This window comes from Camellia sinensis, chromosome 6 (genome assembly GCF_055761805.1).
Source record: "Camellia sinensis isolate YWXY chromosome 6, ASM5576180v1, whole genome shotgun sequence".
NCBI lineage: Eukaryota > Viridiplantae > Streptophyta > Magnoliopsida > Ericales > Theaceae > Camellia > Camellia sinensis.
The window spans coordinates 131,766,969-131,839,057 of NC_138966.1; the positions used below are offsets into that span (position 1 = coordinate 131,766,969).

Genomic DNA, 72,089 nt, shown 5'->3' on the forward strand with positions numbered 1-72,089 from the left:
TCAAGCTGAGAGTTGGGGGAACTATGATTCGGGATTATGGGCGTATGGTTGATGCTGCAGCCCACATGGAAATCATTGTGCAGGAGGAGGAGGAAGGACAGAAGGGCTCCAAGAGGAGTCAGGATGGTCAGAGTGATGGTAGGAGACAGAAGGGTTTTAATCCTCAGCAGTCTCAGGGTAGCTTTTCTAGATCGACTTTTCCTGTGCCGAGTGCTAGTTCGGGGAAAGGCAATCAGGGAGACATTACCTGTTTCAAGTGTGGCCAGCTGGGCCACAAGTCTCCAGTTTGTCCTCAGAGGGGAGGAGTGCAGAGAGCAGCATCATCTTCGGCTCGATCGCAGAGCCAGAGTCAGGGTAGAGGCCAGCCACTCTCGTGTTATCAGTGTGGTCAGCCAGGGCATATGAAGAGGTATTGCCCGCAGTTGGGTGGCACACCTGGTGCATCTGGTTTGAGGCAGATTCAGGGTCAGCAGCCAGCTCAGTCGGGTCAGGCCTCGAGGGCCAATCAGGGGGCTTCATCGTCCCAGTCGGTGCAGCAATCTTATGCTCCTAGGGGTGAGCAGGTTGATCAGAGGTCGTCTGGGCGCGTGTATGCTGTTACCGCGCAGGATCTTGTGCCGGCACCATCAGTTGTGAGAGGTACCTTCTTGTTTTGCAACTCGGTTGCTAATGTTTTGATTGATACGGGTGCATCCCATTCCTTTGTGTCTGCTGCATTTGCATCTGTTTTGGAGTTGGAGTTAGCACAGTTAGCATCTCCTATTTGTGTAGTGTCACCTCTTGGGGGTGAATTGATTTTGAAACAAGGTGTTAGGGGTTGTGATATAGAGGTTGATTACCATAGAATCCCATTTTCCTTTGTAGTTATGCCTATGAGGGGTTTCGATGTTATTTTGGGTATGGACTGGTTATCGTCATACCGGGCAGTTATTGATTGCTACCGCCAGAGGGTCACTTGTTGTACCGTGAGCGGAGAGTATTTTCATTTTCTGGGGTACCGGGTTGGTAATGTGTTGCCACCGGGGTATGTTCCGCGAGGACGGAGTGAGCTTAGTGGTCTACTTGCTAACCTTTCGATTAGTGAGGATGATGAGACTCAGATTGTGTTGCCAAGGGTGGTTTGTGAGTTCTCGGACGTCTTTCCCGAGGATCTTGTTGGTTTGCCACCGCATCGAGAGATTGAATTCTCTATTGACCTAGTGCCCGGCACGGCGCCGATTTCTATGGCACCCTATCGTTTTGCCCCAGCCGAGTTAGTTGAGTTGAAGATTCAGCTCTAGGAGTTACTAGACAAGGGTTTTATACGTCCTAGTGTTTCGCCGTGGGGAGCACCGGCCCTCTTTGTTAAAAAGAAAGGTGGTGCTTTGAGACTTTGTATAGATTACCGGAAATTGAATCGGGCTACGGTTAAGAATAAGTACCCTATGCCTCGTATAGATGATCTGTTCGATCAGTTGAAGGGTTCCCGTTGTTTCTCGAAGATAGACTTGAGATCGGGTTATCATCAGTTAAGAGTCAAGGAGGAGGATATTCCGAAGACGGCATTCCGTACGCGGTATGGCCACTATGAGTTTCTGGTGATGCCATTTGGGCTCACCAATGCACCGGCAGTTTTTATGGATTTGATGAACCGGATATTCCGAAATTTTTAGATCGTTTTGTAGTCATCTTCGTGGACGACATCCTTATTTATTCACCTTCTGAGGAGAAGCACAAGGAACACTTGAGAGTGGTGCTTGAGTTACTTAGAGCCCATAAGCTTTATGCTAAGTTTGGGAAATGTGAGTTCTGGCTAGAAGAGGTCAAGTTCTTACGCCATGTAGTTTCTGGGGAAGGAGTGTCTGTTGATACATCCAAGACTGAGGCAGTGCAAGATTGGGCACAGCCTAAGAGTGTGTTTGAGATCCGCAGTTTTCTGAGGTTAGCTGGGTATTATCGTCGGTTTGTGAAAGATTTCTCCAGATTAGCTTTGCCTTTGACTAGATTGACTCGGAAGGGAGTCAAATTTGTATGGAGTGAGACTTGTGAAAAGTCGTTCCAGGAGTTGAAAGTTAGACTGACCACCGCTCCAGTCTTGATTATTCCAGAGAGAGGGTTGGGTTATGCAGTCTATTGTGACGCCTCACGAGAGGGTTTGGGTTGTGTGTTGATCCAGGAAGGGAAAGTAATTGCCTATGGCTCACATCAGTTGAAAACTCACGAGCAGAATTACCCTACGCATGATCTAGAGTTAGCAGCTGTGATTTTTGCCTTGAAGATTTGGAGGCATTATCTTTATGGTGAGAAATTTGAGGTATTCTCGGATCATAAGAGTCTGAAATATTTGTTTACACAGAAAGACTTGAATTTGAGGCAGAGGAGGTGGATGGAGTTCATAGAGGATTATGACTTTGAGTTACATTATCATCCGGGAAAGGCCAATGTGGTGGCCGATGCCCTTAGCAGGAAACCTGTTGGAGACATAGCTAATATAGCCATCCGAGAATGGGAGATGTTGGGTACACTCGGGGAGTTTAATTCACTTCTGGGCAAATCCGTTGAGGCTGCGGCCTTGTTTTTTGTTGTTGCACAGCCTACACTTGTGACTCGAGTGTTAGAGGCTCAGAGAGGTGACCTTGAGGTAGAATCTCTCCGTGAGAAGATTTCCGGTGGGAAGGTTGAGAAGGGTTTGACGGTGTATTCCGACCTGAGTGTGAGATACCGGGACCGTCTGTTTGTGCCGGAGTCTTGCCGAGAGGAGGTACTCCAAGATTTTCATCATTCACGCCTTGCGGTGCATCCGGGAGGCACTAAGATGTATCGGGATTTGGGTCGCCAGTTCTGGTGGCGGGGTATGAAAAGAGATGTGGCAGCTTTCGTATCTAAGTGCCTTACTTGTCAGCAAGTGAAGGCCGAACATCAGAGGCCAGCGGGTTTGTTGCAACCCTTGCCTATTGCCGAGTGGAAGTGGGAACACGTCACTATGGACTTCGTTGTGGGTCTTCCGAGGACTCAGCGGGGTAGTGATGCTATTTGGGTGGTTGTAGACCGGTTGACTAAGTCGGCGCACTTCATTCCTATGCGCGTGAGAGATTCAGTCGATCATCTTGCCGACTTGTACAGTCGGGACATAGTGAGGTTACACGGGGTTCCAGTGACGATCGTCTCAGATAGAGATCCTCGTTTTACTGCCAGGTTGTGGCAGAGTTTGCAGAGTGCCTTAGGCACTAAGTTGACCTTTAGCACGGCTTATCATCCTCAGACTGACAGGCAGTCCGAGCGTACTATTCAGATCCTTGAGGATATGCTTCGGGGTTGTGTTCTAGACTTTAGTGGGTCATGGGAGAGGCACTTGCCATTGGTGGAGTTTGCCTACAACAACAGTTTCCAGTCTAGTATCGGTATGGCACCATTTGAGGCCTTGTATGGATGACCGTGTAGATCTCCTGTTTGTTGGGCCGAGATGGGTGATGCACCTCTATTGGGTCCGGAGTTAGTGAGGGAAACGACGGAGAAAGTTGAGCATATCCGTAAGAGGCTTGTTATAGCACAGAGTCGTCAGAAATCTTATGCAGACCGTAGGAGGAGACCTTTGGTGTTTGACGTGGGTGATCATGTCTTTCTGAAGATATCACCTAGACGGGGATTAATGAGGTTTGGGAAGAGCGGGAAATTTTCCCCTCGGTTCATTGGTTCGTTTGAGATCCTTGAGAGGATTGGCGAGGCTGCTTATCGTTTAGCTTTACCGCCGCAGCTGTCCGGAGTACATGACGTGTTTCATGTGAGTATGCTTCGGAAGTATGAGCCGGATCCATCACATGTGTTGGATTGGACCGATTTAGTGGTTGATGAGGATGTCTCGTATGAGGAGAAACCGGTTCGGGTATTGGATAGGCGGGATCAAGTTTTGCGAGGCAAAACCATCCCTTTGGTGAAAGTTTTGTGGAAACATCACGGAGTGGAGGAAGCCACTTGGGAACGTGAATTGGAAGTCCGCCAGAAATATCCGGACATGTTTGTTGATTTGTAATCTTATAATTAGATTCTGTTATATTGTTGAACTTAAGAGCTTTATATATGTCTTAAGTTGTAAAACATTGAGTTTGTATTGGTAAATGGGTGTATCTTGAGACTTGCTTCATTATAGAAGTTTAGTGTAACATTGCATCTGTTGAGTACATTGTTGAATGTGTTGTATATATCATGCGATTGAATATGATATGGGAATTGTTAACATTGAAAGGAATAATGCATAATAATGATACAGGTTGAGATATATGTTGTTTTATATATATTGTGAGATACTCCTTGATAAAGAGATGAAGTGACCAGTATTGGGTCAAGATGTTTATTGTTGTTATACAATATCTTTGAGAATTGAGAAAAACTTGTTTTTGTTTACAAACTTATGCTTAATTTCGGGGACGAAATTCTTTTAAGGGGGGGGAGGTTATAGCGACCCCGGTCTTTTCCCATTTGATTATTGTATCCGAACTTAGGTTCCGTAGATTCTGTCATTGTATAATTGTTGTTGGTCATTCTTTATTTTCTTATTTGGAGTTATAGGATGTGTTAGGCAGGTTTGTTTCAGGTTGGTTGGGTTCGGAAACCAAGTGTTGCTGTCCAGTTTTTGGGTTGGTCGCTCGAGCGAGTACTTGGTCGCTCGAGCGAGGGTTGTATTTTGTGTTTGGTGGCTCGAGCCAGATTTTCTTAGCTCGAGCGAGCGATTGCGTCTGGTATGGACCTGTAGCATTGCATTCTTGGCTCGAGCGAGCTTTTCTTTGCTCGAGCGAGGATTTCCTGTGTCTGGTCGCTCGAGCGACCAAGTCTTCACTCGAGCGAGCCTGTCCAGTTTAATTAGACAGCAGCGGGTTTTTAATCAGTTTTTCATCCTCTTTTTAGATTCCAAACCCTAAGGTCCGACTTCTCTCTCACCCTGCTCACCTTCTCTCTTAGATTTGATCCACTTAGGGTGTGTTTCTACCCTAGATCCTTCATTAAAAAGAGTGTGTGAGTCGAGGGCTTCGTTTTAATCTGAATTGTTGGTAGTTTGGAGCACTTTGGAGTTTGGGTCTTCATCTCCATCTTCTCTTTTGGGGCTATTTCTTCGAGGTAGGGATTTCCTACTCCATTTTATAAGTTTTGTTCTAAGTTTTGGTATATTGATATGTTGGGGTTACTTTGATAATTTTGGGAAAAACCCTAGTTGTATTAATTAATTAATTTGTATAATTAATTTAAGGGAATTGGGGAATTTGGTTAAATTCATGAAATTGGGGAATTTATTGATTAAATGGTGTAGTTGGATAATTTAAATCACTCGCCTATTGAATTGTTGATATATTTATTTCCAAGTCTAGAAATAACTGTTTTGGGCTATCGGTGGAGGATAGTCGTGATTGTTGTAGACACTGCATGTGGATTAGGGATAACTGAAACTAATCATTGGTTAAGTCATTAATTTTGACTATTGCATTAATACAGAAAATACATGTATTGATTGAGCATTGCATTTGCATACATTGTTTTGTGTGGGAGGAGATAGGGGATGTACTCCACGGTTTAGGGAAAGATAGGGGATGGACCTCTAAACCGGATTTTGTTCGGGAGGAGATAGGGGATGGACTCCATTAGCATCACTTTTATGTGTGCTTATTTATATCGAAGTGTTTTTATTGATACAACACTAAAATGTGTATCAAATGGGAAGTACGAAGTGTTTTGATTTGAGCTTGAGTCTCATTTGTTTGTTGACATTGGAAGAATGTGAATATGATATATATAATTCACTGTTGTAAGTTTGGCCAGGTTCTGAGCCATATTGATAATGTTGGAAAGTGAAACGTGTCGTTGACGATAGTGTCATGAGATTGGAAAATGATGTAATTGATTATCTTGGTTAACCATCTATTGAATGCTATTGCTTTATTCAATGCTTATATTTGGTTTAGTATATTTCTACTGGGCTGTGGCTCACCCTATATGGGAACATCATTTTCAAGTTCAGGTGATAAGCTACCTCCAAGAACTTAGCTTGGAAGGACTTGGATTTTTGAAGACTATTTTCAGTTATTTGTTTTTCATTGTTAGTACATGTAAACACTCAAGCCTAGGGCTTTATTTGTATTTGAGTTAGAACTCATACTTTTGTGTCCAAGTGTTGGCTTGGAAAGATGTAAGCCTGTAGGGCATTTAATTTGATGTTACGTGTAATGTTTTTATTTGGTAATACTCTGATGAATGAATTAATAAAGTGTTTTCTTTAAATAATGCATGTCAATGATATATATATAATGGGTTAATTTTGAGGGCGTGACAAAAATTTCTCTGCACTGTTCCATCAGCCTTTATAAAACAATATTACAATTATAAATCATATTTTTCAGGTCATTGATGGCTATGGAGAGATCCTTTTGGCTGACCAAATGAGAGAGAGACAGCAACCAACCTCATTTTTTTTCACATCCATGTGCTTAGTATGTTACTACTATTTTATTTGATTTTCTCTGGAATTTACTTTCTACTTTCTCTTCTTAATATACTTCTTGAAGTCAGTTGTGTGACTAGTCATAACAAAACCATTTTTTGATTTTCTCTGAGCACAGAATTTCATCAAGATGACAGAAAATCAAACTTTTCGAGTATCCTTATTTGACAAGCACATTGAAACAGCATGGAGGAACTATAGGTTCCTCCATTTCCCAATAAATACTGGAGGTAATGAGAAGTCCACACATGTAAATCACTGGACCTTGCTTGTCCTGGACAAACAAGACAATTTATGGAGGTTCTACAACTCACTGAGGCCAAGGAGGGATGATGCAGAAGACAAATATTTCAAAGATACAAAACAATTGGTAACGAGTGCAAATTTCTTTGATCCATCATCATCTTTATGTGATGATAATTTTCATAGAAAACCATTGACTTGTCCGTAAATTTCTCTGTTATATAAAAATTATTTTTTTGCAGCAAGATTACGTGGAGAATTTTTTGAAAGCTTGCCTTGAAAGAGACGCTCAATCACAACCCTCTTTCAAATTAATAAACTCACAAAACACAAGTTACGACTTTGAGTATGTCAACAATGCTTCACAACAAGAAAGCGATTCGTAAGTTTCATACATCTATAAATAAGATAATTTGAATTGCATGTTACTTAAAACTAACCATACCTATAATTTGTATGCAGTCTGGATTGTGGCCTCTTTGTCTGCTATATAATGAAACAATATAGCAAGCATGAACCTATCAGCTCCAAATTGTCCACACAAGAGATAAGGTTGCTGAGGGCAGAACTCATAGAGAGATTTGTGACCGAAGTTGGCCGGTCATGGACTGAACCAATTGAAATACCTCCAGAAGAACCACAAATGTAATAGTGAAACTAGTGAAAGGAAGACAATGTACATATCCACACAGAGAAAATTGTCTCACATATATGTATATATCCTTTCTTGTTGATACATTGAACGAATGATGATCCTTGACATATATGTATATATCCTTTCTTGACTAATCTAAATTTCATTTTTTTTTTTATTTCAACTATTGTAAATTTCATACCTATCGATGGTTAAATATATATATATATATATATTTTTATTGTCATTCACAGAGAAAATTGTCTGCCAGAGAAAATTGTCTGCAGAAATTACTCTGGTATGAACTACCAGAAATTCACAGAGAAATTTAACTTGTATCATCCCAAGGGGATGCCTATATGATCATGTAATCTGTAATACTTTGTGTTGGTACAAAACAATCATCAAACTCAACAAAACACAAAGCACACAGTAATTTTATCTGCCACTGGAAAATTTCATTGCATGAATTTCAAATTTCAGAACACAATGCCCAGATAGTTTTCTCTGATGGTGGAAAATTTCTCTGGATGAATTTGACAGAAGATGGAATTTCTAAGTTATGAATTTCTCTGGGTTGAGTGATTTGCAGAGGAGGAATTTCTCCGAGTTGGTGAGGAAAATTTCTCTGGCTTTGACACAAATTTCTGAGTTGAAGTGAGTCTAGAGAAATTCTTCCCTGGTCCAGAGAAATTCTTCCCTGGTCCAGAGAAATTCTCAACTCAAAGAAATTCCAAAAGAGCTTAATTTTGTTTCTTGGTTGTACAATAATTTTTTGTATGCTCTGTCTAGTCTGCACATTTCTTGAAACGACTGATATGAAGCTACCGGAAATTTACAGATAAATTTAACTCATATCTCGCCAAAGAAGGTGCCTATATGATCATTCAATCTCTAATGCACTGTGTTAGTACAAAACAATTATCAAATTCAAAAAATACAATCCACACAGTACTTTAGTCTGCCATTGCCAAATTTATGTGGATGAATATGAAGCTTCAAAACACAACACACAGAATTTTCTCTGCCATAAGAAAATTTCTCTGGATGAATTTGACAGGTACTACAAACCCACTGCCTATAGTATATATCAACAAGCACACTTTAACTGATATTAGAAAATTTCTCTGGATGAATTTGATTGATATTATTATATACACTGTCTAAAAAATACATTTCACAAAACAAAATAAACAAAGTAATCATCAAATGTATTATTCAATCAATAAAATGTATAATCCTCACATATTTAACAAAGGTTCCTTGCATGTCCTCTTATTATGGTGACCAATACTCTCACAACGACTACACTTAATCACCCTTTTAAACTCTCCAGTAGAAGCAATTCTGTTCTTCTTCGGCCTCCCAGCAGGTCTCTTGCTCAATGGAGGTAAAATCATAGCATCTTCAATGCTACACACAGGTTTTTCAACAGTTGGAACTGGGCCAATCGAAAACGAGTATGCTTGAAGATACATATCACCATGAAAAAATGGTTCAACAAATGAATTCAAATTCTTTCCACTCCTAAAAATTGCAGCAACAGCATGTTGACATGGATACCCATTTATTTCCCATTTTCGACATGAACAAGTTCTCAACCCAAGATCAACCATAACCGAAGGAAAACAATGCACTTCAAAGACATTATCAAATGATAAACTCACATTCCATGTCCTCCCGTCCAAAAAAGACTTCTCCAACACACTATCCATACGAGGACACAAAATTTTATTCCATTTACTAGAGAGCAGCCTCCTATCAGACCTCATATTCATGATTTGCAACCGTATCATGTCCACCAAATTTGTTATTGGCAAGTGCCGAGCTTCTCGTATCCATGAATTGAATGACTCAGCAACATTTGAATACATCTCACCATAGCGTTTCCCCGCAAAATATGCATCACTCCAATTTTCATATGGTAAACTTCTCAAGAAAACACTCACAATGTCTCCTCCCTCACTTTTTAATTCATTTAACTTGAAATGAAATGATGCCTTTGTTGGAGCATATGCACATTCTAAAAACTTGGACACAATCGTCTCCCTAACCAAATTTGTGTTTCCACATGACAACTTATCCCTCAAATTTCTCTTTAGATGTTCCAGACAAAATCCATGAAAGCAGTTAGGGAAAAACCTAGCAATTCCCTCCACAATTCCACAATGTCGATCTGATATGAAACTTATCACCCTTTCTGATCCTAATACTCCATATAAATGTTCAAGAAACCAACACCAATTGTCTTTATTCTCAGCATCAACAACAGCAAAAGCTACAGGAAAAAAACCTACAAAACAAATAGGAACAAACATATTAGATATACACATGCAGAGAAAAATAGAACAATAAACAACCAGAGAAGTTTGACACTGCCAACATCCAGAGAAAATTCACACATTGGCAACATCCAGAGAAAATTGACTTAGTGACCAGCTACAGAGAAAATTCACACAATCATAATATACAGAGAAAATTCACTTAGTGACCACCTACAGATACAATTCACACAATGACAACATCCAGAGAAAATTCATACACTGACCAAAATCCAGTGAAAATTCTCACAGTGGCCACAACAATAGAAAATCCACACAGTGGCCAAAACCAGAGAAAATTAACATTCACTCAATTCCTACATGTATAGAAAATTCACCTACTTAGATAAAATTAGATATATTTACAATTACCTTCATTCCCATCTTTCGCCGTTGTAGCAAGCATAACTCCTTTGTATCGTCCTTTCAAAAATGTTCCATCAAGAAAAAGCAATGACCGACAATATTTGAAACCAACAATGCATGCATGAAAAGCCACAAACACTCTTTTGAAACGCTTGTTATCTTCAAAATCTAACTCAAAACGACTCCCTGGATTGTTCTTCAATGCCTCATCAAAATACCACCGTAATTGATCAAATGACAAACAAGAATCCCCATATGTACTACATTTTGCTTTTTCAACACTCAACCAACCACAGTTATAACTAATTGAGACCCCATACTTGTCTTTCATTTCTTTCACAACATCCACTGGACGAGTTAAAGGTTTTGCACTTACCTCTTCAAGTATCAGCCCAGAAACCAAGCTGGAAGTCATCCTCGAATGTTTACTCGTACGAACCGCCACACCACACGTATGTTCATTGTTCAAAGTCCTTATGTAGAAGAACCCATTTGTTTTTTCAACAGAAGCATGTACACGCCACATACATCCCCTTGATTCCTTATATGCACATTCTGCCGTAACCCTCAGCTTGTCATTTTTAACATACGTAAACTGAAAACCAACCTCAATAGCATACTTGCATAAAAAAGTACGGAACTCAGCCACACCACCCTCAAACTTTTGTCCAACACTCGTAATATTATTCCGCCAACTAGCCGACAATAACACCTTTTCTTGGTGAGAACAAAACTTAGAGAGTGAATTCCTTTCAACATCCACCAGCCTATCACACTCACCATCCACAACATCTACCCAATTAGACCCCACTTCATCCTCTTCATCAGAAGTACTACATCTACTAACTGAAACATCAACTATATCAACACCGCGTGCACAAACAACCCTCAACATATTCACAAAATCAATATTGTTTCGAACCATACAATTTGGATGGCCCAAAATAGAATATGAAATACACATAGTCTCAGGTTTCAAATTCTCCCATGTTTTACACAAAATGCCAACCAATTCCTCAAAATTCAATTCGCATGAAACATTAATGACAATAGTATCATTCCCATATTTGCACAGCAACAACACTACACTGTCCATTGAAACTGAAACAAAAAACAACAAAAAAAATCACAGAAACACTTCACAAGAACAACATAAATGTCCAGAGAAATTTCTAAAAATTATAATTTTCTTTGAACTTCAAATAAAACTCCAAAGACATCTACAAACTGATATTCACCTTCAAGATGATAAAAAACAAAATCACAGAAACATCATGAATTACAGAGAAATTTACTGCTAACTATTAAACACAATTATATAAAAAAAATCACATAGAATACAAGTCCAGAGAAATACTTTTCTCTGAACTACAAACTGAAAGTGAGTAACAAACTTACAATTTTCTCTGAACTACAAATACAAGTCCAGAGAAATTTATGAACTTACATTCACTTTCTCATATTCTATCTCCATTACAAACTTCTAATAATATGTCCATATGCACTCATAATTTCCTCTGGACTACACAAACAATAGTGTAGAAAATGAAATTTCTCTGGTTTGAAAAAACATAGAACAAAACTTATCATTCATCAGCATGTTGATAAAAAACAGAGCACCAAAAATGAACTCTAAATATCAAAATCACCTACACTGTCAAGCTGGCATCTCTCTAAACAAAAATCAAAATCCATTTGGAATCTAAATTGAAAACAAACCTAATTCAACTCAACTCAAAAACCTACGCGATCAACACACTGTCAACACTCTTTCAAATTGATTAAAAAACAAATAATAAAAAATTAATTCCAAAAATAAAAATCAACTCTATCAAGCTGGCCTCTCTCTAAACAAAAATTCAAAACAAAAATCAAAATGCATGTGGTATCTCCATTGAAAACAAACCTAATTCAACTCCACTGAAAATCTACGCGATCAACACACTATAACACCACTGAAATCTCCGATGAAATCTCCAACGAAATCAACATGATCGTAGCAATCTTTCTCGTCAACTCCACTGAAATCTCCGACGAAATCTCCACCATAAAATCTCCACTGAAATCTCCGACGAAAACTCCGACAAAATCTCCACTTCAAATTCGGTTTCCAAAATTTATCAGTTAAGTCAACAATATAATATTCAAACAATTTATGTTATAAAGGAAGGGTAATTTAGGTACTTTATAACCTAAAATAAATTTGAGGGACCTTAGCCATCAAAACATATTATAAAGGACCTCTCCTCATATCAAAAGTAGAGGAGGAACCTTAGGCCAATTTTCCCAAATTTAAATTATCCCTTAAATTTTATATTAGTATTATTTAATTATAAATAATTTTAACTTTATATTATTATTCAATATTATTTTCTGAGTATTATGATATTTTTATTATATTTTTCTCTATATTTTTCCTGAACCAAAATATACTAAAAATACAACATTTTTTATACAACAAACTTGCGTACCCACCACACTATCTTGCGGCCCACGTCTTTCTCAACATATATATAGATGTGTCGGTGTGCAAATCATCATCACCAATTCCAAACACTCTAGTCTCTCTCTCTCTCTCTCTCTCTCTCCCTAATTGTTTTGTTTTATATATAACTTTGAGTTTAGTTCGGAATATTTAGTGGATCGCAGTGAGCGAAAGGTAAAAGTTGGAATTAATTTTAAGGTGAGTTATGTTATATCTTGAGTCACCATAATATGTTTTACGAATGTTTTGAGTTATCATAATTTATTTTACGTAATTATATTTTAATTATATTATTTATTTTATGAACCTTATTTTATATAATAAGAAAAACCCATGGATATAACTGTTTATGAAAATGTGTTTTGAGTAATTATTTTATAAGTACCACACGGGAGTCCCATACTTTGAGGAACTTAAATAACCATTGACTCCTGTTTGGCTATTTTGTAGTCTTCTATTTGTCATGGACCCATTGACCCCTGTTCTGATTGTCACTTCGGTGACCCCTGTTCTGTTTTGTACCGTAGTTATAATTACTTACGTAATTTCTGTGTTATATGTCAAATGATTTCCGTATTATATATTCTGTATTTTAATATCAAGCTCTGTTTAGCCCCATAATTATCCATGGTGAATTTTATGCCATTATGCTCTTAGTATAATATTTCTCACTCAGCCATGTGCTTATAGTTGCTTGTCATTTTCAGGTGACATGTCAAGGCCAGCGCGTGGGGTAGGCACAAAACACTTGTAGACATAGTTTAACTCTGACAATTTAATTAAATAGAAGCTCCAACGATTATTTTGGTATCCTTACTTAAATATTATTTTTGCGCTCGCGTTTAGTAATTTGTTCAAGAATTGGCCGTAGGTAACTTCAGTTACTGGCCATCACAATGCTTATCTGAGTATATCATTTTCTTCGCCGAAAACTCGTCTCTTTTGCCGTCAGTGGGGGTGAAGTAAGAAGTCGATGGTCGGTGGTTGCCAGTGAACGCCAAGCAATGATGGTCGTCGGTCAACAGTGACTATATATTAGAAAAAGAAAGAAAAGAAATAAGGCATGGTTGCCGATCACCGGAAATCATAAAGAGAAAGAGGTAAAGAAAAAAAAATACACAGAGAAGAATGAAGAAGAAAAATACGTAGTGGACTTTTCAAAGTATTCAAAAGATTGTGGGACTAAATAGACTTATCCTCTTTTAAATAGGACTTCCAAGTAATTTGCCCGATTATAATCTATTGTTGTGTTAGTTATGACTCATTGAGATATTAATTATGACATTATTTTGATTATGATCGAAGAACTCTTTGGTTATACTCTAAGTAGTATTTGATTACGGTGGTGCTATATACACCAATTAGTGTACTAACTAGTGTACCAACACTAGTTATGATATTATTATTGACCCCACTCATTAATCACATTACAAATCTCAAAATCTCTTAAATTATGCCACATCATCAATTAATACACTAGTTAGTACACTAATTTGTGCATATAGTATTATTTATTCGATTATTACTCATTATTTTTTTATCCTTAGTTATGACTTTTATAAGATTAAGGGTTGTTTTGGATACAACTTATGAGTTAATTTTTTTACTTATTACAAAAAGACATGAAGCAAATTAGATAGATGATGCGATAAAAATAAGTAATCCTCATTTAAGATGGGCTTTTTTAGCTTAACTCTTTGACTATTTGGCTATTTTAGCTTGTCTAAAAAAAGTTGTGTTTAGGATGATTTTTAATATTTTTTTTTTGTAATTGATTTGATGGTTGTAAGAGAAAAATAAAAGAATTATGGTGTGGCAATTTGTCTTATTAACTATTTTAGCATTTTTTTTATTTTTATCTTTATTGACTATTTTAGTCAAAAAGGTACATCCCAAACAAAGCCAACTTATTTATGGTGTTACCAAAAGAGTTCTAAATTATGACATATATGATAATCTAACCCACAAATGTGAGGAGATGGGTGGCTATTGTGCGGGGGCATAGAGTGGCTCGACTTTTCATGCTCCTTTTGGAGACGACTAACCCCACAGTTTGAACTTCCGTGGTTCTAAATCTGATTTTACAAGTGCAATGTGAAATAGATAAACACTAATGAGTCCAAATCTGACAAATCTTTTGAAAAATCGATTTTGAATCAAAATGTCAAAAATGGACTATATTACCAGATACAGATTCGCCACCTAAATATTTTTGGAAAATTTAGGAAACCCAGGACTCATGTCAAAGGCCACTTATCCGTCATCAACAAGAGTGTCTCGGCTCAAGAACTTAGGTACGAGAGGGGAATGTCATGAATTGAGCACCCCACTCGCCCGATCGAAGTTCGGCCTCTACTAATCATGATGTGATTCTTATTTACCTTATATACTCTTGTTCCGATTATTAGGCTAACTTTACTATTTGTTGCACATAAGTATAGACAAATTTGCAAAAATTGGAACACTTCGATTTTCAGTTTGTTTTTGAAAATTGTTTTGAATGTGCCATTTGAAAAAGTGAACTCATATGTACTTTGGTCAAACTACTCCAGTTTAAGCAATTAGCCTTCATCCACAGGAATTCAAACAGTTTATCATTTAAGCAATTAGCCTCATGGTAATCATGCTTGACATGACAACAAGCACACGCATGCGATATGCTAAAGCAATAAAAGCTTACTCCAATTCCCGAGGCGAGCCAAAAGAGAAACTAATTAGAAAAATGCATGATCATAACTAATGAAAGATGCCTAATGCAACACATGCAATATGCAATTAATAGGTTCAGCTACTAATTATGACATGTTAATCAATTTGATAGCATGCGGTTTAAACGCGTATTCAACAAAGTAATAAATGACAATACTCGTTAGAATGATGAACCGAGCCTTGATTCATGCAAGACAAATGAATATGCAAACATGGGAAATGCTAAAAGAAACATGATGTTCTAAGCTATCCATCGTAAGCAAATAAATAAAAGGGAGAAAGACGTAGGGTTGGAAGACATACACATTATTACAAGTTTGCCCTCACGCAGGAAGGTCCGAATAAATAGCCTAACTAATTAATTACCTAATAAACTAACTATTACAAACCAAATAAAATAACTTACTATACTGGCTAATTATTACAACACTACAAATTAATTAACTATTCTAGTTAATTAAATAATTACAACACATAACTAGCTACTCTAACTAATTTAACTATGTTAGTTAAAAGTTCACAACTTTAAGTACAACCTACTAATAGTACAACATTTATCTCAACGGATCCCGAGAATCGAGGGATGGTTCATGCATGGATGTGGATTTTCACCCAAAATGCTCTCCGTTTTGTTACCGGAATGCCTCTATTATACAGTTAGAAAATTACAATGCCTTTCTACCTCAACTTTTGCTTTGCTCTGCTCTGCTAAAATAGTACACTTCCTGGTTGACAAAAGTGGCCGGCAGCCCAGAAGTAGTGGCTAGCCGGCTGGCCACTAATGTTGGTTCTTTCTTGCTGTAACAGAGAGCAAACAAAGCGCAAACAGAGCATCCTCATGGAATGTTTGCACACTCTACCCCTCCTTATCATTAAACAGCTCAAAGGAGTGATAAGCTCGATTCGTAAGCCATCAATCAACGTAACTTCATTGCGTGATGACTTATGAACCAAGGGATACAATTTTAATAAATGGACAATAAAAGACTCACAAACCTCCTCCCTATCATGATTCGATCAAGAGAAGTGTTGACCATGGAAACTTGAACCATTTCATCACTAACAAGTATGAAATGACTCAAGTCTCCATGTGTTCAATTAACGTCCGCTTGAACACCAAATTATTATCTTGTTACCTCTTTTAAACCCACTTTTATTAACCCTCTTTTACATTACCTTTTCATTCATTAGTTCATTAATTCCAATAATGAGTTTTAAGTCCACTAATGGAAAGAAGCATCAAACAAAGGGTTGTTTTGGACATGAGAGAGATGTCATGCCGTTGGTAATGAACCCCTAAAGGGATTAAACCATTAAGCACAAAACCTCTATCTCAAGCTTAAACAAGTAATTGGTTTGAAACAACTTTCAAGGTAACAAAAGGAGCCAAGAAATAAGAGAGGTGCAAAGATGATTAAAGATGATCACAAGTATGAAAAATATAAAATAAATGCTATCAACTCAAGTAGGTTGGTGGCTAAAGCCTAAACCATCAAACCTATGAGGACTATTACACTACAAGCATGCAATACAAAGCATAAATGAAACTAACACATAAAAAACAGTCCTAAATTAGCTCAAAAGTGCTAGAATTATAGTAAAAACAGCTAAAACAATAAGCGAAAAACATGGAGCAATCAAGCTAGTAAACAAACACAAGGAGGGGAGGCTACCACCTCCATTTTTGGGACTTCAAAATATGATTTTTAGCCTCTGAAAAACTCTGAAATTCAGTGGTAAAAAGCTAAAAAAAAAAAATAGATAATGAAAAGGTGGGAAACATAAGGGTAAAAGCCTATGAAACAAGGTACAAAGAAGGGTGATCCACCCCTGTGCCTTTAATGGCTTTAAACAACAAGTTTCAGCCCAAAAATACAGGTAATAAACAACTCAAAAACAACAATAAAAGATAGGAAAAAGATGGTACAAAAGAGCTAGGATTTATACCTCTTGAAGAGGAATGACCCTTTGAATTACAAACCACCAAATTCACACTCTCAGGTGCTAAAATGCAAGCTTAAGCACCTCAGCAAGGAACCCTCAAGATTTGGTTTAGAGTGTCTAGGCAAAGGTTATGTAAATTGCAAGAGAGAGAGAAATAATTTCCAAAACTTTTTGCTTTTCCAATTTTTCTCACCCCAAAAAAATGAGAAGGAGTTATCTATATATAGAAATATATGAGACTATCTCGGAAATATCTATACAGACATAGCTGGTGCAGTGCATGCACCTGTGGAGATAGCTGGTACAATTGACAAAAAGATTTGAAAATTTGCACAAGTGGGCGGCAGGCCACACTAGTGGGTTTGCAGGTCCTTGGGTAAACAGGCTTGAAAAACTATTGTTTTGATCCAAAACAAAACACAAGGTTTGTAGGTGAAACTGAGGTTTCCTACTGAGGAAATCAAGCATTTGACAAACGTACGCATTCATCATTGAGTGATCAATCAGTGGCACCCAAGTTTTAAGGGCGGTCAAAAATAGGGTGTCTACACATAGCAACCATTATTGTAGGGGCAATATGGGCTAATTTTGGAGCCTGTTTCGATAATCCAAACGATTCATATTTTAGAGTAAACTGGATAGAACTTACTTGTAAAAAAATCAAGTTAATGAGATACCGTTAACCCTTTCATTTCCTCACATTTGTATTCATTTTATACTTTAAATCACAATTGTCATTTATTTTTATAGATATGCAATTCGATAAAATAGTGAATGATGTCCAATTGACTTGATTTTTTTATGGACATGTTTTACTTGATATATTCTAAATATGAATAATTTGAATCATTAAAATGAACTTGAAATGGGCCCACCGCACATCAGTGCCCACCCTGTTAGGTTTTTGTTATTGGCAAGCCCATTTGACAAAACTCCTTTCAGTTGTAATTTTATTTGTTCTTTTATTTCAGTGAGGCTATGAGTATTTAGATGCGAATCCAACCCGAATTGTGCCTTGCAGAGGAGTGTGAGATCTTAATCCTATCATGTTTGCCACTTCGCTGACTATGTTAGGGATCGAGCGAAGAATCTTTGGTTCCAGAAGTTTGAACTGTCTGCAAAAGTACTGGGAGTTGTGTTTTTGTGCTCAAATGGCATTTCCTGCGCTCAAGCGTAGATCCATGTTCTGCAGAGATCGCAATTCTATTTTCTATAAATTTGCGATTAATTCAGTTTCTAGGGTACGGCTTCCAGATCTTTTTCTTGGGTATTAGAGTTTTTATTTGGAGTTTCTTTGCTTGTTTCTTTTGATATCTGTAAGAGTTTATATCATGAATTGAGTAGATTATATCAAAGGGGGTTGTTTTATTTATTCAATACAGAAAAGAGATGTTCTTTGGTGGATTCCGTGGAATTTGGGTCTGAAGCTTTGGTGTATTCTGAAGTGGCTCATCATCGTGGATTCGATATCGGTGCTGTGGATTCAATGTTGGGCAAGACAATTCTGAGGTGAAGACGAGACTAGAAGAGGCACATAGGGGTCGATTCGATTTGGGCTTGGATTCGCTAGATAATTGAGAGTACACTTGTATAATTCCTTTATGTATTCTTAGTGGATTGTTTTATGGCTTTTGCCTGTGGTTTTTTATCACAATTGGAGGCGTTCCAATTGTGGTTTTTCTATGTAAAATCGTTATGTCGATTTGTCTTTGATTGGAATTACTATTTACTAGTTAAAATTGATATATAATCATAAATCAATATCTCGGGGATTTCAGATTTTTCACACCCCATTTCCCAAATGTGATTACCCAACATGTACATAAATTGGTGTAATGTTACAATATCTTGTAATTGTCCATTTGTTTGGAAAATTTTACTACACGCACCATTTAAAGAGGTGTATTACACGCCCTCTTAGTTATGTCATTTTTTTTAGTTATAATTAATTTTTTTAATTTAATTATGACAATATTTTAGTTATGACTGATGAGATTTTTAATTATCTCTCGTATGATGTTTGATTATAAATTATTATTTTTTAGTTAGGATTTAAAAAAATATAAAATTATATCATTTTATTTATTTATTTATTTACTTTTCCCTCTCTTTATGGTTTAACAACAAGTATTACAACAACTTTGTCTCTCTAGGGTTTAAGAACTGTATCTCACTCGGCCTCGCATCAGGCTACTTCGGATAAGGGATTCCGGTGGCAGACGCAACAGATTATGGTGAACGTTAGAGAAATTTGGAATTGGAGGGTGTTGGTGGTGTTGAAAATGGTGGAGAAAGATATTGCAGGTGTGGCTGAGCTCAATTGAATCTACAGAGATATAAGGTAGTATTCCCTTTTGTGCTCACTTTGTCTATAACTACCTTCCCACAATCTAAGAAAACAATCTTTTATCCCCAAACACAAACAAAGATCCAAACAAATCAATTTGATCTCTCTTCTAACCTATCAATTTCAAAGTCACAACCAAATATAGTAAAACATTTTCTATAGATAACACTTTCTGCAAAAACAAACGGAACATAAACGTCAATTTTGAACAACAATTTGACAATGACTAAAGAGCAGGAACTATATGCACATGCAATTCAAAGGAAAAGATACAACAAACTGATAATTTTAAAAAAGGATAAATGGTAATTCTAGCACACAATCTTAGTTGGAAATATCTCACATAAACACATTTTTTATATAATACAATCTAAACAAATGAAAAAAGTGACAATTATTTATTCAAGTGCTAGAATAAAGCTGATGAAGATGATGAACGATCATGTGAACACTCATCAATGAGGCAACAATAGCACAAAGCCACCATCACCAACAAAATGATAATTGAGGACCTTGGACGTAACCTTGATCAGCAAAAGATTAAACATGCTTTGGTCCACTTGCTACAAAACAAAACATTCAAAAAAAAAAAAATTAAAGGAATTACAAAAAAGAAGAAGAAGAAGGAGATGAAAATGAGAGCCAATCAAAAAGAAAAGAAAAATGAGAAAATGAAATTGAGATATTTCAAAAGAGGGAAAGATGCAATTTGTTAGAGTAATGCTATACATAAATGAATTTCTCATCAGATTTTCTTACAAAAAGTCACAAATTTAGTAGGGCTCATAATATAAATAAATTTACATGGAAGTCAATGTTTTTGTATCTAGTGGTAAGAAAATCAAGTAAAAAATCTGTTTGTGTATAACATTTTTCATTTTAATATGCATGGGTCAAGAAGATATGATACACACCTTTGCCTTTTATGTTGCAAAATCTCTTCCAACTTCCTAGTCTTGGTTCAACCCTTCATTCATGTATGTATTTTTGATCTCACGCAATTGGCTAATAACACTCCCCATTTCCATTCGATTTGTTGGTGATTCCATTGAACATACAATCCCAATTCTCAAAATGGAAACTATGCAGTCTTTAATCCAACTTCTTCTGTTATGCTCCAATAGAATAAAGGGATCCACAATCTCCATCACTCGATCAGGCAAAGCATTTTTAACGAAGTTATGAAGATTTAGATGATCCTTAAACATTTCGTCAGTTGGTTTCTTACCTGTAAATATCTCCAATAAAAGAATCCCAAAGCTATATACATCCCCTAGTGTGGAAGCCAGGTCACCCATGCCATACTCTGCATATTGTTTCTAATGTTAGTGTGAAAAGTGAGTCTATAGTTTTTTTTTTTTTTTTTTTTTTGAACAGAAGTGAGTCTATAGTTTGTTGATATAGTTTTAATCCCAATAGAAAATGTGGTATGATGGCCTTAATTTTATCTCTCAATAACAATATTTTTGTTTATATGTGCGAGTGACTGTGTAAGCTACATAGATAATTGTAATTTTCTTGAAGCAAACAAAAATGAGGCTTCGATGGAAATTTCCATCAGAATCAACTATTTAAGTTTTAAAGCATTGAGTAAGATTTTGGAAAATGGCTTGTTTGCAAACTAGTATATTAATTCTTTAGATACCATACCACAGACTATTTTGATCGGAGTAAAATTTCATACTATAATGTTATAGATCGAAGGGGTAAAAAAAAAAAAAAAAAAAAAAATTAGAAGACAGAGGCAGCATAGAGGTTTAACTCAGGCATTCCATAGCCAAGTTCAATCATGGCCACATTAAACAAAGTAAACTTGAAACTGAGTGGCAATCTTGGTTTCTTAATAGTGAGGAGGTGGAAGCACACATTTGGAGCATTCAAAATTGGCATGGAATCTGTATAAAAACAATGCTTAAAATTATGTAGGAGCCCACTATTTTGTAGAAAGAAATGGTTTTTTGTATGGTTGTTTATCCTAAAATTATACTACCATGCAAGGTGTATATACACTACAACAAAATGCACTTTTGGCGATCACTTTTGGCAACTAAAAAAAATTTATTCGCCAAAAATTGTGGAATTGGCAGCCAAAAACAATATTAGTCGGCAAAAGTCAAATATTTAGCTACTAATTTTTTTTAGTCGAGGAATATTGATTATTGGCGACTAAAAAAAATTTAGTCGCTAAAAATATCACAATTGGCGACTAAAAAAATTTTAGTAGCCATATAGCTAGTTTTGGCTATTAAAATTGTTTAGTAGCCGAATGAAAAAAAAAAATTATTTTTTATATTTGACGACCAAACTGCGAAAAGTATATTTTCAGCGACAAAATAATATTTTAGTAGCCGTATAGTTAGTTTTAGCTACTAAAATTGTTTAGTAGCCGAATGAAAAGAAAAGAATTATTTTTTATCTTTGGCGACCAAAAGTATATTTTCAACGACAAAATAATATTTTAGTCACTAAAAAACTAAAATATTTGGAGGGCGATTTCAAATTTTGGAGGGATTAAAAAGTAATTAGTGAATTGTTATTAATTATATATGTATTTTGTTTCCAACCCAAAACAGACATATTTACTGTTAGTCTTTGGCTACCAGGAACTTTTAGTCGACCAATATTCACTTTTGGAGACTAATGGTTTGGTCGCCGTTAAAACCCCACTATTTGCCGACAAATTCGTAGTTTTTTCACTAAAGATTGAATGAAATTTTAGAGGGAAATAAATAAATGTTAGCGCCTGTTTATTTTTACACATCTGGTGCTCTCTCTCACACTTAGATTCTGTCAGCACCAAACCTCACCCAACCTCACCTCAGTGTAGACCACCACCACCACTGCCGCCGCCGCAAATCACAATGACCACCGCTGCATCCTCCTAGGTTCTCTCTTACTCTCGATCTGTCTCTTTCTCACTCACTCTCGGTCTGTCTTTCTCTCTCTGTCTCTGGGTTTATTGACCTCGGTCTCTCTCTCTCTGTCTCTCTCTGTCCCCGTTTCTCTATTTCACCTCCTTGTTGGTCACCATTGCCTAAGATCCATCACCCACGGAAGCTCGATCGGCGGCTCCTCCCTCATTCACATTTTTGCTTGTAGCTCTTTTCTTCATCATTGTATGTATCCTTCTCAATCTATCTCTTCTTTCCCTTCCTTTCCCTCTCTCTGCAACTCCCTTACCACCAGGTGAAACCCTCTTCCCAAACCCCTCTGCAAAACCCCTTATTTCCCTCTCTATGACCCCCTTTCGGCTGGATTAATTAATGAAATCAAGAAAATATATATATATATATATATATGTATGTGTGTGTGTGTGTGTGTGGTGTGTGTGTGTAGGGTTCTATTCTGAAACACTGGTTGTATTTGATTGATTTTTACTGCAACAGCTTCTGGTAAATTTTGTTGGAAATGATTTGGAATGATATGGAAAAAATTTGAGTGTCAAAAATGATTTTCCACAAGACTCGTAGACTACAGCCCAAATCATTTTCCATTACACTTTTTGGTGCTGCTATGGGAAAGGTATGGTATTTAATTTAAATAATTATTTTTTTCCACCATATTTTCCTAGAAAATGTAAACAATCTCTAGTTCTTTCATAAGAAAATCCAAATTTTGAGGTTGACAATTTCATCATCAGAATCCTCTCCTTCAAGTGGCATTGACAATTTCATCATCAAAGGTAAATTTTAGCTACTGTATATATATATATATATACACACATGTATATATTAAGCCATTGGTTGCAGGAAACTTTTACCGGGGCAATATTGCAGCTCTAGAACCCCAATTATGTGGTTCAGAGTCAAAATCTTGTTTGAACCTCGTTCCCGTCAAGATAGAATTCGATTTCAACTGGGATGGGACCGCTCAAGCATATGAATTTGGTTCTCTTCTTAGGAACTAGTGTTTCTGCCAGTACTTTTACAAAAATTATCTATTTAAGAACTTTAATGGGTTGCTTTTGTTACCGAGGTTGGACACTAATTGGCTGAAGAAATTCGTGCATTTGTTCTGTAATAGGGATGGGAATGTACCTGTTTCTTTTATCCAAAAGTACCTGATGAGGAAACTAGATCTTATAAGCGAAGATGAGGTAAGTGAATCATCTTACCTATTTTGCAAATATTATAATTTTGTTTATTAATCTAGTAAAATCTTGTACAAAAGAAAATGAATTAGAGTCAGAAGTTGTAGAGTTCTGTTTAATTGTTGAGATGTGTAAAAATCTTTCTTTACCTTAGAAGCATTTGGTTTGGCTATTGTGAATGGCAAGCAGATTATATTTTAATGTGAACAGTTAGTTTGTGTTTGTGTGTGTGTGTAAACAAAATAAAGAATTAGAGACAAAGGAAAATTTATAGTTAGAAAACATAATTTACATTATTCTACTTTAGATCTTAAATTACGATTAATGTCAAAACTAAATTTGAGTAATTCTTCTTGAATAATTAATTTCAAAATCCATGTATTTCAAATCCACATCTATCCAAACGGAGCCTTAAATAGTTTTGAGCACAGTATAGCTAAGGGATTCAGTCTTGGAATTAAGGGGCAGTAGAAAAGTGATTGTTGTGAGGTTGAATTTGGGTAGATAGATATTTGGAATGAAGGGGGTTGGGAATTGTTGGCTTTTGGTGTTAGATTGGGAGGTTGGTGATGGAGAAAAAGCAAGAGGCACACATTTAATTTGGATTTTTTTTGTAGTAGAATCTTTGGTGCAAGTATAATAATTAGTAAATAAGTTCCTTCATCTTGTTGTTTATATTGTGTTTGAATTTTAAATTTGTGTAGTAATTTGTGGATGCCAGCTGACCTTGTTCTTGCCCAGAACAGCCCCCCCCCCCCCCCCCCCCCCCGGGTGCCTTCAACTTGAAGCGAATCAACTTTTACTAGTGTTTAGGCAAACTTCAGTGCACATAGCTAATCAAAATTAGTTGTCAGTGCTCTTCTTTGAAACTGAAATCATTCAAAAATCATTAAAATCCTAAATGTGCCTTCTGTAAGTGATTAAAATTCAAAAGTTATTTGACCTTACCTGGCCATGTCAATGGGTGTTCTAACTTTCATCAGTGATGTTATTTGTGAAATCTTGTTCCCTCATATGGGTGGTGTAAAATAACTAGTGGAAAACCACGTAGGATAAAGCATGAGAGATTGTGATGTGTTAGTTGTATCCTTTATCACACATAGTCACTACAAGAATTTGCACCTTTGGCGACTACTTTTGGAGACTAAAAAAATTTAGTCACCAAAAATGTCACTTTGTGGCACCCAAACAACAATTATTTTGGTTGGAGAACTTCGAAATGGTAAGTTTGCTCTGCCAAAACCACGAGTGTTTTGCATTTATTTAAATTTCATGGCACAGAGTGCTCAAGGCAAAAATTACAGGGGAATTAAAGAGAATTTCGCCAAAAAGAGTAGGTTGGGGGGTGGAATAGGTTAAAAGGACATAATGAATTTGAAAATGACAAAAGTAGGCAGAAAAGATAGATGGTTGAAAATAGGACAATCTTACTTTACATCTGCTTGTACTTGGGGTTATTTGCCCCATCTCACTCAAGGTAAAAGGGAATCACAATATGATCTTGTAACTAAGTAAAAGGGAATCACATTATGATCTTGTAACTAACGTAGATTAACTAACTTAATCTGCCATTTGCTTGGTGTTAACATGAGAGTTTGGTAGTTAACATGTTTTATCATTCTGTACAAGAGTAAGGAAATAGGGATCACTCTATGGATTGTAGCTCAATTGCTACAATTCCTCTGGTGCAGGGACTTTTGTATGCTACAAGCTGTCTCTTTGGAGATGTGCTGGGCTTTGTTGGGTGTGGTTCTGGTATGTAATAATCCTGTTAGCTCTTCTTTGTTGTTGTGTTTCATATGTAGGCATATGGGAATATGAACAGTTTATGTTCCTTCGAAGAACCTTTGAGTAGTTCTTTTCGTGATGTTTTACAAACAATAAAATGGAGTTGAATTGGATTAATGCAAGTTGTTCCTTTAATCCCATCATTTAATTCGATCTTAGTATTGTGTGGAGTGTGTTTTGAATTGATTTTTGATAAATGATTTATGTATGTGCCTCTTGTGCAATGTAGCGATCCTAGTTTTGCCACTTCGCTGAGTATGTCGGGGGTCGAGCTACCCGGTTAGCTCGAGGGGGTCCAGGAGGCAGCGCCCCTTGACGGGTCCAAGGGCAGCGCCCTGGCGGGGGTCAAGAAGTTTCTTTTCCGCTCAAGTGGGAGAGCAAGCCGCACATGCAGATTTCAGGGGAGAGCAGCTTGCACACTGCTAAAAAGGCAGGTACGGGAGTGAGGAGCGGTGGGTTGGTGAGATCCGAAATTTTTTCCATTTTCTTCTCTCTTTGGGCTGAAGTTGAATCACTTTTATATATATATATATATATATATATCTCTAAAAACATTTCCTCTCCCTTCTCTCTACATTCCCTACCAAAAACATCACTAGATCTTTGATTTCTTCAAATCCTTTGGGATTTGGACCTAAGTTCTTCATCAAAGTTGGTTAGCTTCTCGAGGGCTTCGTTATGTGCCGTGAAGATCGAGTTTGGACACCGTTGATTTTGGGGGTTTCATTTTATTTCTTCTTCAAAACTTGAGCTAGGGATTTTCTTAGAGTTATATATATATTTTTGCAAGATCTAGATGATTTTCAAAATCATCATTCAATAGCTTTGAAAGTTGATTGTTAATTCAAGAAGTTGAGTGATTTTGAAAGTGGGTTTGTCTCTTGTTCTTTTAAAATGATCTTATGGGTTTCGATCTTCGTTGATTGAAGAAAAGATAATTTTGGAAAGTTTTCTTTCAAAAGATTTGAGTTGTATAGTTTTGGTGAGAAAACCTAGAATTTGGAGATTTTTTTTTTTTAAAGAGACTGAAAATTCATAAATAATATTGTTATATTTTGTGTGTCAAAATAAATGAATGTTTGGAAAATTTCTTATTTATATTTATATAAATTATGAATTTCAGGAAATATGAGAATTGTTGTTTATTTTGAAAATTATTGTTCAAAATGTTAAAATAGTCTTGAAATGACTAATTGTTGAGGATACTTGAGAATAGGGAATTGTGTTATTCCTTGGATGATGAATTGGAATAAAAGTATTTATATTCATCTTATGTTATTGGCATATCAATTCATTTGACTACATTAAACTTTGAAAGTTGATTTGAAAACTTACATTGAGAAAAAAATGTTGAGAAACAAGTTTCTATAAATTGGTTTTGGGATAAATACGATGGTAAATCTTGACAGGTGGTGTAGATGAAATTGAATAGATGTCGAGCCTTCCAGTTAATACTGGTAAAAATGATAGATTATAGGTGTCGAGCCTTCTAGTCAATGCTGGTAAAAATGACAAATTGATAGTACTTGTATAGTCTACTTGCAGACACCAACCTAGGGATTACCGGAGTCGTATTTATCGCGCTTGAAATGAATTGTTAAGTTTTGAAGAATTGAAATTGCATGACATCATTGAGCATGATGGTTTTCAAAGATGAAGATGTGATTTTCTTTCAAAGTGCATAGCATGGCATGTGCATTTTGTCTCTTGAGACTTGTATAAAATGTATATACTTTGTTAAGGATTTCCTACTGGGCTTTATGCTCACCCTACGAGATTTTTGTGCAAGAAAAGATGTGGTGATGCCGCTTAACTAGAGGCGAGGAAATGTGTGCTGAGAGTACGAGACTCTCATTTTGCTGTGACTCTGTGTGTAAGCCAAGGGTTGTGTTTGTGTGGGTTTGAATAACCGTTTTGTGTAACCAGGCTCAAGCCTTGAAAACTTGTAAACCCCTTGGGGGTATTTATTTGTTTATTTACTTGTTGGATTAATGTATTGTTGCATGAAGAACTATTGTATCATGTAAGGTAAGTTTGGAGATTTATATTCGGTTTTCCTTGAAAGAGCTATGATTGTTGTATTATCATTTGGGCTAGAAATTGGGGCGTTACATGCAATGTCATTGAACTCAGTGAGCACATGCTGCAGAATTTATGTTGAGATTTGTGAAGAGATTAGGGGTTCAATTAGCTTTCCTGTCTAGTGGACACATTCTTGGGACTCCATTTACTGTTTGGTGGGAATATTGAACTTATTGATCCGTTTTTAACTATTCACATGTCTTTTTGGATTAGAATGTGAATAAATTTTTTTACTGAAAGAAGCAAAAGAAATATTAGATGAAAAACATCTGCCAATCTACTTGAAGAGCATCATGAACATCTCACTCTAGATTAATCAAATTTGTGAGAGCAAGTGGTGCATTGATAGGACGCACAATTAAAGAATTAGAGAAAAAATGTGAGAAAAAAGGCAAAAACGAGCCCCTAAGAGGCAAAAACGAGCTCCTGAGGGGCATAAATGCAAAACAGCTACCGATCTACCCAAAGACCATCATCGGCACCTCGCTGTACATTAAACAAACCTGTGAGAACAAGAGGTGCGTCAATAGGATGTACAGTTAAAGAATTGTAAACAAAAATGTGAGAAAAAAGGCAAAAACGAGCCATTAGGGGGCAAAAAAGCCAAATAGGCCCCGAACCACTGTACGGATGTTACGGGCAGCTTCCTCATGACAAATAGGACCCGTGGGGACAGACTGGACGTAATTAGCACATGTAGGTTGGGAGTTAGAGTCGAAAACGCCTTACACGTAATTAGAAAAGGGTGTTCGGGTGGCAAAAATGCAAAATAGCCCCCAAACAACCGTATGGATGTCACAGCCAGCTTCCCCATGACTAATAGGACCCGTGACAATAGACGAAATGTAATTCGCACGTGTAGGTTGGGAGTTAGAGCCGAAAATGCATTAAACTTAATCAAAAAAGGACGTTAAGGAAGCGAATAAACAAAACAGCCTTGGAACCACCATACGGATGTTACGACCACCTTTCCCATAGCAAATAGGACATGTGACAATAGATGGAATGTAATTAGCACGTGTAGGTTGGGAGTTAGAGCTGAAAACGCATTAAACTTAACTGAAAAAGGGGTGTTAAGGGGACGAAAATGAGAAACATTCCCTGAACCACCGTACGGATGTCACCGCCACCTTTCCCATGACAAATAAGATCTGTGACAATAGACAGAATGTAATTAGAACGTGTAGGTTGGGAGTTAGAGCCGAAAACGCATTAACCTTAACCGAAAAAGGGCGTTAAGGGGTGAAAATGCGAAACAACCCTCGAACCACTGTATGGATGTTACGGACACATTCCCCGTTGAAAAAAATCTAGAAATCCCCTAGATGTTGATTTGTGATTATGTATCAATTTTAAGCATAATATAACAATCCCAATCAAACAATCAAGACAAAAAGACACAACGATTTTACGTGGAAAAAACCACAATTGGACACTTCCAACTGTGATAAAAAAACCATGGGCAACAGCCACAAGAACAATCCACTAGGAAGATTTAAAGGAATTACACAGGTATACTCTCAATTACCTAGCGAATCCACAACGCCTAATTGAACCAACCTTTATGTGCCTCTTCCAACCCCATCTTCACCACGGAATTGTCTTTCTGATGAGCCACTCTGGATTCCACCACAGCTTCAGGCACGAATTCTTCAGAATACACAACTGAAGAACAACACTCTCTTTTGTAGAACAAAACACAACCTTTGATGTACTCTCTTTAGAACATGAGTTGAAGACTCAATCAAAACATCAAAGAAAACTAGCAAAATCTCTCCAGATCTAAACCTTAAGATCCAAAAATAAGATCTGGAGAAGTTTTTTAGTGTTGGGAGAAAACCAACTATTTATAGAAAACCAAAGCAATCCTAATTTCAGAAGAAAACCAACTCTTTAATCAAATCTGAAAATCTGGATCGCGCGGTCCGCTCGAGCGCCCTTTTCCCCGCTCGAGCGGAGACTTCAAATTCTATGATTTCATATAGGCTCCACGCTCGAGCGTCGGTTTTGCCGCTCGAGCGGCGAATCACACCATCCAGTATTTTTTTCAAGCGACTACAGAGATGCTGAGAGCTTCCAATCCCCGCTCGAGCGTCCCTTTCCCCGCTCGAGCGGGAAGGCCAAAACTAGAAAAACTAGAAAAATATAACATGTTCGGACAGGCAGCTCGATCCCCGTCATAATCAGCGAAGTGGCAATCTTGAACGCTTTATCATCACAAACTTCTCTGAAAAGCACAATTCGGGTTGGATTCGCATCTAATAAACTCATAGCCTCACTGAAATAAAAAATGCGAATAAAATTACAACTCAAAGGAGTTTTGTCAAACAGGATTGCCAAGAAATAAAACCTAACACCCGTGACTAATAAGACTGGTGACAACAGACGGAATGTAATTAGCATGTGCAGGTTGGGAGTTAGAGCTGAAAACGCATTAAACTTAATCGGAAAAGGGCGTTAAGGGATCGAAAAAGTGAAACAACCCTGGAACCACCATACGGATGTCACAGACACCTTCCCCATGACAAATAGGACCTGTGACAACAAACAGAATGTAATTATCACGTGTAGGTCGGGAGTTAGAGCTGAAAACGCATTAAACTTAACCGAAAAAGGGCGTTAAGGGATTGAAATAGCGAAACAGCCCTGGAACCACCATACGGATGTCATATACACCTTTCTCGTGACAAATAGGACCTGTGACAATAGACGGAATGTAATTAGCACATGTAGGTTGAGAGTTAGAGTTGAAAACGCATTAAACTTAACCGAAAAAGGGCGTTAAGTAGGTGAAAATGTGAAACAACCCCCAAATCACCGTACGGATGTCAAGGACACCTTCCCTGTGACAAATAGGACCTGTGACAATAGAAAGAATGTAATTAGCACGTGTAGGTTGGGAGTTAGAGCCGAAAACGCATTAACCTTAACCGAAAAAAAGCATTGAGGGGGGCGAAAATGCAAAACAGTTCTCGAACCACCGTACGGATGTCACGGACACCTTCCCCGTGACTAATAGGACCTGCGACAATAGACAAAATGTAATTAGCACCTGTAAGTTGGGGGTTAGAGCCGAAAACACATTAAACTTAATCGAAAAAGGGCGTTAAGGGATTGAAAAAGCGAAACAGCCCCAGAACCACTGTACGGATGTTGCGGACACCTTCCCCGTGACAAATAGGACCTGTGATAATAGACGGAATGTAATTAACACATGTAGGCTGGGTGTTAGAGCTGAAAACGTATTAAACTTAACCGAAAAATGGCGTTAAGGGGGTGAAAATGCGAAACAGCCCCCGAATCATCGTACGGATGTCACGGACACCTTCCCGTGACAAATAGGACTTGTGAAAATAGACATAATGCAATTAGCACGTGTAGGTTGGGAGTTAGAGCTGAAAACGCATTAAACTTAACAAAAAAAGGGCGTTAAGAGAGTGAAAATACAAAACAGCCTCGAAACCACCATAGGGATGTCACGACTAGATTCCCCATGACATATAGGACCTGTGACAACTGTTGGAATGTCATTATCACACGTAGGTTGGAGTTAGAGCCGTAAACGCCTAGAACTTAATCGAAATAGGGAGAGTTAACATCTAATAAATGTTCAACTTTTTCATTGCAAATGATGCCATTGTTTCATCATATATGGTGGTCATTTGGGTGGTAAACATATTAAGAAAGCATGATATGGTTATGGAGATAACCCCGTAGATTACTCATTCATTTTACTTTGATTAGGAAAATGAGAATGAAGAAGAGTTAAAATAAATTTACAACCAAAGCATTGTACTCATAAAAATTTATTTTATGAAGAGGTATGCTCTTAAAAATTGTATTTCTTGTAAATTGAAATCAGGTTTGGAATAAATCTTTCATGATACATACATATGATTGTATTTCAAAAAAAGGTTTTTATAGATTGTTCTACCTTAAATGCATATTATTACAATCTTTTTCCTATGTCTGAATCAATTAATATTTTGTAATGGGTGCAATTGTTTTTTTATTTTTTGTAGATGGCTTTTGGCGTGAACTTGTGGATAGTAAACATTTTTGTTTATGTGTTCCTCTGCTTTTGTGTAGTTTAGCATTATTGATACATATAACTTTTGTAATCCAACTGATAGTTGCTAGCGTGGCATATAGATCATCTTTTGTCGTGGTGCAGTTTACAATTGTAATTTGTACCAAGCCAAATGGCCATATTGCATGGTACTAAATAGATTTTTTGTATATGGAGGGTTGGATTTTGTATGGAATTATAATTTTAGTTTGGACAATAGTTGGTTTGTATGAAGTATATACATTTAAAGTTATTCAATTTTGGATGGTTGGAAGTAATATGGATTGTGGAATGATTGATAATTTTACATTGGAGAATGATTGATAAAATATGTGTTGTTTTGGTTATATACATACTACAGGTTGCACAGAATATAGACCGGTTGTGGATAAATTGCAATTTTCTGATAAAACATAAGATCATTTTTTTGGCGACTAAACAATTCGTACTCAAATGGGAAGTACATATTTTAGTGATTAAAATGTTAGTAGCTAAAACTTAATAACAAATTTTGGAAAACAATTATGGCGACTACAAAGCTTAGTAGTGCCGACAAAAAGCAGACATTAGACGACTAAAATAGAAAACATAATTTCCATTTGGCGACTAAAATATTTTGTAGCCGAAAAAACAAAAAAACATTTGCCAACTAAATATTTAGTAGGCAAAAAACAAACTATTTAGCTACTAAAAGCTTAGGAGCCAAAAAAGTCATCCTTTTAGCGACTAAAAAATTGGTAGGCAAAAAGAAAACCAGACTTTAGGCAACTAAGATGTTAGTAGCCAAAAACAATCTAACATTTGGCGACTAAAATATTTTGTAGCCAAAAAAATTTTGATGAACAAGAAAAACACTTTTGCCGACTACAATTTTAGTAGCGAAAACTGTGACACTTTAGGTGATTTAACGTTTAGTAGCTAAAACACGCGACTAATATATGCAGTAACTACAAAAATAATAGGAGAAACCAAAAAAAAATTTGGCGACTAAATCTTTAGTAGCTAAATATAAGCAACGTTTTTCACGAAAAATATTTTTAGTTGCTAAAAAGGTTATATTTAATTTTTTTTCCAATACTTTTGGCAATGAAAAAAATAGTCGGCATTGCATTACTTTTGGCGACTAAAATAATTTTAGTCCCCAATTATCTTCCCGGCAATGCTTCAGCGACTACTCTTGTGACCAAAATATTCAGTCGCTAAAGACTTTTGGCGACTAAAAATTTTGTCGCCGAAAGTGTAAATTCTTGTAGTATATATATATATGGGTATGTGTGAGTATATATTATTACTTTTCCTATTGCAAGTTTAGTTTTTCTACTCCAAGGAAATTGAAAAGATTTTGTACCTGGAGCAATTTTTTACTTCAGCTTCTGGATTACTTCAATATTTTTGTTTGTGTGCAAGTGACTGAGAAAGTTTATTGTTCAAAACGACATAGTAAATTGTAATGTTATTGAGGCAAACAAAAATAAGTCTTGGATGGACAGTTCTGTCAGAATCAACTATACAAGTTTCCAAGCATTGAGTAAGATTTTGGAAAATGTTTTGTTTGCAAACTGGTGTATTACTTCTTTAGATACCAGGACTATTTTGATTAGAGTAAAATTTCATACTAGAATTACAGAAGGAAGAGTTAAAAAAAATAAAAAACAAAGGCAGCATAGAGGTTTAACTAAGGTATTCTACAGCCAAGTTCAAGCATGGCCACATTAAACAAAGTAAACTTGAAATTGAATGGCAATATTTACACTGAGATTAAGCATGCCCACATTAACAAAAATAAACTTAGCACTTGGTTTCTTAATAGTGAGGAGGTGGAAGCACTCATTTGGAGCATTCAAAAATGGCACGGAATCTGTATAAAAGCAATGCTTACAAATATGTAGGAGACCACTATTTTGTAGAAAGCCATGGTTCTTTGTATGGTTGTTTATGCTGAAATTACTCTACCATGCAAGGTGTATTTATATGCAAGTGTGTGTATATATATTATTACTTTTCCTATTGCAAGTTCTGTTTTTCTGTTTTTCTACTCCGAGGAAATTGAAAAGATTTCGTACCTGGAGCAACATAGCCTATGGTTCCCCTTATCGCAACTGAATTGCTTTGAACTTGTGCCACATCACTTGAAACAGTAGAAATAATTTTTGCTAACCCAAAATCTCCAATATGAGCCATCATCTCATCATCCAAAAGAACATTACTTGGCTTTAGATCACCATGAATAATTGTCGACTCACAACCACAATGAAGATATTGTAATGCAGAGGCAATATCAGTAGAAATGTCGAGCCTTTGGATTAGTTTAAGATTTCTACGTTCTTCTAGCTGCTCATGGTCTCCAACTCCGACTTGATGCAACCAATTGCCCAAGTTTCCATTGGCCATAAATTCATATACCAGAGCTTTGAATTCATTACCATGGAAATCCACACTGGAACAAATGGTCAAAATTTTCAATAGATTTCGGTGCCTTATGGCTCTTAGTGCCTTGCATTCTGACATGAAGCTCTTAGAAGCTCCTCTGGTCTGAAGATTGAGCACTTTCACTGCCACAACCATCTGAACTTGATCAAGAATCCCTTTGAAAACTGAAGCATAGCTCCCAACACCAATTAAATTAGCTTCTGAGAATCCATTGGTGGCTTTGAGAAGCTCTGCATAAGAAACCCTCAAAAATTGATGTTTGATTGATGGAGTGGAAGAGGCCTTCTTTTTTGAAAAATGATGCCGTTGAAGAAATATGAAGAAGCTAACAAACAAAGATAAAAATATCACAAGACCAACCACCAGTAGAATCATTTTCGTCCTGTGAGAAAGCTTATTCTTGCTTGATTTGAATGAGGGACAAGGAGGAAGGTCTAATTTTGCAATACCTCCACATAGCTCATTATTTCCAACAATTGAAATTGCACTTGAATTTTGAAACACTCCTTGTATGGGAACTTGTCCATGTAGCATATTAAAAGACAAATTCAACATATCTAGTTGAAGCTCACCTAGATAACTTGGGATCAGCCCCGACAAATTGTTATGCGAAAGATCCAATACTCTTAAACCCCTTATCAATCTTAAACTTTGAGGTATCTCTCCCTCAAATGAATTAGCCTCCAAGTGAAGCCATTCCAGACTCAAACAATTGCTTAGAGTGTTTGGTATGGGTCCTGATAATTTATTATAGGACACATCCATGTTTGCAAGGTTTTTCAAAAACCCGATTTCTGATGGAAGAAAACCGGTTAGTGCATTGTGATCTAACGTGAGGGATGTTGAAATGGAGGAGAGACTCATAATTTCAAGGGGTATTGAACCATTGAAATTATTTTTATAAAGGTCTAATTCCAACAAGCTATGACAATTGCCCAAAGTGGGAGGTATGCCTCCATGGATGTTGTTTTCTCCCAAGTTGAGAGTAATCAACGAAGTCAAATTACCAATCGAAGATGGAACTTCCGTGAATTTGTTCCGGTCTAGTATCAGAACTTGCAGCTTATGAAGTCCGCCGATGGAGGAAGGAATAGGGCCAACAAGATTGTTTAGTGCCATAGATAAGAGAGTGAGGTTGAGGAGGTTCCCGATGCCCGAAGGAATGCTTCCATGTATTTGATTAAACCTCATATCTATCCAGCCAAGATACGTGGAGAGATTAGCTATGGAGTCAGGCAATGATCCTCTAAAAAGATTGTTACGTGCAACAATAGCTTTTAAACTGGTGCAATTTGTTAGAGATGAAATAAAAGTGAGGTCATCCTGCAACTGATTTTGATAAACAACTATCCTTCGAAGACCCAGAAGTTTTCCGATATCTCTCGGCATTGTTCCGCTGAAATCGTTTGCACCGAAGAATATATCTTCAAGTTCTGAAGCGTTTGACAGTGAAGTAGGAAGTGTTCCAGTAAACAAATTTCTCGAAAAATAAAGAAACTTAAGATTAGGAAGTGTGGAGCCTATATCAGGAGGAATATTTCCTTCAAGTTGGTTAAAACTTACTGACAACAAAATGATGTTGGAGATATTGTAAAGGCCAGATGGAACCTTGCCAAATAGGTTATTCCACCTTAACCAGACACCTATCAGGCCTTGAAGCCTAGCAATTTCCGCCGGAATCTTCCCATGCAAATTACATTCCCCTAAAGAGAGAATGGAAAGAGATGAGAGGTTTCCAATGAAAGGAGGGATTGTACCTGAAAGCTTGTTTGTATTCAAGGCTAATGTTCGAAGCCTTGATAAATAGCCAAACTCGGCGGGAATGTTTCCGGTTAGGTTGTTGTGGGTGAAGTTGAGCCATTCAAGTCTTGAGCAGCGAGAAAGGTTGTTGGGTATTCCACCGCCCAGCAAATTGTAGCTGAATTCTATTGTTTGTAGCCCAAACAAGCGACCCATCTCCTGTGGGATTGGGCCGTGGAAGCTATTGTTGTGAAGAATGATACTTTTGAGAAAGGAGAGGTTTCCTATATGAGGTGAGAGCAATCCAACCAGGCCTTGGGACGTTAGGTTTAGCCCAATAACTCTATCAGGATGTCGGCGACTACACAAAATGCCGTTCCAGAGACAGAAGTGGAGTGAATGATTCCAGGAAGAGAGGGCACCAAATGGGTCTTCAACAATTGCAGCCTTGAAGGCGAGCAATGCAACTCTATCTGTCTCATTATTTGCCGTAGAAGTGGCAGCAGGGATACTGCAGAAATAGCAACACCACACAAGGGCAGTGCAGAGCACGGTAAGCCACTTTGACATGATTTTTGTTGTAATAGATGAATGGATTATTTCATCAAGTTAGTATATAAGGTAGGATTGAATGTTTGATTATACTCAACATTAACTTGAATTTTTATATAAATAATTTAAAAGAAATTATTAAAAAAATTTGACCATTATAACAAAATAAACTCTAAATTTTTAATGTTATCAATTTAAATCCCGATATTTTGATTTGTTTTCAATTTATACGATTTGCTTATTTTCGTTCAATAAAATTGATGAAAAAAGAGTATTAAAATATTAAAATTTAAATTGATAAAATTAAAAATTTTATTTTATTATAAGGGACCAATCCTATTTTTTTAAAATAATTTTCCCAATAATCCATTAAAAGACACTAAGGCTCCATTTGTTGACGCAAAAATATTTTACTCATTTTCCGTTATTTGGTTGAACAAAATCAAGTAAAACATTTTTTTAAGAAAAATATGTTTGCATTATTTTCTCAAAAATAACTTACCATTTAAACTTTCCTAAATCAATTTTTACAAAGTTGACTCTTGTTCACTACCTTTCTAACACATTTAGTCTTTTCAAATAAATATTTTAATTTGCTAAAAAGTTATAAATGACACTTTATTAAATTTAAATTTCTCTTTTAAATAATAAAATGTTTTTATTTCAAATGTCAATCAAATGCCAACAAATAAAATTTAATTTTTTTTTATATAAAATTAATTTACAAGAAAAACATTTTTTTTTAATAGAATATTTTACATTGAAACACATGAAGCCTTAAAAATTAATGACCAAAATGAACCCATATCAAGATCGAAGACTTGGGTAAAGGTCAAAAGACGGCAAAAGGACAGAAATTAATGTTCAGAGTGGCCCAAGAAAGACCGGTATCTTTATTTTTATTTATTTATTTATTTATTTTTTGTGTGGGTACGGAAAGACCAGTATCATCAATAAATATATGTAGAATATCACTAACCTCTCCATGTAAGACATAAAAATTCGTCAAGCTTGGATGGCTTAGGAAGAGGACGTGAGACAAGTCTAATACTAAATTTTGACTTTCACAAATATTTTGACACATCATATACATTTGTCATAAAATCTTAAATAAGAATTGTCAACAAAATAGGAGGTTAGTAAATACAAAAGTGTCAAAATGATACAACCACCACACAATCTTAGGTCTTGTTTGGCATGATCTAAAAAAGTCAAAAAGTCACTATCCTATTGAAGTCACATTATCTTATTTAAGTCACATTACCTTTCTAACACATCACTTCAAACCTAATCCATACTCAATCCATATTTTATAAAAAATCAAAAAGTACACTTATTTAGATCATCCCAAACAACCCCTTAGTTGGACCATCTCGCATGAACACATTGTTGATATATAATATAATCAAACATAATAAAATCTTAAATAAGGACTGCTAACAAAATAGGAAGTCAATAAATACAAAAGTATCACACTGGTATATTCTCCAACAACCACGCAATCTTAGTTGGAACATCTCACATGAACATATTGTTGATATATAATATAGTCAAAATAAAGAATGAATATCGTTTATTAAAAAAAAATTTAATGAACGATTTTTCGTCCGATGATATGAACACGTGATTTTCGATATTCGATCAACTTGATTTTTCATAAAAATGTGATATACTCAACAAATTTTAAAATGTAAACTGTTCAGATTATCGAAATTAAACTCAAAAGTAAACCCAATAGCCTGTTAAGTAGGGAGTCAAGTAGAGAAATTCAAGTAGAGGATATGGACTCGATCGTCTGTCCCAGTTGTGTGTCCCAACTCCCTGTCCTCTTACTTTTGTGCTTACACGTGTCCATCACTAAAGCTAATTCCTAACTCTGTTAAGTCTCTCTCTCTCTCTTCATGATAGTCCATTCTTTGCAACCTGAATCAAGTCATCTTCTTTGTCATCATGTAATCCTCTTTAGATAGATAAATTAGATAACAATCGCCAAACACAAATTTCAGCCGCACAAGAATTCTTAAACAATAATTCAAAATTAGCAATTTATGTTTGTGAGTAAACAGGGGGTTTACGAATAGGATAAAAAAAAAAGAGGAAAACTTGATTGGAGTATTGAATCTAAATATACATATATATGACTACATATCTATCACTCTCGCAAAATGTTCGGTGCAATTTCAGAGATCTGGTTCAATAATAGTTTTGATGTCAAATTCTGTGCAAGGCTTGATAGGTGAACGAATTTCAAAGGACTACTTTTACAAAGGCAATGATGAAAATCCACAACATAAAACTCATCAATGAGATCTAGCAGAAATTTTTTTGACAATCTAATACTCTTTTTACAAGGTCGTTTCGACAGATAAACAAGTTTCAAAGAAGGGACAATAGTCTGAATACCACATCCTGCATCAGGCAGGAAGCAATCGACGGTGACGATGTGAGGTCGCCGGTATCCAGATCTGAGATGAACCAGTCATGTGATCCATTGGGGAGAGAGAGAGAGAGAGACGTGGCAATATAAGAGGACGGGCACTCAGAGACAGGACGCAATATTGGGACAGAAGATCCAGCCCCAATTGTACGTGTCTTTGTTACCGTAAATATATATATATATATATATTCATTTTTTGATGTTTGGCCCTATAGAAAATAAATATCAACAGAAAACCGTAATTTGGGTATATATATCTAATCTAACTACTCTCAAACACTCATTTAGTAAAAATTAATTGGGTGTCGCTTTTCCATTTTTTATGGAAAACAAACTTATTAGGGTAGAAAATATTTTCAACTTTTGAAAATATTGGAACTAGTGTGGATCTTGATAAATACTGAACACTAATAACTCGACTGTATTTTGAAGTAAGGGTATTTGTTGCATTTCACAATTGTGACATGTTGCCCTAATTTCAATATATTTAAAAGTAGGAGAAAAGATGACTATCCCAGTAATCTCTTGCAACTTTGAAAGTAATTGTGGATATAATCCTACATTTTGGGATAAACTACGTAAATTTTGTGTTCTTCATGATATTTAGATCTTTAGAAGTGGGAAAGGTCTAATATGGTATGAAATATGCATAGGTCAAAGATGGGGGTTATGGTACACTGCTCACCTGTGGACTTCATTCGCTTAGGCTGGGGTTGTCAATCCTAGTTCAACCTTCAAGCAGGAACTATATGGACATGCAATTCCAAGGAAAATATACAACAAAATGATAATTTTAAAAGGGATAAATGTCAATCCTAGGCACACAATCTTGGTTGTAGACATCCCACATGAACACATTTTTGAAATAATAAAATCTAATCAAAGAAGAAAAATTGACAGTTACATATTCAGGCTATAGATGAGTGATTGCTGATGAAAATGATGAATGGTCACACGAACACTCATCAATGAGGCAACAATAAGATGAAGCCACCATTTGTACCAAATTGTACCCAAGGAAAGAGTTAAAAAAAGAAGAAGACGACGACAAATAATAGAAGGCAAAACAGAACAAAATAAAACACGAAGTGAAGGAAAACATAAGCTCGTAAGGAGAGATTAAGAAATCATCATGTAAGAGGGGCTAATTTGAGCCCACTAAAATTATTTAGGCCCAATAGCCCAAGATTAGTGAGCCCGAATTTATCGCAAGTCTAAGAATCGGTGGGCCCAGATTTATCGCCATCAAACGGATTGAATCGCTCTAAGCCTCGAAAGGGTTCGGATCCGCGAACCTAGAGACTTACTCGGGCCCGGACTCGAAAGGGTATTAAGCAAGCCTAGAGATCCGAGGCACTCGGACTCGAAAGGATTCGGATCCACGAATCTAGAGATCCGAAGTACTTGGCTTCGAATGGATTCAGACGCAATCTAGAAGTCGCTCCGTTAATGAGTCTCAGAACACTTGCGGGCTCGGAGCTTTCCGGGATCTACGCACCAGAACCATGGGCGTAATGGAGTTCGAACAAAGGACCCGATCCCGAGGACGGTGAGTGGAGACAAATTCACTCTTCGGTTAAACTAGCCTATACCCGGGTCGGGGTGGCACGACCCCGGGGGGTCCATGAGACTCGGCAATATTTTTTGCGGCAGGACGTCCTCTGGGACTACCCCTGACCCTTTGGGATGATTGGGGATCATTGGTTAGGTGTGGCTAAGAAGAAGGGTTCGCCGAGGGATTGATCTCCTCTTCGGGGTTTTCTCATCCTCGGAGAGGTCACCTCCTCGGACAAGGTGGTTAGACAGAATATCCCCCATGTGCCTTGCACATGGGCTCCATCCTACATCATGAGGTGCCTATAAATAGCACCCACCCATAGCTTTACAAGGGATGGATTTTTGGAGATTTTTAACTCTTGGGAAAGAACTAATTTCCCTTCTCCATTATCAACCTTGAGAGCGAAAGTGGGAGATCCCTGGGAGAGCCTTGCCATTATTCTATTCTCTAGCCATTTTGCCTTCTTCTTCACCCAATCTCTTATCTCCATCATCTCCTTTGTTGTCGTGTTCCTAAGTTGAGATTATTGAAGAATCTAAGCCTCTCATCATATTCTAGAGAATTCGAAGTTGTTCTTCAAGGATCTTCGAAGATCTTCGAATTTTCTAACTCTTTTCTTGAACCCTCTCCTACATTTTGGCGACTCTGCTGGGGAGGCGGATTGGTTAATGGTCTCAACGAGATCTGGAATCCACATAACTCCAACAAGGATGGTGGGAGAAGATGAAGTTCACCAACAAGGATCCTCTAATGGTGGTGATGACAGGACCACGGCTCCAGATCAACCACTTTTGCTTGAAGCCATTCAAGGACTTCAAAATACTCAACAAGAGATTCTTACCACTCTTCAGAATCTCACTCACACCATGTTGGTGATGAGTTCTAACTTTGCACCGGCGCCAAACGGAAATCAAACTGGTGGTGGAGTTATTCCTGCCGGAGCACAAAATCAAATCCAAGGAGAAGTAAGCCCCAATCAGCCTATAGCTCATGGCAACACGGCCACAGTAACACATGCTCAAACCACAGTAGGCGGCAGCAGTTTGCCCATACCCGGTCTCCATGGCGTGCCAAGCCAAGATCCAATGGTGACTAGGGGAGTTTCTGGTGTAATGAATGGCGCTCCGGCGACTGTTGGTGTCCAGGAAAACATAAGGAGCATAATGGCGCAAAAGGGAGCTCTGCCCGTACCTAATCTTGTTACGCTACCAGTAAATGTTACCCAAGCACCAAGCGGGCCTCCTTTGGTGCCGACAACAAATCTGCAAGCACAACCCGGTATAGCGGCGCCGTGCGGTGGACTCTATGGGCCTCAATTCAATATCCCATCACCAACTGGCTTGTCTATAGGCGCTGATGGCCAGTATCGTCAAATGTCCTCACCAATGATGAATTCGCAGCACCAGAATGGCCAAGACGCCCCTAGCTCAGTCTTCGGGTACATAAGCCAAGTCCCGGGAATACCACCATCAAACTCTCTCCCTCAACAGTTTCTCACTCTCGCCGATGTGCAGGCTATGTTCGATCTCGAACGGGGCAAGAGGACCTTACCCTCTTTGCCTGATCCAGACGTCAAGCCGCCTTACCCCATTGAGATGCTGAGCTATCCATACCCTGAGGGGTATACAGTGCCGAAGTTCATCAAGTTCGACGGCAAACAAGGAAATGCCCGAGAACATGTTGTGCGATTCATCGAGACTCTAGGTATTCATGGTTCAAACCACGTCCTCCGACTGAGAGAATTCTCTAAGTCCCTCACCGACCGAGCATATAGTTGGTATGTTAATTTGGCCCCAAACTCTGTCCGAAGTTGGGAGGAAATGGTTAACAAATTCCACTCCAAGTTCTTTCAAGTGGCGGAGAAGGTGACCACACTTACATTGTGTAAAGAGAAGCAACAAGAAAGTGAAGACATCCTTGACTACGTCAAAAGGTTTCAGGACAAGGCCGTGGATTGTCATGAAGCAGTTGAGGAGAGTTATCTGGTTCAAATTTGTCTAGGAGGGGCATTGAGCAGGTACAAAATGTTTCTAGTTAACCACAAGCTACCCACCTTCTCGGCATTAATAGAAGCAGCTCGGAACATTAGCATTCCTTAGGCTCAGGAGTCTGGATTTAAAGCCAGTTACAAGACTAGTTTCAAGTCATCTCGTGGACCTATCGTTGCTGCTGCCTCTGCCCCGGATACCCGAAATTCACAAGGAGGAGGTCATAGAGGCCAGAAAAGAAAGCAATATAATGGTGAAAAGGGGAATGTTTCTTATCCATGTGGAATCGAGGAAGTGAAAGCTCTAGTTAAGGAATGGGTGGCTGACGGAGAGCTAAAATTGCCTTATGTTGAAGAAATGCCATCAAAAAAGGACCGTGAGAGCCCTGAATTTTGTGTCTACCATCGTACATTGAAACATCCAACAGAGAAGTGTTGGACTCTCAGGAAAATCTTCAGAGATAAAGTCGAGGCAGACGAATTGAGGTTCAAAAAGCGAGGGACTCAAGACATCCGAGAACAACCATATCCTCAACACCGAGACAAGGGCAAGAATGTTGCTATGATAGCTTATGAAGGCCCAATGATCGAGGCTATCGCTAATCTCGATGACGATGACTGTTATCTGGACGACATCCTCGAGCCAGAGGGTGAGCAAGTTTACTATGGAAGTGCTTTCGATCCAGAGGGCAGAACATTTATGACTCATGGCGAAGATCCCTTTGATCCAGAAGGAGGAGAAGAATACTATGGAAGAGGAGGACACCATGTTTATGTGGCATCTTATTTTGAGGAGACCGAGGAGATGGTTAACTACGAGCCTCCAAGAGTGGAAAAAGATCCGGATCACTATGCCAAAACCCTGCAAGACTGTGTAAAGTTCAAGCAGTTCTTTGACCAGCTTGGACTTTCCAGGGAGGCAAGAACGGAAATCACCAAGTCTATCATTAATATAGCCGAGGCACACCATGAGGAATGCATGTCGACTGAGGGGTCTATCCCGAGGAAGGCAAAAGAGCAATCTAGTGCCATTACTTTCTCCGAGGCTGATCGAAGGTATCCTTTTTCTCACAATCGCCCGCTTTATGTGACTGTTTTTATTAACGGGGTTGAGTTCAAAAGGGCCTTTCTAGATAGTGGAGCCTCTATCAACATTATGACTCGCGCTACTCTAGAAAAAGCCGGAATCTCTGAAGAACGCATTGTGAAGCAGCCGATAGTCATCACTGGCTTCGGTGGAGAAAGAAGAGTTACTATCGGATGTGTAATAGTTGATTTAGCCGTCGGAGAGATTCACTCGGCCACCAAGTTCCATATTATCGATTCTGAGGCAAATTATCACATCATTTTAGGGAGGACCTGGATGCATAGATATGGGGTTGTACCATCAAGTTATCATCAGTGTGTTAAGGCTAAATGGGGAAAGAAGACGGTGACAATTCAAGCCACAAAAAGGCCTTTCGAGATCCATGAAGCTCATTATTCTGATGCCATCTACTTCACTGAATTGGCTGTCGAAGAAGTTCCCACCACCTCTAAGCCTCGAGGGGTCAAAATTTCTCGTTGGGAGGATATCAAAGATGACAAGGAGTCGATGGCAGAATCAAGTAAGCGGGCGATGTCTAGACCAGAAAGTCCGCCTATTCCTCGGAAGGTGATGAAAGTCCGAGAATGAGGCAAGATGGTGTACTATTTATGAAGATGCGGGGAGTCGGTTTCTTCAGTCACCGACTCCGAGTCAAAAGAAGAGCCTCCTGACAATGATATAGTAATAAAGCCTGAAGTGGCTCCAGAATGCATGCAAGATGGGCCGAAGCCTCAGCCTGAACAACTTATTGAAATAGATTTGAGTGACGGACAAGATACACCAAGGCTGGTATTCGTAAGTTCGAGCCTTAGCCCAGAGAAGTGGGAACAGTTGTTAAAGTTGATAAGCCGATACTCAGATGTGTTTGCTTGGTCATATAAGGAAATGCCCGGACTAGATCCTGACCTAGTCTCCCACTATCTTGATGTATTCCCAAACTCCAAGCCAATTAAGCAAGCTGCTCGAAAATATCATCCAGATCTCGAAGAGAAGATTAAGGAGGAGATTGAAAAACTTCAGCAGGCTGGTTTCATCCGGCCAATACAGTACCCCACGTGGTTAGCAAACATCGTGCCAGTAAAGAAGAAGAATGGCCAAATCAGAGTATGTGTAGACTTTCGAGATTTGAACAAATCTTGCCCGAAGGATGAATTCCCTCTTCCTCACATCGACACCCTCGTGGATACTACCTCGGGACACCAGATGTTCTCATTCATGGATGGATTCAGTGGATACAATCAGATTAAGATGGCTGAAGAGGACGCAGAAAAGACCGCTTTTAGAACACCTCTCGGAAACTTCTTCTATACAGTCATGCCTTTCGGACTCAAGAATGCCGGTGCAACTTACCAAAGGGCTATGACTGCAATCTTTCATGACATGATCCATCATGAGATGGAAGATTATGTTGATGATCTAGTGGTGAAATCCAAGAAAGAAGAAGACCATCTCCGAGACCTTGAGAAGGTATTCAAGAGGTGCCAGAAATTCAAAATGAGGATGAATCCTCTCAAATGTGCTTTCGGGGTGACGGCCGGGAAGTTCCTCGGGTTTCTTGTACATAGGCATGGTATCGAGGCAGATGAAGACAAGGTCAAATCTATCAGAGCAATGCCTCCCCCGCATTCTCAGAAGGAGTTAAAGAAGTTCCTCGGGAAGGTGTCTTATATTCGGAGGTTTATCCCAGCACTGGCAGAGATCTCTGCGCCTTTCGGCTCTTTGTTAAAAGGAGATGCCAAGTTCGAGTGGAACCAAGAGCACCAAAAGGCCTTTGAGAGAATCAAGGCGGCCTTGACCTCGCCTCAGACCATGATAGCCCCGCAGCCCGGGGTGCCTCTAATGTTGTACCTAACTTCAACCCCCAAGTCCATAGGGGCATTATTGGTCCAAGATGTAGATGGAGTAGAATGCCCGGTGTATTACATCAGCCGGAAGATTCGAGGAGCAGAAGTCCAATATACTCCAGTAGAGAGACATTGTTTAGCTTTGGTATTCACTACCCAAAAGCTCAGACATTACTTCCTAGCACATCAGATTCAGATTGTTACTAGAAGTGATCCAATCCGATACCTCCTCAGCAAGCCTGCTCTAACCGGGAAGGTGGCAAGATGGTTGTTAGCACTGGGTGAATTCGAGATCACATGTGTAGCCCCCAAGGCGATCAAAAGCCAAGCCTTAGCTGATCTCCTTGCCCAATTTCCAAGTGGTGACTATGAACCAGTGAATGAAGAATTAAGAGGAGAGGTGCACGCAGCTATGGCTTCCGAGGAAAGCTTCTGGACATTGAGCTTTGACGGAGCAGCAGCCGGAGGGAAGGGAGGAACCGGGATAGTCCTTACAAGCAAAAGTGGGGAAAAGTTATATTTGTCTTATAAACTGGATTTCCATTGTTCGAATAACGAAGCCGAGTATGAGGCTCTTATTTTAGGCTTGATAGCAGCTGAGAAGCACAGTATCAAGAAGATTCGGATCCGGGGGGACTCAAAGTTGATAGTGAAGCAAGTTTCAGGACAGTTCGTCTTAAAGGAGCCTGCCTTGGCCACATATCGAACAACAGTCCAAAGGCTTCTTGACAAATTTCAGAAGGTCGAAATAGAGCATGTGCCTCGTTCCGACAACAAGTTTTCAGATGCCCTTGCTACATTAGGGGCAAGAGTTGATATCCTAGAGGAGGAGGCGACAATTATTATCAAGAAGAGAACAGAGCCTTCGATAATACCTGAAGACAAAGGCCTTCCGGAGGACTGGAGAGGAGAAGTCCTCGAACAACTCAGAAGCAAAATTGGAAAACTGACTATGGCCAAGCTTGCCCAATTCACAATTATTCAAGGTGAACTTTACTTCCGAGGAGGTACCAGATTCCTAGCCCGGTGTGTTGGCCAACAAGAAGCAAGCTTCCGACTACAACAGATTCATGAAAAAATCCTGCAGGGATGGGGACATCAGTCTGTACAGAAAGATCCAAAGACATGGCTATGGTGGTATATGACGGCCACAACCCGAGCAGCTAGTGAAAGCTTTCCAAATGATCTTGCAACTCTAGGGGCAAATGTCAACATTCCGTAGAAGAAGTCTACCTATGACATTTACAGTTTGCATTTACTGCATTGTCCATGAAGTTCTATCTTTCTTATGTTATGAAGAAATTTATTTCCTCCATGTTATGTATCTCCATTAAAAGTTATTTTTTCTACATTGTATATCTTCATTGTGTTATGTTGCTTGAAACAGTTTTCAATTTTTGTTGCCTCTCAAAGAAGAAAAAGGAATGGTAGACTCAGTTACCAACCTGAAGGGAGTTTTCTTGACACAGTAGAAGTATACTTCCACTCGGACCTCCGAAGAGCAGCCATGGCTTCCATCAATGCAAGCTTCGAGGGTCTCTCTTATTGAAGTAGAGTGTGTGTTCCCATTTCGACTTCCGAAGAACAGCCCTTACTTCTGTCAGTTCAAGCTTTAAGGATCTTTCTTGCTGAAGTAGAGTGTGTTCTCCGCCTCAGACTTTCGAAAAACAGATCTTGCTTCTATCAGTGCGAGCTTCGAGGGATAGCCTTTGCTTCCATTAGCTGCCGAAGTAGAAGTGCGCATCCACTCGGACTTCCGAGAGACAGCCTTGTTTCTGCTCAGACTTCTGAGGAAGAGCCTTCCGAGGGACAACTCTTGCTCTCATTAGTGCAAGTCCGAAGAACAGCCCTTGATTTCATCAATACGAGCTCCGAGGATCTTTCTTTTCAAAGTAGAGTGAACTCTTACTCGAACTCCCGAGGGATAGCCTTTGCTTCCATTAGCTGCTGAAGTAGAAGTGCACATCCACTCGGACTTCCGAGGGACAGCCTCGTTTCTGCTCGGACTTCTGGAGGACAGCCTTGTTTTCGTTCGAACTTCTGAGAGACAATCTTTACTTCTGTTGGTGCAAGCTTGGTAGACTCGGTTATCTTCCAGAGGAATCTTTCTTGCCAAAGTAGGGTGTGTGCTACCTTCGGACTCCCGAGGGACAGTCTTGCTTTTGTTCAGGACTTTCGAGGAACAGTCCTTGCTCTCATTAGTGCGGGTTCCAAGGGCCCCGAGGTCGTGGATTTCAATCAAGAATTCATTTGCCTGAAATAGCAAAGCCAACAAATGAGACAAACAATATCAATTTCAGATCATGATTCAGGCATTATCAGAATGGGACAACATCAACAAATAATAATTATCTATTTAAGCTACAACAATTTTATTACTCTGAGCAAGTTCATGAACAACAAATATATATATATATATATATACATTCAAGAATGCGTTTCGGCAATCTAAAATAGCAACACAAAGAGGATGGGCCGATGACCGATGCCGCGTTGAGAGGGCGGCATGGTTGGCATTGGCTAGATCACAATTGAAGACAGTAGGTCGGCGGTGGCACGAGCTGTGCAGTGCTAGGCAAGACCACACACGTCGCGTTGAGTGGGCGGACGTGTGTGGTCAATGTTGGACAATTCGAAACGAAGACAACGGGGATGTCGCAGAGGAAGTCGGCAACCACACACGTCACGTTGAGTGGGCAACGTGCATGGTCTGCGTTGGAGTAGTTGAAGCCAATGGCGGAGTACCAGCAGAGAGAAGCTAACAGTGATTGGCTTTAGATTGAAACCAACAGTGTACACACGGCTTCAATAGCAGATTGAATTTGGCCCTGCAATAGTAATCAACGTACACACGGCTTCAGTCTCTAACCTGTTAAAAAAGAATGTGTGTCACTGAAGTCATGGATTTTGAAATAAAATTTTCCACAAAAAGCTGCTACAAAACAAATACATATATATACAAGAGAAAGAGGTTCAAGAATGGTGGAAATATAAGCTGAAATCAGAAAAGTTTTACAGACTGTGGACAATAAGAATGGTGGCACGAGCAATGGCTGAAGACATGAAGTAGGCAAACTGACATCGCGTTGAATCGGCGATGCATTTTGCATTGATCAATCACGGCTGGAGCCAATGGGTGTGCAATCAAAACCGAAATCTGCATGGTCCAAACTCTGAAAATATCACCGAGAGTCGCATTAGGCAAGACCACGCACGACGCGTTGAACGGGCGGCGTGTGTGGTTGGTACCGTCGAGGCCAGAGGAAGAGTTTCAGCACAGAGAGGCCGATGGTAGGCTGGTTTGGTCTCGGCGCAAGGCAACAAGCGTGAAGGACAGGCCAACAAACAGCGAATTGGGCTGGTGATTGCGCGAGCTGGTGGGATTTTGAGTCGCAGCATCAGTGGTGTCCGGAGCCGCGGCGTGAGCAGTAGGTCGGCTTCGCAGTGATGTTGCTGGAGACTTCGCAGAGCAATGACGTTGCAGAGAGGTGCAGCAGCAACAGAACCAGGCATGTCGTGTTTAGCAGGATGGTGTTCGGAAGGGCCGCACACGTCGCGTTGAGTGGGCGACGTATGTGGATCAGCACTATTCAGTCGCGTCTGTGGCAGAGTCTGTAACACCAACAGCAACTTGGGTTCACAATGTTTGTAGCAAGCAGCGACCGTGGCTTATCTTCGGTGATACCGACAGCGCCTGGAGGTGCGACGATGGCCGGCGTGCAAACGTCGGTGGTCTTCAGTAGGTATATAACCAGCTGGTCACAATAGCCTCTGTTTTGTTGGAGAAGAAAAAGGTTGGGTTGGTCTCTGTAGAGAGAGAGAAGGCTGAAATGGGTGTGGCGGCTGTGCAAAGTTTCTAAGGTTTAGGGTTTTTGAGCCTTTCCTTAAATAAAAAAAAGAGGCATCATGCTTGGTATATTCCATCACACATTCCTTCATATATATCTATACATAACTACCTGACTCACGGATTTGCCAAACAAAAAGAGTGTGTGGGCATTATCCTTTCTTTCTTTTTGTTTAAGAAAAAAAAAAAGCTTCTTTATTCTTTGGTTAAAAAATATATACATCTATATTTTCTCATTTTGTTAAAAAAAAAAAAAAAAAAAAAGGAGTACAAAAAATTAAAATTTTTGCTTGTCAATTTTTTCTGTAAATTGAAGTGCGTCATCAACTTTACCCATAGGCTCTGTCGTGACAAAATGTTTTTTTTTTTTTTTTGGGAACGTGATGCGAAACAGGATCGAAGAAATGACAATATGCATGTCTGAGAAATTTAAAATTTCTCATACACGCAAGGGGCAAATGTAAGAGGGGCTAATTTGAGCCCACTAAAATTATTTAGGCCCAATAGCCCAAGATTAGTGAGCCCGAATTTATCGCAAGTCCAAGAATCGGTGGGCCCAGATTTATCGCCATCAAACGGATTGAATCGCTCTAAGCCTCGAAAGGGTTTGGATCCACGAACCTAGAGACTTACTCAGGCCCGGACTCGAAAGGGTATTAAGCAAGCCTAGAGATCCCAGGCACTCGGACTCGAAAGGATTCGGATCCACGAATCTAGAGATCCGAAGTACTTGGCTTCGAACGGATTCAGACGCAATCTAGAAGTCGCTCCGTTAATGAGTCTCAGAACACTTGCGGGCTCGGAGCTTTCCGGGATCTACGCACCAGAACCATGGGCGTAATGGAGTTCGAACAAAGGACCCGATCCCGAGGACGGTGAGTGGAGACAAATTCACTCTTTGGTTAAACTAGCCTATACCCGGGTCGAGGTGGCACGACCCCGGGGGGTCCATGAGACTCGGCAATATTTTTTGCGGCAGGACGTCCTCTGGGACTACCCCTGACCCTTTGGGATGATTGGGGATCATTGGTTAGGTGTGGCTAAGAAGAAGGGTTCGCCGAGGGATTGATCTCCTCTTCGGGGTTTTCTCATCCTCGGAGAAGTCACCTCCTCGGAGAGGTCACCTCCTCGGACAAGGTGGTTAGACAGAATATCCCCCATGTGCCTTGCACATGGGCTCCATCCTGCATCATGAGGTGCCTATAAATAGCACCCACCCATAGCTTTACAAGGGATGGATTTTTGGAGATTTTTAACTCTTGGGAAAGAACTAATTTCCCTTCTCCATTATCAACCTTGAGAGCGAAAGTGGGAGATCCCTGGGAGAGCCTTGCCATTATTCTATTCTCTAGCCATTTTGCCTTCTTCTTCACCCAATCTCTTATCTCCATCATCTCCTTTGTTGTCGTGTTCCTAAGTTGAGATTATTGAAGAATCTAAGCCTCTCATCATATTCTAGAGAATTCGAAGTTGTTCTTCAAGGATCTTCGAAGATCTTCGAATTTTCTAACTCTTTTCTTGAACCCTCTCCTACACATCACAAACGACAACAAAACTAAAATGTTATTTCAAAATAATTGCAGAAAGGATCCCACAAATGCATAAATAGTGAATCCATCTAAATAATACAAAGAGAAGTCATCTAGAATGTTAAATAGATAGAATATTTTCCTTTCCATGAGGACTTTTATATCCCCTTAAATATTTTGTATTTCACAAAAGAGAAACAAAGAAATGGCGTACATATGGCAATTATACAACAATCTCCATTTAATTATCTTAGAATAGGTAAATAAATTCAAAATGTAATCTAATTCACAATATAAAAACAAACATAAGTATGTTTCACACAAGTTGCTCAGTTTAGTTAGTGTAGATCCAACCAAAGAAGCTAGAATAAATATCATAGCCATAAAGAACAATTAGCATTGTCAGTTATAAAATCTGCATATTCAGAACCCCCCCCTCCCCAAAAAAAAAAAAAAATTAAGACAGAAAAATGCATGAAAGATAAAGCTTACATTTCACTTTGATTAAGCACTGACAGTTTGCTTGAAACACATGACTGCCCATTTGACTTGAAAAGAGAATCGCAGGACTCCCCTTGCCTTTCTCCCACGTGATTCAAAGCATGAAAAATGAAGACCAGCTGAAGATTGGAAATGTAATAATCAGAGAAGGGAAGTATGGAACAACTGTGCACCACCAAAAGTTAAATTCTTTGGGTGGTTGGCTTGGTTAGACAAGTTGAAAACATCCAGCTATCTCCAAAGAATTGGGATTCTAGATGAGGCTGCAAATGTTAGCTGTGCTTTCTGTCAAAATGAGGTGGAATCGGTCAACCATATCTTGCTCTTTTGCCCATTTGTCTGGCTACTGTGGTCTCAGATTATGAATTGGTGGGGTGTTCAGTGGGTGATGCCAAACTCAGTGGAAGGGCTATTGCAGTGGTGGTCATTTTGCAAGATGAAGAAGCTTGAGAAAGTGATGTGGAAGGTTGTGCCTATGGCTGTCCTTTGGTCCATTTGGAAGCATCGGAATGATTGCATCTTTAATGGTGCTCAACCAAATTTAGAAGATTTATGTGAGGTTGTCAAAGTAAGAATCGCTTTGTGGGTAAAATCCTCCCCAGGCAAAGTAGAGTTCTCCATTAATGATGTAGTGTTTAATTTGCACCAGGTTCATTATTGTTTAAGGCAGGGGAGCTGGGTATAGGTTGTCTTGATGCATTCACTGGACAGTGGTATTGAGGATGAATGTTGTTGTCTGCTGTATGTTGCTGCCTTGATGCATTCACCAGGTTCATTATGTTGCTGTCTACTATATGTTGCTGTCTGTTGGGTTGCTAATCTGGCTGCTAATCTGCTAGAGTGCAGAGGACAGTGGTTTTGGAGGATGTTCATATGTTAGAGTGCTTGGGCAGTCCTCAGTGTGCTTTCCATCTGTTATGCTACTCATATGATAGAGTGCAGTCGATAGTGGTCTTAAGTGTGCCTCTGTTCAGTTGTTCATCTGCTAGTAATCAGGAGTGATGCATCAGAAATGGAATGCTGCTCTGTTGGGTGCTGAGAAGTGATGTATTACCTCATGGCACTGTCCTAAGGCAGCATACAATAGCTGTTGAATGATTCTAGTGTTGCTAAGAGATTGCAGTTATTCTTGGATATAAATTGCTTGGTAGAGTGCATAGCTACAGTGGAGTTCTGGTGTGGATGCTCTGTTGTTGGATGCATAAAGTCTGGTTGATGCTTTGGGAGAGTATATGTTTGCTTGTTCTTTCTCTGTAGGCTGGGTGGTGTTTAGTTTGCTACTGCTGCTGCCAGCTAAGTGGGTCTGTTATTGGTCTGTTGGTTTTTTTGTTGTTCTCTTCTGTGTTTCTATTCTTCTTGGGTTTGGTTCCTCACCAAACTCCTGGGGTGAGCTAGCTTGCTGCTTTTCCCCTCCTTTTTTGATGTAATCTCTGGTTTTGTTTGGTTTTTGCATCAATAAAGGTTCTCTTTTGCTGATAAAAAAAAAAAAAAATGTAATAATCAGAGAACAGACAAATAACCAAGATTCCATTGATAACATTGATGCTAGCTACCCTTGCTTCAATAAGTGCATCAGTAGTCCCTGTTGTGTTGTATCATAGTTGTCAATTCAAGAATGGTATCACGAATCAAAATCCTAATTGTGCGAATTGTGAATCAAATTGAATCAAGAATCATAATAATTTCATTTTCTCATTTGCTTTTCTTTCTTTATTTTTTTATTCTAAACTATTCATGTAGCAAATATGAGTTAGCATAATAAAAAATGATGTTAGACAATTTTATATGGGGGAAAAAATATTTTGGCACAACTTACAGTTCTCTAAAAGCTATGAAGCACCAACATCTCTCAAGAGGTCGCATATAGGTATCTGACACACGTCGGACACGGACACGCGTTGGACACGCTAAGACACTAGGACATGCCATGGACATGCTGACAACACGCTAGGGACATGTTGAGGACACACTAGGGACATGTTAGGTACATGTTGAGAGTTATTTTTTTTACTAAAATAGCATACCTAAGATTGATAAATATAAAGTTAAATATTTGACATAAAATACATATTAAATATTTAAAAATACAAATATAATAAAAATATATGTTTTGAACGTATCCCTAACGTGTGGTGTCCTGCATTTTTTGAAAATTACATACCCGCGTGTCCGTGTCTGTGTTCGTGTTCGTGCCTCTTAGTATAAAAGTGAGAATACCATCTAATTTGGAAGATACTACCTTCATAAAGAGAGATGAGGGTCTAAACCCCACCAACAATAAAATTATTTAAAAACCATAATTTATTGGGAAACTACACTTTACCCCCTCAGCTATGGGCCGTTATCAATTCACATCCCTTAACTAAACATTGTTACAACTATGTGATTATTAGAAAAGTTATGCGAAGAAAACAGTTAAAGAGTCCAACATTAAAAATATTATAGAAATGTAAGCAACAGAAACACCAAAATAGTGCTTCAATAAAGAAAACATAGTTAAATAATGCTTGTCTGCATGAGTAAATATGCATCATTATATAACTAACAACAATAAGGTTCAAAAGTTAGACAGAACATGCTAATGAAGTCCAGGCTTGAAAAGGTACAAATGTAATACAAATGTAAAAATCAGCACATGAAGAACAAGCCTATCAGAAGACAGTATTTGAAGGATGCATTGGTTTGAGGCAAGCCACGAAGTGATAAATTTACCAAGTAATCACATTAGAAACAGTCACAAATTTGTCAGAGTTCATTTGTCATATATAATTAAAGAAAAAGAGAAATTATAAGAGATGCACCTATATAAATTTCAAAACACTCAATTAATAGGAAAAACTATTGAAAACCAAACAATTAAAAAAATATGAAATAATAAAGAAAATACTAAACAAAAAATTGTGAGACAGCAATTAGAACTACGAAAATCAATAAGAATACACACAATTACCAAGTAATCAAATTAAAAAGTCACTGATAAATTTGCAGCAGTTCATTTATCATGTAATTAAGGAAAAAGAGTAAGAAAAATGCACCAATATAAATTTTAATACTATCATTTAAAACAAAACAAAAAATATCGAAACACAACAAAATGTGCAAAATTTAATTAGAAACTAAGGTTATAATTTTGATTACAAAGAAATCTTAGAAAAAAAAAATAGTCTCAATGGAGACTACGAGAAAGAGAAGTCGTTTTTACTAATCTCAAGCATTGAGATCCAAAACTTGCAAATTCTTTTGTAAAGATATCCTAGCAAACAAACAAACCAAAAGACAAAGAAAAATCAAACAATAAATAATATACTTATCAAAAGAAAACAAAACTATTTAAAAAAATTTATGAAATAATAAAAAATTTTTTAAGAGTAATGCTGCCACCCTTAAAACCTTTTTTATATCACCTTTACTGTACCACCTTATGTGTTAGCACCTACATTGGAGATAGACATGAGTGGCAGGGCCCATTACACCAATGGCGTGTTGACACATGAGATGGTATAGTAAAAGTCACATAAAAAGGTGGTAAGTGTAGCATTGAGATTCAAAAGTTTAGAACTCTTCTCTTACGATTTCCTGGCAAACAAACAAACCAAAAGACAAAGGAAAATCAAGCAATAAATAATACATTTACCAAAAGAAAACCAAACTGTTTTCAAAATTTTATGAAGTAATAAAGAAAATATTAAACAAAAAAATTGTGAGAAAGTTATAAGAACTACGAAAATCAATAAGAATATACAAAATTACCCAATAATCAAATTAAAAGCCATCATTGATATTTTTGCAACACTTCATTTGATTAAGGAAAAAGAGAAATTGAAAAAAAATGCACCTATATAAATTTCAATACTATCAATTAAAACAAAAAATATCGAAATACAAAACAAAATATGAAAAATTTAATTAGAAACTAAGATTATAAATTTGATTGCAAAGAAATCTTAGAGAGAAACTTAGTCTTAATGGAGACAGTGAGGTCCGTTTTAACTAATCTCAAGCATTTGAGAACCAAAAGTCACAAATTCTTTTCTCAAGATGTCCTAACAAACAAACCAAAAGACAGAAAAATCAAGCACTTTATCAAAAGAATACCAAACTATCTAAGAAAATTTACAAAATAATCAAGAAAAATACTATACAAAATTTGTAAAACAAGAATGAATTACAAAAATCAAGAAAAAATAAAAAATTACTAAGTAATCAAATTTAAAACTGACACTAATAAATTTGCTACAGTTCGTATTGTACCAAATTATAAAACCATCACCTATAAATTTGCAACAATTCATATGTCATATAATTAAAAAAAAATGGAAGAAAGATACCTATACTATCAATGAAAACAAAACAAAAAAAAAAAATGTCGAAAAACGAAACAAAATATGGGGAGGTTAATTAGAAACTAAAACTACAATTTTGATTGCAAAGAAATTTATGAGAGGAAGTTAGGCTCAATGGAGCCTACCAAAAAGAGAGGTCGCTTTTTCTAATCTGAAACATTCTGATCCAACTAGTATTGTTGACCCATCGTGCATTGCACAATTGTAGGTGCCAATGGTGATTAGGAAGTGATAATTTATATACACACACAAAAAAAAAAAAAAAAAAAAAAAAATCCAAAATATAAGGTTAACAAGGTACTCAGAGAGCTTCGACAACTATTAAAAGATTTGAATTAATATACAACAAAACCAACTGCATAGTCTCTATTTGTTCTTGAATCAAACAATTAAACAAATTTATGCATAATCTTTAACGGAAAATTTATAACTCTAATTACACGAACAAGAAATTTGGAATAACGTCATGTACAAAATCATCAAAGGTTGCCAAGTATGAAACATCTACATACATGTGTAAACTTTCTGAAATAGAAGGAGTCAATGCAAACTATGATTGCTTGTTGGTCTATATTTGAAGATATGAAGAACAAAGTGCTTGGCACTCCAAATCTTTACAAACTTAGAGAATTTCCATTATACGAACACCACTCACTGTTGTAGTAGCTCGTTAACCGAATGGATTCCTATTGTAATTATCATAGTCAAAGTAAGTGGCAATGGTTTGGCAGAAGAGAACATCTAATTAATGGATTTGTATGACAGCATGATGCTGCTTTTAATAAATCCTAATTATAGCCAAACACACATTTCAAGGACTTCATCCTCTTCCGTAGCATGTGTGTTACTGAGTAGGAAACTGAAATCACATCAATTCTAATTATGAACACTATGCACACATATACTCATGTAGTCTACTCAGACACAGAACTTAAAGTAATTTTACATGTACTTGTATGTATATCAAATCATTTAGTTAATAAAGAAAAAAGAAACCTGCTGCACATAAATTAGAGCCAGAACAAATAAAATGTTGTTATTAATTACATATGAGCACAATCCATAGACAGCCCCATGCCCAACATGACAAACACCAAACGAAGCGAAAACACACTGACAAATAAACATTTGGCCTTTATTATGCTACCAACAAAAAAGATGAACAGCATTTCAAAGAGATAACTGCCTCAACTGTTATGCTTCAGACATAATGAACACAGCAAAATGATTGTATGAGAAAAGGCATGATGGATACAAAGAATTTTCACTTTTTTCAAGGACAAAATGCCCATAAAGACGAAAGTCCAATTGTGGGAAAATTTTACATTTATATGTGCAGCCATGCAGACCAGTTGACTGGGTAAAGCCCAAAAAAATCTAATTTAAAGCCTCCAAATTCTTTCCTTTAATATAAATAAATAAAAATTTTGTTTAATTATTTTTCTGCTACATACTAAATGAGCAAGCTAACAAAACAAACAATTACAACAAATATACCTTCAACCAGAGAAATGCAGAGCAGACTTCTCTTGTTTATGCAATGGAGTGATCTGCACAATAGAAGAGGATGTGAAATGAAGAACATGTTTAAAAGATATATACCTAGAAAGCAGAATCCCATGTCTAAGAAGCCAAAAAAACAAACCTTAAGCCAGAGAAATGCAGAGTAGGCAACAAATCTTCTTTTCTCATACAATAAACTGGTCTACATAGGCAAAGACGACATGAAAGGAAGAAAATGTTAATGAAATTTATTTAAAAGCAAAAAAGGGGGGTCACCTTGCCTTCAAAATAAAAAAAAGAAAACACATTGCACAAACAAAAGTAATAAACAGTATATTAAATCAGCCACATGAAAAGGCTCGCTGGCCCATTTCTCCACCAGCAGCAGCTACCACTATCCTCCCCCAGTCATCCCTAAGCTTACCACTTGTTTTCCATGACCAGCATCTCTTGGTCCACAACAACAATTGTGATCCCCTCACAAACCCCTATCTCCTCCACCTCCATGACTGCCACCAGTCTCACTACTGCAACCATCTGACCTCCCCTTCAAATTCCAACCCAAATGTGATCCACAGTGACCATGTATGGTATGACCTCTAATTCATGGCAACAATAGCTCAAAACTAAGCATTATAGAGCAACCTTCTTTCCTTTAAATCCACTAGGGGAGAAAATTTACAAATTATAGAAATAAAAAACACTATTCACAATACCACAAACCTGGAATATGGAGGATTCTTGACTTCACCAACCTTGTCTTTTGGAAAGCATCTGCGTTCTTACCTATTTCCATTTGTTTGCATTACTTGAAAAATTAAATAAGTAGACAAATAGAATCAACATAATCAGCATCAAAGAATAATAATTTCTAATTCATTAACTATGAACATATAAACTAAGCAAAAATAAGCAAGTTTATCTACAGTTTGCCTCTTGAAAGGATGTCTCATAATTCATATACTGTTCTAGCCTTGTCAATCTGTAGTTTTTCCTTGTTACAACAGATCTTTCCCAAAAACTACCCTGAAACTCAAAAGGGTGAGGAGGAAAAAAAAAAAAAAAAAAAACTTAATTTAGTGAGTACGGAAAAACAGTAACTATTGTTTGATGTTCCAATCTAATATGAACAAACAAATAGTTAAGTAGTCCCCAAGTTGCAACAATAATATTGCAATAAAAATGGTCGGGAGTGAGAAACAAAATAAATCATATCATAATCATAAAGGTCCATTTCACCACCATTGCTTCTATAGTAGTCTTTAAGTCAAAACCCCCCAATAACCATTGAAAACAATCAATGACCATTGTGTAAAAATACCCATTAAGCAAAGTTTCATGCATGTATCCAATCCAACATCCAAACAGTGACAGTTACAACTAGTAACACCCACCGATTGCATACTAAAAAGATCGAAAAGCAACACAAAAAATGTAACACCCCGACCCTTTACACGTCATCGATATTGTCCGCTTTAGGTCACGCCCGCACGGATTTGTTCTTCCCAGTGGGTCACCCATCCTAGAACTACTCCAGCCTAAGCACGCTTAACTGGGGAGTTCTAATAGGGATTTCACCACTTGGGAAAAGGCCTTGATGCTATATAAGGGTCCAGGTTTTTACTTTTATAACCCAGGAACTCCCCCTCCATTCCCGATGTGGGACACCGGGGCCTTACAATCCACCCCCCATAAGGCTGCACGTCCTCGTGCAGTAGCCTGCCAGCTCGCAAGCCCGCCCACATGCACCGAGAGACGCCAGGGGCCCACACTCGGTACCCCGGAGAGTCGGCTCTGATACCATTTGTAACACCCCGACCCTTTACACGTCATCGATATTGTCCGCTTTAGGTCACGCCCGCACGGATTTGTTCTTCCCAGTGGGTCACCCATCCTAGAACTACTCCAGCCTAAGCACGCTTAACTGGGGAGTTCTAATAGGGATTTCACCACTTGGGAAAAGGCCTCGATGCTATATAAGGGTCCAGGTTTTTACTTTTATAACCCAGGAACTCCCCCTCCATTCCCGATGTGGGACACCGGGGCCTTACAATAAATAACAAAAGGAAACAATGCGGCAAAAGATGTATCACCTGTGTGGCCATTGTTTCACGCCATGTTTTGTTTCTAAATTTTGACACTTTTGTTTGGATTTCTGCTGAGAGGCTTTCGATGTCCAATCCAATCGAAGAGTGAATCGATTCTTCTGGTATCAAATTCGACTACCACGAACTTGTTCTTGCCCTCATAGGCTTCCCAATAGCCCTGTTTGGTAGAGCTGTGGGAAAGTGCTTATAGCTTATGCCTAAACAGCTTATAGCTTATAACTATGAACATAAGCTGATTTCTGACTTATAAATTAAGCATATCCTGCCCCACTCAAAGAATAAGCTGATTTCTGACTTCCAAAAAGCTATAAGCTATAAGCTATAAGCTAAACCAAGCACATCAAAATAGCTTAAATTAAGCTAAAAGCTGAAATAAGCTGCTTTTAAGTTCTGCCAAATAGGCACAATGTTAGGTTGTGGATAGAAATAAAGCCGGACAATCTCGAAAACGATAATGGTTTAAAAGTAAAGGCCAATTTTTTTTATTTTTTTTAGAACTTATTTCAGACATAAAAATTAAAATTAAGAAGCCAATTTTTAATTATCTTTTCAAACATTCCTGAAAACATAGAGAGGAGACGCGTGTGATGAATAGGGATGGCAATTTGAACCCGGCCCGACGGGGACCCGACCCCCCGACCCCGATCAGAATTGTCACACCCCAAATCCGGGTATGACCGGCCGTGGCCCACAGGGACTCAGCCCAAGGCACACGTAAGCCTAACCACTAATCTATAATCACATTGAGCAACTATACAAAAGTCCAGTAATAAATAACCAAACTCAATCCAGTGACATGCCACAAGTATAAACGGAAAAACCAACCGTAATCAAAACCATCTAAACTTATGGGATATAAACAACCCACATATCAAAATAATCCTAAATGAATCTCAATAAAAATAAAAAGAAATATGCACAAATTTGACATAACAATCTAAAACAAAATAAATGAATGTCCTAGAGGTCCATGCAATCGAGTCCCCGCTATGCCATGAGTCCACTCTAAGTCCTTCTAACACCTGGAAGTGATAAAAACTAAGTCAGCTGATAGCTCAGTGAGTAGCAACATGGATAGTAAATACAGTTTTGAAAACAGGGTTCAATTCCAAAATAAGATATATATCACAGAAACTAGATTGGCATACAGTTTGGTAAATACAATATGTTTCAAAAAGAAGGTTCCACAGTTCAACACTTAAAATACTCATGTCTCGCAAGAACATGACAAACGATATTTTCCACTTAGAACAGATTATAACATGAACAGCAATAATTTTCTGGGTACCAATAAAAACAAATAATCTGCCACACATTTCTCAAGGCTATAAGTCCCGTTGGATCCAATATCGAACTAAGAGTCATCCTCAGGGTGGCACCTGGGCCTTTTCTCAAAGACGATCCGATTGAAGGTCACCTAGTTGTTTTTAAAGGTCTTTTCCTTACAATCGTTGAGCACTAGAGTCATCACGGCCCAACCCGGATCTGTTCCTTAGTGGCCAGAGTCACCACACACAGTGGAATAATTTCCCTGGACTAAATACACACATGGTCCCAATAATCAATACACATCAGTTTTGCAAAACATGGTAGTTCATCATTATAAACATGAGACCAAAACAAATATTTTACAGTATGCCAAGTTCACACATGTTTCAGAAATAATTTGATTCAATTGATAATACAATAATTTATCAAAACAGTTTAGTCTTGAAACAACAATTTAATTTTACAACAGTTCAGGGTAGGGGAACATTTATAAAAATACGTAGCATGAAACTACTCACCTGAAAACAAAATAATATAATCCTCGAATAGAGTGTAAAAGTCCAACCAGTGCCCTGAACCAAGTATAAAAACTACACGTCACAACTAATTTAAAAATACTAAAAAAAATAGGAACTAAGTAACCTCAAACTAAAGCGCACTAACACGGCTCAACCCAACTCACCGTTACTCTTAAATATTACCTAAGTTCATATTCTTCAAGATCTAAAATCACCCAAGACTTAGATTCCGATCGAAACTTATCTAAAAATAACTTTAAGATGAAACAGTGTTTTAAACAAGTTTTTCCAATCTATTCGCTAATTTTGAAAGTTACAAAACCCACTCCACGCTATTCAAAAAATTCCAATAACCTCCAGATATGATCTAATATATCCTAAGTTTCAAACCCAATTGGTTTCACTTGATTTGCTTATCAGAATAATTTTCTACAATTTATTATATCCAAACAGGTTGTTTTCTGCAGCACTTTAAAGAAATTGACGGTTCTCTTAATATACACGAGCAATCAATGCAAGGCCAAAAACGTACGAAACTAGACTCATAACCGGTTCTAATGACACTAATTTGATAATTTTTGGATTTATACCCAAAGAGAACAACACTCCCGAATTTACTGTTTCGGACAGGTTTTCTGGACAGATTTGGATACCTCAATTTATATGAATTTTGACTCCCAAAAATTATGAAAAAATTCAGATATACAATTCAATATGTAATTGATCTACTGTAAAAATGTCAGATTAAAATTCATCCGTTTGATATGGTTTCTTGATTTTTAAAGTTTGCGACTATGTGCAGAATTTTTGGACTAAGATTCACACCGATTCTTTATATATGAATTTAACTCCTTAGATTCCTTAACAATATACATATATACAAAATACATAAATCTACAACCTCTCCATCAATGAACTAAATAATAATAGAGTAAGGATAAAGAACAAAAACAAAGAAAAGAAGAAAGATGAAGACCTACCACACCCAAAAATTACTCCTTGTTTGCAATCCCCCCCCTTTTTTTTTTCTTCTTTTCTCTCAACTTCTTTCTCCCCGTGGCTGCTGCTATAGAATGTATTAGGAACCTAGGGTTTTTCTTTTCTTTTCTTTTCTTTTCTTTGTTATACATAACATAAATGACTCTAGATAAAAATGCCCTTTGTTTTATTTTATTTTATTTTATTTATTTATTTATTTTAAATAATAAATCTTGCCTTTAAATTGAAAACTTTCATCATAAATTTATTTTAGGTTTTAAAATTAATTACAAGACCCTCCAAATATTTAATTTGCACTTTAGGATTCACCATCAAAATATTTGAGATTGTAATATTATTATTGTTATTATTTAATTATTTACTTAATTTTTATATTTAGGTTCTCACATTCTCCCCCACTAAAAAAAAGTTTCGTCCTTGAAACTAACCTGAGTAAATCATGAGAATAGATGTGGGTACTTCTCGCGCATCTCGTACTCGCATTCCTAAGTCGTCTCTTCAACTAGATGATTACGCCACAGTACCTTAACCAATTTAATGACCTTTGTACGCAACCTTTTCTCTTTCGAATCCAAAATCTGAACAGGTATCTCCTCATACGAAAAATCCTCTCTAATCTGAAGCGGCTCGTAATCTATCACATGCGACGGACTGTGCACATATTTCCTCAGCATAGACACGTGAAACACATTATGCACTCCTGCCAACCTAGGGGGTAAAACAACACGGTACACAACCTCACTAACCTTCTCTAATACCTCAAATGGTCTAATGTATCTAAAACTCAACTTTCCTTCCTTTCCAAACCTGATGACTCCTTTCCATGGTGATACTTTCTAGAATACCATATCCCCCACATGAAACTCTAAATCTCTCATACGATGATCAGCATAACTTTTTTGTTTAGTCTGAGCAGTCAATAATCTCTCTCTAATGGTGATAATTTTCTATGTAGCATCCTCCACCAAATCAAGTCCCAACATTTGCCTCTTACCAACCTCATACCAGCACAAAGGAGACCTACACTTCCTCACATACAAAGCCTCATAAGGAGTTACTCCCAAACTAGAATGATAACTATTATTATACGCAAACTCCATAAGCGGCAAATAATCATCCCAATTACCTCTCCACTCCAAAGCACAAGCCCTCAACATATCCTCAAGGGTTTGAATAGTCCTCTCCGATTGCCCATCTGTCTGAGGGTGATAAACTGAACTAAAATTTAACCGAGTACCCATAGCTGATTGTAACGCACCCCAAAACTTAGACACAAAACGAGGGTCCCGATCTGACACTATTGACACTGGTGCACCATGCAATCTAACAATCTCCTTTACATACAACTGTGCAAATCGAGCTAGAGAATAGGTCATCCGTACTGCAATAAAATGTGCTGACTTGGTTAATCTATCAACAATAACCCAAACTGCATCGTGATTACTACTAGTACAAGGTAAACCACACACAAAGTCCATGGTATCATGATCCCACTTCCACTCTGGTATAGGTAAGGGTTGTAGTTTCCCCACAGGTTTCTAATATTCTACTTTAACTTGTTGACACACCAAACACTGAGCCACAAATTCTGCAATATCTCCCTTTATACCATTCCACCAAAAATGTTCATAAAGATCCCGATACATCTTAGTACTTCCAAGATGAATGCTATAACTATAACTAGAACTATGTGCCTCTACCATAATCTCCTTCCTCAAATCACCACCAACAGAAACACAAATTCGGCTACAGAATCTAAGCAACCCGTCATCACTAACCACAAAATCTACATACTTACCCTCTGCCAACTCCCCTTTAATACGCTCACACTGGGGGTCAATCTCCTGAGCTAAACGAATCCATTCTCTCAAGGTCGGCTGAACTGTCAATTGACTACAATAAATCCTATTACTAGGTGTAACAACCTCAAGCCTCAAACATCTCATGTCTTCCACCAAACAACTCTCAATAGACAAAGTAGCTATATCTCCAACTGCGACCTTCCTACTCAAGGCATCTGCAACCACATTTGCCTTCCCCGGATGATATAAAATATTCACATCATAATCTTTTAGTAACTCAAGCCATCTTCTTTGCCTCAAATTTAGTTCCTTCTATGTCAAAATATACTTCAAACTCTTATGATCAGTGTAAATCTCACATGACTCTCCATACAAATAATGCCGCCAGATCTTAAGAGCAAAAATCACTGCTGCTAACTCCAAGTCGTGCGTAGGATAATTTCACTCATGTACTTTCAACTGTTGTGACGTATAAGTAATCTCCTTTCTATGCTGCATGGGCACACATCCTAAACCCTGTCGTGAAGCATCACTATAAATCACAAAACCACCCTCATATGTAGGTAAGGCAAAGATTGGAGCTAATGTCAACCTCTGTTTAAGCTCTTTGAAGTTACACTCACAATCATCATTCTACTCAAACTTTACCCCCTTTCTAGTGAGATTGGTAAGTGGTAAAGCAATATGGAAGAATCCTTCCACAAACTGTCTATAATAACCAGTAAGCCCTAGAAAGCTACGTACCTCCGTCACAGAAGTAGGTAGTGGCCAATCAACAATTGCTGACACCTTCGTGCTATCCACAGATACCCCATCTTTACTCACTACATGACCCAAAAAGGACACACTACTCAACCAGAATTCACACTTCTTAAATTTTGCATACAATCTCTTCTCCTTAAGGATCTAAAATACTACCCTCAAATACTGCTCATGCTCTTCTTTACTCCGCGAATAAATTAGGATGTCATCAATAAACACTACCACAAATTTATCCAGTTGGGGTTTAAATACTCTGTTCATTAAATCCATGAATGCGGCCGGTGCATTTGTGAGACCAAAAGGCATTACCAAGAACTCATAATGCCCATAACGGGTTCTAAAAGCGGTCTTAGGAACATCCTCATCCCTTACTTTCAATTGGTGATAGCCTGACCTCAAGTCCATCTTAGAGAATATCTAAGCTCCCTGTAATTGGTCAAATAGGTCATCAATACATGGCAAAGGATACCTATTCTTCACTGTGACTTTGTTCGGTTCTCTATAATCAATACCCAACCTCATAGACCCATCATTCTTCTTCATAAACAACATAGGTGCTTCCCAAGGTGAAACACTAGGCTTAATAAAACCTTTCACTAACAACTCTTGTAACTGAGTTTGTATCTCCCTCAACTCCAATTGTGCCATTATATAGGGGTGCTTTATAGATAGGTGTTGTATTGGGGACTAAGTCAATGGAAAATTCAATCTCACGGTTTGAAGAAAGACCAGCTAGATCCTCCAGAAAAACATCAACACATTCACTCACTATAGGCAGCTCCTCTAACTTTGATTGTAGAAGTTCGATACTCACCACACAAGCTAAGTAACCATGACACCCTTTTCTCAACATTCAATTAGCCTGAAGGTAAAAAGTAAACCAAATAGAAGACCCTTTCCTATCTCCCTGAAAGAAAAACTCAAGTTGTCCTGGTATAGCAAAAACTACCCCCATTCTAAAATAATCAATAGAAGCATGATGCTTTGTCAACAAATCCATCTCCAAAATACATCAAAATCCTTCATCTCTAAAGAAATCAAATCCACATGAAAAATCCTACCATCCATCTTTATCTCACAAGATCTACAAACATCTCCTAATACTACTGATTCTCGTAATGAAGTAGACAAGGTAATACATGTATCCAAAGGCGCACAAGGAATAGACAATCTACGTAGAAATCTAGATGCTAACTCTTAACCTTGAAACTGAAATCAATAAAGATTCAACACAAGTTTAAACAAAACTGACTCAACCACACACTACTAAGGACTGTAAGGACTCGGACCTTGTCTAAATGATGAAATGCAAGATATGTAACTCGATAAACTATAGCTCTGATAGCACAATTGTCACACCCCAAAATCCGGGTATGACCGGCCGTGGCCCACAGGGACTCAACCCAAGGCACACGTAAGCCTAACCACTAATCCATAATCACATTGAGCAACTATACAAAAGTCCAGTAATAAATAACCAAACTCAATCCAGTGACATGCCACAAGTATAAACGGAAAAACCAACCGTAATCAAAACCATCCAAACTTATGGGATATAAACAACCCATATATCAAAATAATCCTAAATGAATCTTAATAAAAATAAAAAGAAATATGCACAAATTTGACATAACAATCTAAAACAAAATAAATGAATGTCCTAGAGGTCCATGCAATCGAGTCCCCGCTATGCCATGAGTCCACCCTAAGTCCTTCTAACACCTGGAAGTGATAAAAACTAAGTCAGCTGATAGCTCAGTGAGTAGCAACATGGATAGTAAATACAGTTTTGAAAACAGGGTTCAATTCCAAAATAAGATATATATCACAGAAACTAGATTGGAATACAGTTTGGTAAATACAATATGTTTCAAAAAGAAGGTTCCACAGTTCAACACTTAAAATACTCATGTCTCGCAAGAACATGATAAACGATATTTTCCACTTAGAACAGATTATAACATGAACACCAATAATTTTCTGGGTACCAATAAAAACAAATAATCTGCCACACATTTCTCAAGGCTATAAGCCCCGTTGGATCCAATATCGAACTAAGAGTCATCCTCAGGGTGGCACCTGGGCCTTTTCTCAAAGACGATCCGATTGAAGGTCACCTAGTTGTTTTTAAAGGTCTTTTCCTTACAATCGTTGAGCACTAGAGTCATCACGGCCCAACCCGGATCTGTTCCTTAGTGGCCAGAGTCACCACACACAGTGGAATAATTTCCCTGGACTAAATACACACATGGTCCCAATAATCAATACACATCAGTTTTGCAAAACATGGTAGTTCATCATTATAAACATGAGACCAAAACAAATAGTTTACAGTATGCCAAGTTAACACATGTTTCAGAAATAATTTGATTCAATTGATAATATAATAATTTATCAAAACAGTTTAGTCTTGAAACAACAATTTAATTTTCCAACAGTTCAGGGTAGGGGAACATTTATAAAAATACGTAGCATGAAACTACTCACCTGAAAAACGAAATAATATAATCCTTGAATAGAGTGTAAAAGTCCAACTAGTGCCTTGAACCAAGTATAAAAACTACACGTCACAACTAATTTAAAAATACTAAAAAAAATAGGAACTAAGTAACCTCAAACTAAAGCGCACTAACACGGCTCAACCCAACTCACCGTTACTTTTAAATATTACCTAAGTTCATATTCTTCAAGGTCTAAAATCACCCAAGACATAGATTCCGATCGAAACTTAACTAAAAATAACTTTAAGATGAAACAGTGTTTTAAACAAGTTTTCCCAATCTATTCGCTAACTTTGAAAATTACAAAACCCACTCCACGCTATTCGAAAAATTCCAATAACCTCGAGATATGATCTAATATATCCTAACTTTCAAACCCAATTGGTTTCAGTTGGTTTTCTTATCAGAATAATTTTCTACAATTTATTATATCCAAACAGGTTGTTTTCTGCAGCACTTTAAAGAAATTGACGGTTCTCTTAATATACACGAGCAATCAATGCAAGGCCAAAAACGTACGAAACTAGACTCATAACCGGTTCTAATGACACTAATTTGATAATTTTTGGATTTATACCCAAAGAGAACAACAGTCCCGAATTTACTGTTTCGGACTGGTTTCCTGGACAGATTTGGATACCTCAATTTATATGAATTTTGACTCCCAAAAATTATGAAACAATTCAGATATACAATACAATATGTAATTGATCTACTGTAAAACTTTCAGATTAAAATTCATCCGTTTGATATGGTTTCTTGATTTTTAAAGTTTGCGATTATGTGCAGAATTTTTGGACTAAGATTCACACCGATTCTTTATACATGAATTTAACTCCTTAGATTCCTTAACAGTATACATGTATACAAAATACATAAATCTACAACCTCTCCATCAATGAACTAAATAATAATAGAGTAAGGATAAAGAACAAAAACAAAGAAAAGAAGAAAGATGAAGACCTACCACACCCAAAAATTACTCATTGTTTGCAATCCCCCCCTTTTTTTTTCTTCTTTTCTCTCAACTTCTTTCTCCCCGTGGCTGCTATGGCTGCTGCTATAGAATGTATTAGGAACCTAGGGTTTTTCTTTTCTTTTCTTTTCTTTTCTTTGTTATACATAACATAAATGACTCTAGATAAAAATGCCCTTCGTTTTATTTTATTTATTTATTTATTTTAAATAATAAATCTTGCTTTTAAATTGAAGACTTTCATCATAAATTTATTTTAGGTTTTAAAATTAATTACAAGACCCTCCAAATATTTAATTTGCACTTTAGGATTCACCATCAAAATATTTGAGATTGTAATATTATTATTGTTATTATTTAATTATTTACTTAATTTTTATATTTGGGTTCTCACATGAATCGGTTTTTCCCGAAAAATACCCCCGTGGGGACGAGGATGGTATTTGAAATTAAATCCCCGAAGTATTTCGGGCCGGGGACGGGGATAACCTTCACAGCCCCGGACCCGGCCCGGCCCCGGCCCCGGCCCCGTCCCCGGCTCTGTCCCCGTATCTTCCCCGAAGTGATATTACTGTCATACCCTTTATATATCCATGTATAAACCAAACCCAAAAAAGAAACTCAATTCACTCACACAGCTTCTCTCTCACTCACTGACTTTCTCTCTCTCTTTCTTTCTTCTCTACGCACGCAGATGGCAGTCTCTCACTCTCTTTCTTCTCTATGCACACAGTCGGCAATGGCGTCGTCGCTCCTGCTCACCGCCTCCTCCTCTGTCACCTCTCACCGCTCCCTCCTCCCCCTCCTCCGTCGCTTCCTCCTCCTCTAGGCCACCGCTGAACCGTCGCCTCTCGCCTCCTCCTCCCTCCACCATGGCAGATCTGAACAGATCCTCCCTCCACCACTCAGATTTGAGCAGATCCCCTCTCCGCCACTCAGATCCTTTCTCTGGCCTCCTCCTCCCTCCGCCACCGTCTGTCTGTCTGTCTGTCTCTATTTTTATTTTTATTTTTTGTTTTACAGATTATTATTATTATTTTTTGGTTGAACAGATCTATGTTTTAGTTGTGAACAAGTCTGTGTGTGTGTGTGTTTGTGAACAGGTCTATCGGGGATTTATTGGGGTCGGAGAAACCCGATCTCCGTTAGGGGGCGGGGGTGGGGGAGATGATGCCTTCCCCGTCGGGGATCGGGGCCGGGGACGGGGACTTTTTATGCTTCGGGGATCGGGGACGGGAAGGGTCATCCCCGGCCCCGCCCCGCCCCGTTGCCATTCCTAGTGATGAAAGCCTACTCCAACGCAATGTTGAAATGGAGGAAAGACTCATAATTTCAGGGGGTATTGAACCATTGAAATTGTTTTTATAAAGGTGTAATTCCAACAAGCTATGACAATTGCCCAAACTTGGAGGTATGTTTCCATAGATGTTTTCTCCCAAGTCGAGAGTAATCAATGAAGTCAAATTACCAAGCGAAGATGGAAGTTTTGTGAATTTGTTTTGGGTTAACAACAGAGATTGCAAATTATGAAGTTTACCAATGGAGGATGGAATAGGGCCAGCAAGATTATTTGCTACCATAGATAATTGAGTGAGGTTGAGGAGGTTCCCGATACTCAAAGGAATGCTTCCATGTATTTGATTAATCTGCAAATTCATCTGGCTAAGCTATGAGGAAAGATTAGCTATGGAGTCAGGCAATAAACCTCTGAAAAATTGTCACCCGTATCAATAATTTGTAAACTGGTGCAATTCGTTAAAGATGAAATAAAAGTGAGGTCGTTCTACAACCGATTTTGAGAAACACCTATCATTGTAAGACCCAAAAGTTTTCCAAGATCTTTCGGCAATGTCCCGCTGAAATAATTTATAGAGATAAGTATTGTAGACACCCCATTTTTGATGGCCTTAAGACTTGGACGCCACTGATTGATCCCTCAATGATGAATATGTACGGTTGTCCAATGCTCGATTGCCTCAGCAGGAAACCTCAATTTTGAATCGACAAACCTTGTGCCTTGTTTTGGACCAAAACAGTGTTTTTTTCAGGTCTGTGCCTCCAGGGACCTGCTGTCCACTATTGTGGCATGCCACCCACTAATGTGGCCTGCCGGCCACTAGTGCAAAAAACCAGATATTTTCTGCCACTGTCCCTACAGATGCATGCACCGTTCCAGCTGTGTTTGTAAGGATATTTTCGAGGGTCTCTCATATATTTCTATATATAGATGACCCTCTCTTTGGTTTGCGAGGTTAGAAAAATTTAGGAGTGAGAAAATATTTTTGGAAGAGCAAAATTTTGAAAAAATTCTCTCTCTCTCTCTCTACAACTCTCTCACTTGCAACTTATATAGCCTTTGCTCAAACACTCTAAACCAAACCTAGAGAGTTCCTTGCTGAGGTGATTTGGGCTTGAATTTTAGCTCTTGAGGCTCTTGAGAGTGTGAAATAGTGGTTTGGGAATTCAAGGAATTATTCCTCTTCAAGAGGCATACATTCTAGTGCTTTTGTACCATCTCTACACTACTTGTTTTCTATATTTTCTTGTTGTTTTTGAGTTGTTTCTAACCTGTATTTTTGTGATGAAACTCATGGTTTAAGGCCATCATAGGTAGAGGGGTTGACAACCCTTCTTGGAACCTTGCTTTTAAGGACTTTGCCCTTGTGTTTCCCACCTTCTCATCAACTTTTTTTTGAATTTTTTACCACTGATTTTCAGAGGAAAAAATCATGTTTTGAAGTCCCAAAAGAGGAGGGGTTAGCCTCATCTCCTTGTGCTTGTGTGCTAGTTTTAATTCCTCAATATTTTAGCTAGTTGTTGTAGTTACTTGTCTTAATTTCAGCACTTTTTTGGATTGTTTTAGGACTGTTTTAGGACCTTTTTTTTTTTTTAATGAGTTAGCTTCATTTATGCTTTGTATAGTATGCTTGTAGCGTAATGGTCCTCATAGGCTTGGTGGTTTAGGCCTTAACTACCAACCTATTTGAGTTGATAGTATTTATTTCTTGCTTTCTCTACTTGTGTTCACCTCTAAGCATCTCTGCAACCTCCCCCATTTCTTGGTTTTTCCTTTGCTTTGAGAGTGGTGTCAAACCAATTGTTTGTTTAAGCTTGAGATTAAGGTTGTTGTGCTTAATTGTTTAATCTCTTTGGAGTTTCATTACCAACGTCATGACATCTCTCTCATGCCTAAAACAACATTTGGTTTGGTACTTCTCTCCATCAGTGAACTTAAAGCTCATTATTGGATTCAATTGATTAAGGAATGTAAGGTAATTAAAATGAAGTAATAAAATTGGGATTAAGATGGACCAAGATAATAAAATAATTTGGTGTTCAATCGGACATTAATTGAACACATGGAAACTTGGGTCATTTCATACTTGTTAGCGATGAAATGGTTCAAGTTTCTAAGGTCAACCACTTCTCTTGATCAATCCATGATAGGGAGGAGGTTTTTGTTGGGTTTTCCTTACCATTTATTGAATTGCATCCCTTGATTCATAAGTCATCACGCAATGAAATTGCGTTGATTGATGACTTGCGAATCAAGCCTACCATTCCTTTGACTTGTTTGCTGATAAGGAGAGGCAGGGTGGATAAACATCCCCTGAGAATACTTTGGTTTGTGCTTTGTTTGCCCTCTATTGCTGCAGGAAAGAACCAACATCAATGGCCGGCAAACCACTTTTACTGGACGGCAACCCACTATTAGTGGCCGGCCGACCACTACTTCTGGGTTGCCGGCCACTTTTTCCAGGAAGACAGTATCCCTTTTCCAGTAGAGTAGAGCAGAGGTTGAGGTGGAAAAATAGTGCAATTTTCTAACTGAGCAACAGATGCATTCCGATAGCAAAATGGAGAGCATTATCGGGTAGAAATCCATATCTATGCATGAACCATCCCTTGATTCTCGGGATCTGTCAAAATGATGTTGTCATGTTAGTATGTTATGCTTAGAGTAGCGGACTTGTAACTAATTAGTTAATTTTGTGTTGTAATTATTTAATTAGCTAGAATAGTTAATTAAATTTGTTGTTGTAATAATTATTTAATTAGCTAGAATAGTTAGTTAAATTTGTTATTGTAATAATTAATTAAGTGGTTAGTTAATTCGTTGTTGTAATAATTAGTAGCTTAGCAAATTTATTCATTTGGTTTGCAATAGTTAGTTAATTAGCTTAATTAGCTAGGGCATTTATTCGGACCCTCTTGTGCGAGGGCTAAACTTGTAATAATGTGTATTTCTTCC

The 72,089-nt window shown here is 37.8% G+C and overlaps 1 protein-coding gene and 1 long non-coding RNA gene across 2 annotated transcripts; both read right to left on the reverse strand.

Moving 5' to 3' along the window:
• Window positions 1-19,781: 19,781 nt before the first annotated feature.
• On the reverse strand, window positions 19,782-36,288 carry LOC114293581 (putative receptor-like protein kinase At3g47110). Its single transcript, XM_028237671.2, has 3 exons — window positions 33,608-36,288; window positions 20,430-20,821; window positions 19,782-20,078 (listed from the first exon to the last, which is right to left on the reverse strand). The coding sequence occupies exons 1-2, from the start codon at window positions 36,282-36,284 to the stop codon at window positions 20,466-20,468; spliced, it is 3,033 nt and encodes a 1,010-aa protein (XP_028093472.2). The 5' UTR covers window positions 36,285-36,288; the 3' UTR covers window positions 19,782-20,078; window positions 20,430-20,465.
• A 19,527-nt stretch (window positions 36,289-55,815) lies between these two features.
• LOC145792902 (uncharacterized) lies at window positions 55,816-58,284 on the reverse strand. Its single transcript, XR_014333075.1, has 4 exons — window positions 57,626-58,284; window positions 57,045-57,104; window positions 56,897-56,949; window positions 55,816-56,085 (listed from the first exon to the last, which is right to left on the reverse strand). It is a non-coding gene; the product is annotated as an uncharacterized LOC145792902 (long non-coding RNA).
• Window positions 58,285-72,089: the final 13,805 nt, after the last annotated feature.

What these genes read in the sequence shown, in the direction of transcription:
- LOC114293581 (XM_028237671.2), bottom strand. Translation starts at nt 36,284, where the DNA reads ATGTCAAAGTGGCTTACCGTGCTCTGCACTGCCCTTGTGTGGTGTTGC. An exon ending in CATAGGCTATGTTGCTCCAG is followed by an intron (nt 20,822 to 33,607) that starts GTACGAAATCTT and finishes AACAATATGCAG; the next exon opens with AGTATGGCATGGGTGACCTG.